Here is a 72,089-nt window from a genome sequence, read left to right on the forward strand (position 1 = left end):
TTCTTTTAATTTAATTTCATCTCTTCACATATCCACCTAAAAAAATAGAAATGTTAATTGAAAATAATGACATTTTAATACCAAAAAATATAAAAATATATATATATAATAAACAGTTTAAAAAAAATAATGTCTATTTAACTATTCGCGTTGCACGAGACTTATTAAAAAAAATCTCACAAGAATATATAAAAAGAATTACAAAAATTAAGAATTTTTATCTATATTATCAGTCGAATTGCTAACGTCACGTGATCCCATTTTAAATATTTTAAAATACCAAAAAAATTAAAAATAATTTTTCATAATTAAAAGAATTAAGTCAATAAAAATATAAAAAAATAAATAAAGTTAAGTCGGTAATAAAATATAAACAAAAGCTTTCAGAATTAAAAATTAACTCAAACCAAACCAACTAAAGTTAATAATAAAAGATATACGATTTTATGGGAGTGACATTACTTGAATTTATACCGCCATCACTAATACACGTTTATATGTATATCATAATCTTAAATCATTATCTTTCTTTTTGTATAGCATGATAGCAATTTTTATAAATACCTATTAAAAACGTGTACACCGACTCCATTAGTAAATGTGCTTCTTTTTGTTGAGATATAGGTTTTCTTAGGATATTAATCATACGATAAGAAAATAAAAAGTAAAAGAAGTTTTATGTATAAGTTAGATTAATTTGTAAAATAACTCATTTATTCTTTTAAAAAGACTGATTTTAAATTATACATATATAGGATTATTTTATTTTATAGGAAAACTTATTTCATTTTTTATTTTCCTTTTTACATGGACAAATTTATCCTACTGAAATATTAATTTTATTGCATTTATACAGTAAATTCAAAATAGAAACAAGAAAACTAAAAAGACCCGAGTACATTAAAGAATGTTATGTTAAAAATATCTAATAAATAAATCACTCCATCATTATGAACAAGATTATAAAGAATGTCACGTAAATAGAGAATATAAAATAATGAGGGAATTAAAATAAGAAATGGAAAAGAAAAGAAAATAATTGAGTTCCCCATGAACAAAACATGAGTTAAACTTAGCCATGTGTATTTATTTCCATCGTATTTATTAAAAAATCATATATTGTTGTTATTGTTATTAGATCTTGATGTGAAATGTGAGTTTTGTCGTATCAATTGGTCGCAATCCTCTTTATCTGCTGTATAAATAAAAGATTCGAGTTAACTGAATTTTTCTCCTTATATATATGGCTGATGTTGTTGCTCCGAACAGTTGGTGCGTGTGGCTAATATGAAAAGTAGTGGATTTTATCTTCAGCTCTCTCTTTTTTTATTCAAAGGAAATTATAAGCACTTTTGAATATTAAATATAGATATTTCGAAAATTCAAATCTTACCAAAATTCTCTTACTCCTAACGCTTTGTTAATTGTAGTGGTGTTGTTTGGTACGAATGTCTGTACAAATTGCGAAACAAGAAGCAATGTAAACTTCTGCATTTTTCAAATAACTCTTAACTCAAAAAAAATGTATTTCTACGACTTTAATCTTATCTCTTATAAGTACAAAATTAACTATTAATATTTATTATTCTCATTCTTACGTTAGAAAAAGTACACTTAATATAATCATAGATTTTATGTATTATTTATCCATTTTTTAAGAGTAATATTCCACATTAAATTATGTGAGAGAGTAAGTATGAGAATCAAAAGAAGGAAATCATAGTATAATTTTTCTTTTTTTAATAAACAAATACATTTAAGTGACACTAAAGGTAACAAATTAAATATAGAAATATAATCAAAGATGATGCATAAAAAATCACAAGAGAAGCTTGTAATAATTTTCATCATACAGAACTAACGTTAGAGTTAGTGTTATTACATGAAAATTTTATTCATGATAAAAGTATATCACCCTTATATTTATTATGAAAAAAAAAATCATAATTTTCTTTACAAAAATCATTCCATACTTTAACTCTATACATAAAAAAAAAAACAGAAAAATTTCTCAACATATTAAATATCTTACTATTAATCAATCCTCTCACATTTTAAAACTCTAACTTTTAAAAACTTTTACTTTTTAAAGATTTAATATTAACTTTATTGACCGATAAAATTTTATTATAGTTTGAACAACTCTTCAATGTTAAAATTTTCTCTTTCATCCCACGTATTATTCAACAAAATTTGTAACTTTCTGTAAAACTCAATAAAGAACAATCAATACAAATAATCTATTGCTATGAAAATTTTCTTAGTTTTAGTGGAGATCACTTCACATCATCCAAATATTTACTTCTCAAATTTGAAAACCAAGTGCAATGACAAAAAGAAAATAGTATTCATTTATTATGGCATACATATCATTAATTTGGCAAGAATAAGCCAAAAAAACTGTTAGAAATAAAATCAATTAACCCAATCATAAACATAGTGGTATACAAGAATATCAAAAAAAATTTGTACCCGCGAATATTCGTGAATAAAACCCGCAACGGGTAGAAAATGGATATTAAAAATGGATACCCGCTACCTGTTGGTACGAGTATTTTTTATATTCGTGGGGACGGATATTTTTAATACTCGTATGTTAACAGGACGGGTACGGGTATCATAGTATCTGTACTTGTGAATAACCGTACCCGCTAAACTTACCCTCCTTGACATTCTTCTCTCTCCTTTCTTTGAAATTGGACATATACATCAAACCTTATATAGACAATGACATTTATGGTATGCTTGTTGTCAAATGATGAAATCAAAATAAGAATATTTGGCACGTGACAATTGAGATTTATTATTTGTTTATTTTGTTTATTTTTCAGGAATCAATCGGAGAAAGTGAGTTTGTTGATCAAAACACTAATTAAAGAATTTTTATTGTTTTGAACGTCATTTTATATTTACTTTTACAATTATTTAGACTTGTATCAACTTGAGATTATTTGAACTTTATTTAAAATTTATGACAATAATGTATTTTATTTTATTTTATTTGAATTTATGATTAAATATTTGTTTTTTAAATAATTTTGCAAATATTCGTGGATATCTTCGGATATAAAAAAAATAGGCGGGTACCCGTATAACGGATACCTGACGAATATGGGTACGGGTACGGGACAAATATTTATCGAGCAGGTATGGTACAAGGGAGTTATTACCCGTACCCTACCCGCCCAGTTGACATCCCTAGTGGTATATATGGTATATAGTGGAATCCACAATTCCATTTAATATCCAAGTGATCGATTGTATTAGTGATGCAGCAAGTAAGAATAATCTTATGTTGTGACGGAACAGTATTATTGAGATGGTTTTAGATTTGTGGAAATGGCCACGTTCGACATGTTTTAGCATAACGACATTGATACATATGCTTGTCGAAACCATTTTTCAAAGAAGTAGATAACCCTTTAAATTACCTAACGTAAAGGGTTAGAATAAGTGGGTTTTCTTTAGGTGGACCAAAAGGACAATTATTTTCTGGAATTTGAACTTGGTAGAAAAAAGTAGCACCACCTAACCCACTAACCAATAATGACCACATCATTAACATTCAACACCAACGTTTTTCCACGTCCCACTGTCGAGATCGTTCTATCGTCGGTGAAAAAATTATTATCCAATGCATGAGTTGTCGTTGTTTTACATTTACGATCCCATTAGTTTTGGCATATTCCATCTTTCTCATATATATTTATTATCAACTAAAGCATACGTGCTAGCTAGCTGTTTCATATATAGTGCCTCCATTTAGTTATGAAAGCTTCAAGAATTTATTCCATATTGCATTTGGCCACCATGGAAATGGTATCGAGGATAAAGGAGATTAAGGTAATTTTCTAAAATATAATTATACATATAGGTTGGCATCATAACAACATAAAGACTTTAACATATAGCATGTCAAGTTTGGAAAACTGATGTACTACATATGTTTAGTTACATTTCCATCATTTTGGATTAAGTTGTACTAGACCTACATATATACAGGCTTGGACGACGTCATATCAGCTAAACCGACTTCTTAATGGCTAGATCATTAATAGTAAAAGGTAATTAATTAAAGGTAAATATCTTAAATATAATTAGCAGAGTACTCAAATATTTATTAAGGGAATTAATCACATTGACCATCTAAGTGAGGGTCATATAATCATAATATAAATAGGAGAGTAAACGAGGTAAATTAATTACGTTCATACTATAACATTTATTGTCATCTAAAGCACTTGGCTCCTCCTTTTTGAATTGTTATGTTTGTAAGTACGATCGACTAAATTTCATTTCTAAATGTATAGTCTTCTTATTAATGATTGAAAAGTGATTGTTTATTTAATCCAGGAAAATGGGTCGTTTTGCACAAGTCAAATTGCCTTAAAAAATAAGTTAGTATGGACAAAAAGTTATATCTTCCCAATTGAAAACCAAGTAATGAGACGTCTAAAGTTAAGAATCGTGTTCATATATTGGTACATGTCAAAGTGAGCCAATCCGGCTCACACGGGTTGGCTCACCACGAGCCGGGTTGAAAATGAGTGAATCCAACCCAGCTCACTTTATGGTAAGCCAGAAGTTTTGTAACTCGGCTCAACCCACCACGGGTTGATGGGTTAAGTGGGTTGGCTCATCAACCCACCTAAAAAAATTATTTATTTATTTATTTTTTAGTATTCAAATATTTATATAATTTTTGAAGTAACCCATGAGATGACAATCATATTAAAATCAAGAACCAATGTTTTAATCATGTTCACCACCAATATATGAATAATTATTTGCAAGAGAGTATCCATATAGTATAAGAAAGCATGACTAATATTACAAATTTTTTGTCATGCTATTCAACAAAATATAAATAAAAAAACTATACATTTTTTTCATGCAAATTTAGAAAAAATTGTTTATAAGACGGTTACTTGAGTAATTTACTATAAAGATTATAGTTAAAGATTAAAGTATCAACATATATAACTTGACAATCAAATTAATTAAACATTCAAACTATTCAAATATAATTAAGCAACATTCTAGTATTTAAAAATATGAAATTGTGAACAAATATAATAGGAGTAGTAAATAATTATTAAAAGAATTAAAAAAATTGTAAAAAAATTGTTGGTGGGTTAAGTGGGCCAACCCACCTTCAATCCGGTTCGAACCCGTTTAACTCGTGGGTTAAGTGAGCCGGGTTGAGTTCAACCCACTTTTAAAAAAGTTGAATTTTTCTCAACCCAACCCGGCTCGAACCTCACAGATTGAAACCATTTTGACATCTTTGGTATGCTCTTATTGAAGGCTCATGATTTATGCAAAGAACCTTATTTTTAATCTTGTTCTAAAAATCTTATTCTACAATAGGGTATCAAATCTTCAAAAAGAAATCATCATAACGTATAAGAATTTTATGGTACTTTTCATGATCTCTTATTTTTAGGAAATAAATACATAATGTTGCTTCCTCTAAGGAAAAATAAAGAATTTCATTATTTGTTGGTCTTTATTTAATTTTTTTTTTTTGTAGTGGCATAAAGAGTGTTTGTTCTCCCAAATATATATATATATATATATATATATATATATATATATATATATATATATATATATATATATATATATATATATATATATATATATATATATATATATATATTAAAAATTTGACATATTTTATATATTTAGTATCCTGAAATTTTTTTATATATTTATACAAAAAAGTTTAACATTCTTAAAATATTTATTAAAGATGCTTCTTATATGTAGGGATGGCAACGGGGCGGGACGGGTACGGGTATCATGATCCCATCCCCATTCCATAATAAAAATTCATCCCCATCCACATCCCCAAACTCAACGGGTATACAACTTTTGACTCATCCCCATCCCCACCGGGTAACGGGTATTTTCTTATACCCATACCCATACCCATTTTTTTATTGTTCCATATATCAATTAAATATTTTTTATAAAAAAAATTTAAAAATCACACCAACGGAATCATGATACTATCAAAATATTCAATATTAAAATAACATACTCTTTTTGATTTTCATGATGTCAAATATTAAGAAAAATATTATCATAGTATAAATCTCAAATTAAAGTATCAAATAACAACTAAATAAAATTCAAATAATTATATAAAAGCTAAAAAATTACACATTACTAAAATTTTATAATAACCAAAATATTTATTAATTTTACAAATGATCAGTGGTTTCATTTGCATTCGATCCACCTACATATAGAAAAAAAATGAAAAATTAGATATGATATAATAATTGAAATTGAAAATTTTAATTACTAGAATATAATGTACCTTCTTCATCATATTTATTTTCACTCATGAGAACATCTTTTCCTTTTAATTTTTTAACACCTACAAACACCAAATGTAGAATATTAGATGAGAATTCACAAAAAATACTAACAAAAAATATTAATAAATTTGAGTAACTTACCTAGATGGTTTGAGTTCCATATCCAACTTCTTGTACACATCAAAGCCTCTATAGTATTATCATGAAACAAAAAATAAATAATAAATAAAATTATCATAAAGGAGTAAAGATAATTAAATGTGTGACCCAAATTTGAGAATATCCATTTGAACATAACATAACGGAAAAAAAAATGTATAATTAAGATTATGATAAAAGGAAAAGTACCTTGAAGATCTGCTTAAACCTTAAAGAACAAGCCAAACAATTAAAAGAGAGTAAAAAAGTGTATAACCAAAGTAACAAAAAGAAGAGCTACAAAATAAGAGTCAAACATTTTCATGAAAATAAATAAATAAATAAAGATAATCAAATGTGTAACCTAAAAATTATTTCATAGAATGAAATTGAGGAACACCTATTTGAACATAACCATGTACAGAGAGTAAAAATTATGTAATAAGAAGAAGAAAAATTACCTTCAAAATTAAATCTTGAAAAACAAACTAGACAATTGAGAGAGTAAACAAAGTGTATAACAAAAAGCAAAGAGAATGAGAAATATGTTATATATATATATATATATATATATATATATATATATATATATATATATATATATATATATATATTATATTATATTATATTATATTATATATTATATTACTATGTATATATATATTATATGTGTGGATATCTTATGTTTATATATATATAATTATTTATATATATTATATTATATTATATATTATATTATTATTACTATGTATATATATTATATGTGTGGATATCTTATGTTTATATATATATATATATATATATATATATATATATATATATATATATATATATTTATAGATATATATTTATTTTAAGTATATATTATATTATATTATATAATAATATAAATATAATAATATATATTATATTATTATGTATATATATTATATGTATATGCGTAGATATTTTATGTTTTTATATATATATATATATATATATATATATATATATATATATATATATTTCTTTTAAATTTTTATAAATTTGTAATGTTATAAATTTGTTTATAAAAGATCTCACTAGTTAAATGATTAATTTGTTTTATACGTATATATTATATATATTATATTATATTATTATGTATATATATTATATGTATATTATATTATATTATATTATATTATATTATATTATATTACATGTATATGTGTAAATATATATATATATATATATAAGTATATTTTATTTATATGTATATATACTATATTATATTATATTATATTATATTATATTATATTATATTTTATGTGTAAATATATTATTTATTTATATATATTTTTTAGATTATTTAATAAATTATAAATAGTTTAATAATTTAAGCGGGGACGGGTATTTGGATGGGTATATATATATTCCCATCCCCAGTTGAAAATTTCGGGTATTACCCATACCCATACCCATACCCAGTCAAAGCGGGGATTCCCCGTTAAAACGGGGACGGGTTCGGGTGATACCCACGGGCACGGGTTTATTTGCCATCTCTACTTATATGAATGATATATGTTTTTTTTTTTTAAATCTAGAGATGGCTTGTCTAAAATTAAAACAATGAGAAAATAAAAATGGCAAGAATTCTATAAGAAGAAACATCATCAATTTTATTTTTCTATTGAGAATTAAAAAATATTTATAAGAGAAAATAAACATCTTTTTGAGGAACATTGTATTATGATAAGAATGAAAAACTGCCAAAATTTGAAAGTAATGAAGTTTAATTGATTTTCAAGATGAAGGATGGACTTTTTAACAGTGAATTTGACTTAAAGATCATTGAAAGACAATCAATAAAAAAGCCACATCATGAATAAAACAATTGAAAAAGTGAGATAAGAACAAAGTATTGGACAAGTTTCAAAAGATCTAAGAATTTAGACACAACTTTTATACAATGTAGATCGTAACTATTCAAGTAAAATAGACATCAAACATGTCATTTATCTACTATGATTAGTAATTGTCGACAAGAACCTATTAAAAACAAGCATTTAGAGTTATATTCGGTGTCAAAAACATATTACACAAAGTATTCTAAACTTTTGCAACCAATATGTTGTGTCTCAAAAAAAAAAAAAGGTTTAAATATGTTTTTTGTCCCTCAAGTGAATTTTGGAATTAGTCCATCTTCGAAATTTTATACAAATTTAGTATTTCATCTTTAGAAATGTGTGAATTTAGTCCTTCTTATCAAATTTTGTTAAGTTTATTTGACATTTTAAACGTATTTTATGATAATATTTGAGTTAACATTGAAGCGAAAATGTGTCAAATGGTGTAAACAATTCAAATACTATCATGAAATACGCGCTTGAAATGTCAAATAAAATTAACAAAATTTGGTTAAAATAACTAAATTCACGCATTTTTAAAGATGAATGACTAAATTGGTTAAAAATTTTGAAGAGAGGATAATTTCAAATTTCACTGTAACTTGATGGACAAAAAACATATTTACAAAAAAAAATAGTCAATGTGTATATTATCATGAATCTCTTTTTCACTCATCTTATTTACCTTTTATTTTCATTTTCCAATCTTTTAAACTCACTTATTTTTTAACACACGTTAGTACATTTTGTCATCTACTTTTCTACAATTTATATTTATGAAATGTCTTCAAATATACTTGTAACATTACTTTAAATCACATGCATGATTTATTATTATTGTTGTTCAATTAAGCCATTTTAATTTCTTTTATCACTTTATTTAATTACTCTATTTTTTTAATTTATTGTTTCATTAAATTCCAAAGCTTTTAACGTAAAAATAAATAAAAGGGGTTAAATTTTATTTATATATATTTACAAAAAAAGACAATTTTGTATAATTGTAAATATAAGATTGAATTTTTATAAGAGTTAATTATGTTTTAGTTCTTTAACTTTTAGTGAAAATTGTAATTAGTCTCTTTTCAAAATTTTGGACCAATTTAATCCCTATCTTTAAAAATGTGTGGATTAGTCTTTTAAATCAAATTTGTTACGTTTCAATATATTAACATTAAAGCGAAAATGTGTCAAATGTGTCAAACAGTTTAAAGAACTTAAATGTTATCATTAACCGCGTTTGAAACATCAAGTAAATTTAACCGAACTTGGTTAAAAGAACTAATTTCACGTATTTGTAGAATTAGAAGATTAAAATTAGTCAAAGTTTCAAAGAATAACTATTTTCAATTTTCACTAAAAGTTAAGGGAAAAAACATAATTAACAATTTTTATAATAATGATTAAACATTGATTTTGATTATATTTCTCATAATTTATGACAACTTAAACAAATTATTATTTAACTTAAAAAACGTATTATCATATTAGTTTTAGATTGAGATATTTAAATTATATTTTCACAACATACATTTATGAACTAACTTCTCATAAAAGTCATTGAAAAACTAATATATAGGATCGACAACACAAATTGACTTTTCGTGATTTAATTTATCCTGTATTTGACTAAATATAAGTTGGATAAGCTTGCATAATACTTATGGGTTAATAAGCCTAACTTTCCTTACATAATTGTGGATTTACGAGTTCAAAGGACTCCCTTATAAATTTAAAAAAAAAATAGAAAGTCTTTTATAACTTTTTCAATCTCAAATTTGAGTATATTATTGAAACGAGATTTTACTCAAAGTATACCAATTACAAAAAGAAAAACCTTAAAAACTAATAAATTACTATTTATTACAAGTAAATAAGGAAATGTCCTATGAAAAAAAAAATATATATTAAAATGAAATGAAATATTGTAAATATTTTATTTTGATTAAATAATGAATGTCATATTCAACCCACAATAAATACTACTCCACAATAAAAGATTAAAAAAATATTAATGCAAATTATGGGACAAGACGCATCAACTCACATTTTGTCCCGTAGAAACTGTAAATTATGCGGAACAAGTTTATGTACACTTATAAACTTAAATATTCACATCCACTTCCACTATTTTAATATTAAAATGCAAGTTGACAGACTCCATTGTTATCAACTAATTTACCTCAAGTATGCCATGTGAAACCAACTAGCACAAGAAGAATGTTAACATAATTATATCAAATATTAATAGAAAAGATTTAGCGATGTAAAAAGCTTTTTGTATTTTACATGATTGAAATAAAACTTTATGACTATCATATAATCAACCCATCCTCAAACATAGGTATCATAGCATACACAATTTCCTATCTGATCAAACTTTTTTAGTTGAAAATAATAAGAGGAACAATTATTCTATATATTTAGATATCGAAAAGAAAATTTTAGAAATTAACAATAATCATTCTTTTATAAGTGAACAATATTTTTTTCTTCTATTTATCTTAATACTGTTATTAAGAATGATTACAATCATTCCATGTATGATATTTCTTTTAGTTGAAACAATTATATTAATAATTGTATTGTTTGTTACTGCTTATTCTCCAATTTTCACTTTTAATGTTACCTTGCACCCATTGAGTTAAAATATTTTTATAGAATCAAGTTTATGAAGGAGATTAAATTTGTAGCAACGTTCTCAAATTGAAACTAGGAATCATACTATGCTTATGGACTATATATTGATATTTTTTTTCTTGAACATAAATTGAGATAAAAACAAGTTAATGCTTTGATTTTGTGATGAATTTCTTAAATTCATGGTCATAAAAAACAAAAATGCGATAAAAATAAGATCACATGGGATTAACGTTCTTTAGTTTCGACCAAATATTTAGCTAGCCACGCTGTAATTTCGTTATCATAATTAAATGAGGGGTGACGAAGAATTATTTATAGGCTTGAGGTTGGAGCCCATACTTAAGGGCCTTTGATTAACCCAATTATAAAAGAAAGCGTGGCAAATAGCTTGGTTTTTGTTGTTATCACATAATACGCCAAGGTAGCAAAAGGTATTTCTTCCTGGACTTTCACAATTTCAATACGTATTCCTATAATTTTATGTATTTCAGAATATATAATTTAAAATGTAATTTTTTGTATTTTTTTATTATGTATTTGAAAATATAAAATAAAAAAAAATTGAATTATACAATTTTTTTTCTAATAATATGTGCCTGGCCTGATCAAGTGCTAAATTGGGCCATCCAAATCTCCTAATTTTTTATTTAAGCTTACTGCACCCCTATATAATTACTAACTGCATCTTCATAATTATAGGAAAAAGACTTAAACACCTTTTTGGAAATCATTGCTTTCACCACCACCATCGTCACCCTGCTGATGCAAAGAAAGAAGAATAGAGTGAAATCATATATGAATATTCTGAAACAAATTTCATATATGAATATTCTGAAAAATTCAACCCCGAAAACATTTTGAATTCCATAAATTTCTTTTTAAAAATATCATTTCAAATCAAAACACATTTAATATGTTTCTGAAATCATATTCAGAAATTTTCGTTTTAGAAATATTGTTTAGTAAATTCCAAAAAAACTTGTTCGGGAAAGCTTTCGAAACATTGTTATCCGAAAGTCACTTTTCCAGATAATAAAATGGTCATTTCAAAAGTTTGTGGGTCTGCAAAGAAATTGAGGGGTGTAGGAAGTAAAAACCATATTTTTATCGTAGGTATCATATCAGTAAACTACTTTCTAATCATTGTTGGACTACCTCACACGCAGCAATGTTCATAAAATTGTACCATAAACTGGTGATAATTTATGATTTGATGTTTAACTGTAATTAAATTAATTATGTTTCACTGTAAACAGTTGATATTTAAATATTAATTCATACGAATTTGTTAAATAGAAAATGACGATGTAGTTTATCAATTGATAGTACAAAGTTATTTTATATTATCCTCTAATAAACAGTTAATGTATATGGTAGTAAATAATCCCACTCTTATAATAATGGTATTTAAAAATGTAATATACTTAAAAAGAATTTATAGATTAATATTCACGCTGAAAAAACTCAAGTTAAAGTACCTGACGTCGTCTTGTTAACCAAGAAGCTCCACATATATATTTTTTTGGGTTAAATGTATTTTTGGTCCAAACTTTCAGTAAAAATTGTAATTAGTTTCTCTCAGAAATCTTGACTCAATTTAGTTCTCCAACTCTACAAAAGTTTGGAGTTTATTTGACATTTCAAACATGTTTCAAGACAGTTTCTTAAATAATATTGAAGCGAAAATGTGTCAAGCGGGGTAAACAAATCAAATGCTCTCATGAAACGTGTTTAAAACGTCAAATAAATTTAAGAAAATTTGGTCAAAAGGACTCAATCCAAAATATTTTTAAAGTTGGAAGACTAAATTATGTTAGTCAAAGTTTCGAAGAGAAACTAATTTTAATTTTTACATAAAGTTAAGGGACCAAAAACATATTTAACCCTTTTTTCATTCTTCCTATTGAACTGGAAGCAATATTTTATCTTCTACTATCGGCTAAAAAAATTAAATCTTCAAATAAATATTTAAATTTATTTTAATAGATTTTAAATATTATTCATTTGATTACAATAAGACCCAATTTATGTCACATGGATCAAGTTAAGTTCATATAACTTTAATTGGAAAGTCGAATCAAAATCAACACAAAGACATGTTAAATTAAATAGATAAAAGTCAAAATTAGGTTAAGTTAGACTTAGATTAGACTCCTCAAAGTATATTTATGTTACATTGTGCTAGTTTAAAAGTTAGTCTCTAATTTAAATGTAGAGACTAATTAAAATTAATAATAATAAGTAGTTAAAATTTGATAGTTAATATTAAAATTAATTTAAATTTAAATTTATAAATTTATTATAATTTTTTATTTATAATAGAAATTATTTTAAATATTAATAATTTTTAGTTATAATAATTTAGTTATAATAATTATTAATTATTTTAGTTTTTAAGATTTGTAACATTCTCTGTTAGTGTAAGAAAACTAGTAATATATGTATGAAATTTATGATATAAAGCGAAGTATATATATATATATATATATATATATATATATATATATATATATATATATATATATATATATATATATATATATATTCCTTAAAATCTCTCATATGTAGAATATTCAAATCGAAAATATATAACCACACATTTCAATATTCATAATTTCCACATCACCTTCACAATAGAATTCAAAACATGTAAACAAAATACAATCACGTAAAATTGCCAGAACTCACACATATAAATTTTAATTTTACTGACTTTCTAATACTAAATGTAATTTTTCTTAATTAACTATCATCAAAGTATTATCTGTAAAATTTTGCTTCTCTGTATAAATAATCATATTTACAGTATCTAAATAAATTTGGTTATGATAATAAGTGTTAGTATTCAATTAAAATATATGGTAAAGAAAACTTTTGAATAGGCATGCTTTACTATATAATGAATTATGTTAGTGTAAAATTTGTATCACTTTTATTAATATTCGTTCATTTATAATATTATTTGTGTTATAAATTTTAAGTTAAACATAGAGAACTTGTTGGTCCAAAGAGAATGACGCTAAAAATATTTATCCTTTTTTCCTGTTGTTAATATTTATATTTTGTTTAAAGATATAATAGTTATATATGCTAGAAACATAATTATAAATGTACTATAACTCAAAAGGTTATTACTATTTTATAAGGTTTATATTTTGATATGAGTTAGTTACTTGTGATAGAGAGATAACAGATCTAACTGAACAGTAACAGAAGAAGAGATCTGATGTTTTTACAAAGTCCCTCTATCCTTTTTTTTTTAATTCTGGTGTATCCAAGCTCAACATGCATAATATTCATGTTCACCTGGAGGGAGGGTGATAGAGAGATAACATATCTCTTCTTCTGTTACTGTTCAGTTAGGTCTGTTACCTTTTTCTGTTTTTCCATTCTCCTTGTATATATACATTGTACCTTCCACTGCTGCAATACACTCTGTATTCTTCTCTATTCAATAATAATGAGAAGCTTTCTCTTGAGCATTATTACAAACACTGTCAACTTGTGTGTACAATAATTATTTTTCAAATTAATTTATAAATTATCCACGGAATACTTAATATGTAAATTTATACAGTTGATCATATATTGTTGTCATGTCATATTTTATGTTCATGTCATGAATAAATTACTTTGAATTATTAAAAAAAATTGTGAAGTTTTAAAGTTTAAGTAGACTATGAAATTTTGGGAAAATAAATAAAAACCAAGACATATAAAAAAAATTGTTAATTAGATTATCATGGAGTAGAGACATGAATTTAAATGAAGAAGTGAAAAGAATATTGAGATACCATAAGCTCTTTTAGTCAAAAGTAAAAAATCGATTTTTGTCTATCATAATTTTTGTGTATACATGATGTCTCCTCAAATTATTGATGATAGTTAATAGACTTACCTTGCTAATAAAGTCAAGGTGAATAATTGACAATTATATTTCAGAGACTTTGATAAAGCAAATAGTCTTTGTAATGAAATAAAAAATCGAAAATTTAAGTCAAAATATTGATAAAATATCAATGAAAAAGATATGTATACTTGAAATATATTTAATTTTTTTTTATTCATGATTGTCTTCAAAGTTTTAAATAAGACAACTCTATATGTTTATGTTATGCAATAACAATAAATAGAAGTTAAGTTCAATATTTTCTAAAATTAAACTTTATCTTTTTCCTCACAAATAGTTAATTACACAGTAATTATTTCTGGACTAAAAGCAAAAGAAAAAGGAAAGCATCATTTTGGTTTTATTTACTTTTTTTTTTATTTAGATGCCAACCAATGTCATTCTCTTAAAAATTGGTTTTAATTGATGCAATGAATTTAAATTCATGCTTAAGCGAAAATATTATAAATTATAAATATCAAAACAATTTCACAAAGTATATATAGTTCATTTAGGTATAATTTAAATTTAAATTTTCTTTTTTTCATTAAGAAAATTTTTAAAATATAGCAATTAAAGTCATTTATTTTAATGTACTGAAATAGAATATTTAATAGTATGTAAAATTATTAATCGCTACTTTATTTAAATTTAAATATTTCATTTTGTTTTATTAAAAGAATATATATAAAAAACTTAAATATATTTTTATAATAAAAATATTATCACAAAATAAAATATTTATATTAAATTTTAATTATAAATTTATTTCATAAACATTCTTTTTTTAAATCCCGTGAAAATTGAAGGATTAAAACACTAGTTTATAGATAAAGAAGGATTTGTATTTAGTTAAAAATTGAATGTATCTAACAAATATTTTATCTTCTTAACTAGTTTATGGCCTAGCTATATGGAGGTAAATGTTCTTCCACATGCAAATTTTGACTTTGTAAGTCACAAACCCATTGGTGCTTTCTCATGGGACGGAGTACCCTAATACTTTTTCTTACACGTCTTGTATGGTCATATTTGCATATAAAAAACAAAGGGATGTAACATAAAACTTCACATGCCTAAAATAACAGAACGCTATTTTTGTGTCTCTTGTGTCCGTTTTAACTTTCTTTTATAGCTCATACTATTCCTTTCTTGTTTTCTTTTCATTTAATCTCTTTTTTTTATTGTCATTTTCTTTACAATTTATTTTGTGTTTTTCAGTATAAACAAAATAAATCCAACTCAAGTCTTTTCCTTTTTCATGTATTTTCTGCATTTCTCTATTTCTTTTTTCTATTTGGTAGGAAAAGAAAGTAAAAAAAAAAAAAATGAGAAAGTAGGGGTTTTGGGTGGAACGGGAAAGAGTGTAGGAAATGTGCTGACGAGGTATAATGCAGAATGGATGGGACAATGTTGATGAAGGAACATGATGAAGATAATTTCTAAATATAGTATTTTTTATGATGGAATAATGTTGATTGTTTATTGTTTATTGTTTTCGTGTTTAGGAAGCATTTTTCCTATATATAAGAGACATGATTGTTAAGTCTCAAAAAATTCTTAAACATTTTTCAAAATATTTGATAAGCATACTGATCAAGGGTCATGTAACATAATATATTATTATTACTTAAATAATTAATTACTTTTAGTATTAATAGTTATCTTGTGTTTAATATTATTTTTTTATGTATTTAAATATTTGATTATGACATTAAATTTTTTCACTTTTTAAAAAATTTGCATGAAAATCTTTCTTGAATCAACTTATAAAAAGAGTTTGGGATTAACAATTTCATTTCCTTTGAAATTGTTGAGCCACATCCAAATTTCTACAAAATTTTTAACCTAGATAGTTGATGAGAACAAAAGAGTTCAACGTGACGTTATAATAAAAAGCATCATATCATTTGTCATCACAATAGATGAGTTTAATCTTGGACTTAAAAAATGTCAAGTTTGAATTGAACTTGCTTTGACAATGATGTTTCAATATGTTGATCAAGAAGATGTATAGTGTTTTATTTTTTATTGCATGTGTTTGTGAATTTTTTCATATAAGATATTCAAAAGGTTTTTTAATTCAGCATACAACCTATATTATGTTCTTTATCTTGTTGTTTAATAATCTTTAATTAATCTTGATTCCCAAATGAATTCTAATAATTAGTTTTTCAATTTGAAACATCTTTTAAAAAACTTAAAGAAAAGGTAAACAAACTTTTTTCAAAATGTTTTTAAAAGCAATTTACTCCCATCTTGACTTAGCTAAGCCACACATTTTCTTCTAACAATTACCTTCAAGTTAGTTTTTGAAAGATATCCAAACAAAAGATCCTAAATTTTTCTGAATAGCTTCGCAAAACTAAACTTTTTCGAAAGGTGCATGTTGCTATAAATATGGCTCATTTTCTCTACGGTGAAAACTATCTTTTTTGTTGGAAAGTAATATTTTGTGAATTTGTTGATAGAGGTATTTGAGATGTTATATATTATGAATGAAACTTTTGTTCCTATGCATGAGGTTAACAATATGTAGGAATAAAAAAATTACTTCTTTGGCAACTAATGAAGCAAGAAAAACATAATATGATGTTAAGACAAGAAACATCATAACCTTTTCTCTCACTTTGGACGTGTGATAAAAGATTTGCATATGCAAAAATGCAAAACAAAAAAAATGTGGCATAGTCAAGAGAGCTAGATGCAAATTCAGATAATGAAAATATGGGTTTGTTGGTCAAAGAGTTTCCAAAGTTCTTGAAGAACAAAAATAAAAACTAGCAGCATAACATAAATAAAGAAAAATTTAACAACCCTTTAGTATCATGTGTTATGAATGGGGTAAGCCTAAAATATATAAAACTTTAATGTCCAATTATTAGAGACTAACCCTGTTGATAGGAAAAATAAAATTAAGAATAAATCATACATTGCTCAACAAGACAATGCATCTTCTTCAACAAGTTCATCCAACGATAATGGAAAAGAAACAAACCTTTGTTTGGTTGCTGATCAAAATTCAAAGACTAGAAATGTAAGTGGCTCAAATTTTTCTAAACATGTAAATAATGTTCAACTTCTTGATGGATTTAGTGAAATGCATGAGAAAGCAAAGAGGCTCCCATTTTTAAACAATATAATGAAAGGAAAAATAGATTGTTGGAAAATAGGGTTAAACAATTAGAAGAGGAAAATGCAAATCTAGAAAAAAATTTAGAAATATTGGAAATGATTTATGATTCATCTTGTGATTGTGAGGCTCATTTGAAAGATAAGTTTTCTCAATGTGAATGATGTAAATAATTAGAAGGAAAAGTAAAGTTTCTTAAATGTGAAATTATAAGATTAACAATTCAAAAATATAATCTAAAAACCATCGTAAATTCTAAATTCTCAACAGACTTGAATGATAAAACTAGTCTTGTATTTGTCCTAACCAGAAAAAACAAAACTTGTTAAAAATGCTAGAAAACCATCGTACACATATCATGTTATCTTCTTATGTGGTATGAAAAAGGGAGACAAAATAAATAATTTTAATTGGGCTAGTTGGATTAGGCTGGCCCATTGTTTTGAATAATGGATTTATCTCTAATAACTATATTTTATATAATCAACTTTATTATTCTTAATTATTATTATTATTATTTTGTTGGTTTATTTCATAGTTTGGGGACATCTTAATTTATCGAATTCAGTTGAGTCCTCATGTCCTGAGTTACATGAATGCAGTCATGTGAATTTTAAAGTATTTGAAATTCACTCCAGGAAAGATAATTCTATTAAAAAAAAAAAAGATTATGAAAGCATAAATGCATACACTTATGCAAATTTGGACCGGATCAATAGATGATAGACGATCAACTTTAGGATGCTTCACCTTTATATGTGATAATTTTGTTACATGAAAAAATAAGAAACAAAATGTTGTTGCTCACTCAAGTGTAGAAGCTTAATTTAAAGGTATGACATAGCTCTTTGTGAAGCATTATGGCTAAAGAATATTTTGCAAGATTTGGGATATCCATTTAGACAAACAATTTGATTGTATTGTGACAACAAAGCTGTTTGTGATAGTGCCTATAATTCTGTTCAGCATGATTGTACAAAATATGTGTTTAGGTAGACAAATTTTTCATTAGAAAAAAGCTGGACGAGGACATTTTACAATTTTCTAAAATTTGATCAGAGGATAAATTAACTTATATCCTCGCTAAACATGTCTCAAGTCCAGTATTTTTTACATTTTTAATCAAGTTAGAAATGTGTGACATTTATGCGCCGATCTAAGGAGGAGAGTTAAATTGTTGTTAATTGATTGTCAATCATATAAATTATTTTTTTATATTTAGGATTCTGTAAATTAGTTGTAGGCAAGTCACTAGATTAATGAGTAATGTAAGTTAAGGAGTAAAAATCCTTATATATTGATGGTATGTTTTTGTTCTACTATATGAAAAAATAAGGAAATTTTCCAAAATCCTACAACTATGGCTCTATATATTATTGTTTTGCAATATTACTGTGCCTCTAGTACCGTTTTGCAATATTCCCTCCACATTCTCCTGAGAGGTCTTGGCCCATCAAGATAGTTTGTCTTCTCTTGTAGTTTGATTTCTCCAAAATCTGCATAATACACTTCGACGTTAACATTAATTCCTTAATTATAGATCATAAATATTATTCAATGCTCCCTCTTATAACACTCTTTTATTTATAATGTTTTTTTGGAATTTTCCTATGAATGGATCAGCTGGATTGATCTCTCATCTAGGGATGACACAAATATCCGTGTATGCGTATATCCGCGGCGGATAGTTACTATCCGCGAGTATTTATTATCTGCGGACAACGGGTAGCGGGTATTTTAATATCCGTTTATAAACGGGTCGGGTACGGGTATCATACTATCCGTACCCGCAGGTACACGTTACTCGCAAAAAATTAAAATTAAAATTTAATTTATATTTAATTAAGTTCAATTTAATTAAAATTAAAATTAATAGTATATTTTATTATGTCAAATTTAATTATAATTAGAATTTAATTTAATTTATATTTTATTTTTATAATTTTATATTAGAAAATTTATAAAATATATATTTTTTAAAATATTTATGGGTATCGGGTATCTACGGGTACCCGCGGATTTTAAAAATATTCGCAGGTATTTTTTAAGCGGATACCTGGCAAGTAAACTGACGGGTAGCGAACGGATTTATTTTTTGCGGATCGGGTTGTGGGTAGGCACTATCTCTGCCCAACCTGTTGCCATCTCTACTCTCACCCATTGTTTTTCAATAATTAATCTATTTTTAAATAATTATATTTTATACTATCATTTTTATTATCCTTAATTATTATCGTATTGCTTAACTGAGATATCCTAAACTTCATATAACAGGAATATCTTGGTCTACCGAATATAGTGATAGACTTTTTCTCTTCCTTTTTATCGGGGATTTTGTTTTTAAAATAACTTGTATTAGAAATAAATTTCTCATGATTTTTACTCTTTCAAATACGAAATTCATTTATAAGTTTATCTTTAAATATCAAGTACGGTGTAGTTTAAAGAAATAAATTTAATGTATTTTAAAAATCTTATTCTTGAAAAGATAGTAATTAAAAGTGTATAACAATGTTCACTAAATATCAAAGTAGTATGTGTTTCAAATTTCTATCTTTTGTGTGTTCTATATACAAATATTTTGTAAGGAAATATATAAAACTTAAAAGTATTACATACATATACAAAAATATTATATATTAGGGGTATAAGATATTATTTTTATTAGATGTGATAAAATGTTGGAGTAATATACATTGATAAATGACGTAATACAGTTGATAAAGAAATTGACAGTAGATAGTAAAAATCTAACTTTAGAGAAACATCTCAATCCAACGTCATGAGAAGAGTTTTAGAGTTGTAAAGTGTTGTAGTGTTGATGACAGTCTTAACGGGACCTTGTATAAACTGTAAATAAATAAAAATAAATTTTTGATATAAATATGCTTTAAGAAATATCAATAATAAAATAATATCTAATTGTAAGAATCAAATTAATTTATTTTTAAAATATAAAAAAAGAATTATAAAAATGTGAGCAGAGAGTGTCTTAACCTGATCACATGCTCTCACTCTTACACTTATTTTGCTTTTCAAGCAACCTTAGATCAAATATTCTAAACCTTGGAAAGCTTATCACTCGGACAGTGGAGCCCCTCATCAATATCTGCATATGGAGCTATTCTTCTTCCTTTTCATTGCCCTTCTCTTCACTCTCTATCTCTATTTTGTTACAGAAAAACCCCGCAAAACCAACCACAAAGGCTTCAAAAACTACCCTCTCATCGGAACCTTACCGGAATTCCTCAAAAACCGCCATCGCTTCCTCGAATGGAGCACCCAAGTCCTTTGCGACTGCCCCACCAACACCGCCGTCTTTTCCCGCCCCTACAGTTTCCACGGCGTCATAACGGCCAACCCCGACAACGTGGAACACATGCTCAAAACCCGATTCCAGAACTACCCGAAGGGCGACCGCTTCATCCACCACCTCCAAGACTTCCTCGGCAACGGAATCTTTAACTCCGACAGCGAACTCTGGAAGGTGCAGAGAAAAATCGCAAGCCACGAGTTTAGCACCAAATCACTCCGTAACTTCATTGTCAACTCCGTCACCACGGAACTCCAAACCAGGCTTCTTCCAATTCTCTCCCTAGCCTCCCAGACAAACAGGGTCCTCGATTTGCAGGACCTCTTCGAGCGCTTCGCCTTCGACAACGTCTGCAAGCTAGCTTTCAATGTCGACCCCGCCTGTCTCGGCGGCGACGGCACCGCCGGTGCCGAGTTCATGAGCGCGTTCGAGGAGGCCGCCGTGTTGAGTTCAGGGAGATTCATGAGCGCGTTACCCTTCATGTGGAAAATAAAAAAGCTGTTGAACATGGGAACAGAACGGAGACTGAGAGAATCAATCACCACAGTCCACATGTTTGCTGACTCTATCATACGGTCCCGATTGGAGTCCAGGGAGCCCAGCGGCGACGACGAGGATTTGCTTTCGCGTTTCATCAGAACAAATAAGAGCTCGCCGGAGTTTCTCCGCGACGTTGTGATAAGTTTCATTCTGGCAGGGCGTGACACGACGTCGTCCGCGCTCACCTGGTTCTTCTGGATTCTCTCTTCCAGACCTCACGTGCGGAGAAAAATCCGCGAGGAAATCGCAAGGGTTCGGTCCGCCACGCGTGGCGTTGGCGCGTTCGGGTACGAGGAGCTTCGGGAAATGCATTACCTGCATGCGGCGCTTACGGAGACGATGAGGTTGTACCCGCCGGTGCCTGTGGACTCGAAGAAGTGTCTGGACGACGACGTTTTACCGGATGGAACGAGGATTGGGAAGGGTTGGTTCATATCGTATCACACGTACGCCATGGGGAGGATGGAGAGCGTGTGGGGAAAAGACTGTACCCAATACAATCCTGAAAGGTGGTTGGAGAATGGCGTGTACCGAACAGAGAGTCCGTTTCGTTTTCCAGTGTTTCACGCGGGTCCACGGATGTGTCTGGGGAAAGAAATGGCTTATATTCAGATGAAGTCCATTGCAGCCTCCATGATCGAGAGCTTTGAGATTGAGGCAGCGGATAAGGACACGTGTCCACAGCATGTGCTTTCTTTGACGCTGAGGATCAAAGGAGGCTTGGCGGTGAGGGTAAGGACAAGGGATACACAACCAAGTCTCCACAGTAACACTGGGTTCTAGGTCACACCTTGCACTTTCTCCTATTTCCGAATTAACAAAAATTCCAATATAATGTCTTTATTTTCGATGAAGTTTCTAAGAGGTCATGAAATATATAAATAATATATATGATTTAGGGGTTTTTTCCTCTGTCAGATATCTATAACAGAGATAAATATAAATCTTGTTACAAAACTATTTTCAGAAAATATTATTCTGTTTCTTGTTTAATTTTGTATTTGTTAGAGGAAGAGCATCGTCAACGAAGAAAAAGACGAAAGATCGTAGACAAACAAATAGCAAAACACAAAAGAAAAAATAAAAGAGGTAACAGGCAATGAGAAGCCAAGAGAGAAGATAAAAATGTTATTTAAGTAAAGTTATTTTAAAGACAAAAACAAAAAACAAAAAACAGGTATATATATGCAATATTTTACTCACTTTTTCTTTTGGTTTTTTATTAGTAGTCTTATATTTAATATGTATTAGGTAAGTTTTTAAAATCCTATTTATTAAAGGGGTTAAAAATATTAACCATAGGCTTTTGTCACTCTAAGATCTCTTCTGCTCTCTCTCTTTTCAGTTTAACGTCAATTGAAACTTCTCTATTCTAGAATCGTGATATCGAAACTTTTCTATTTCGTTTTCTTTCTGTCCATTCGTATTTCTACTGTGTTCTGTTAAAAAAATAACTTCTATGTTCACGGCGAAAAATTAACATAGGTATAAAACTAATTAGAGAGATATATTCATAATTTCTTACCAGTCCTAATGATTAATGATAAGAATCAAGCAAATAATAACTTGCACACATAATCTTGTATGATTATATTATAATTGAGCTTTACTAAAACTTAACATGTTAATGAACTCAATCCTAAGAGTTCGTTTAAGGTTATCTATTACTATAAAAATATAAGGGTTAAATATTTTTTGTCCTTTTAACTCTCAATAAAAATTGAAATTGATATCTCTTCGAATTTTTGAACCAATTTAGTCTTTCATATATAGAAATGTGTTAATTTAATCATTTTAACCAAATTTTGTTAAGTATATTTAGTATTTTAAATGTGTTTATTAGCTAAGATTGAAGAGGAGGTGTGTCAAAGAGTGTAAACAACCCATATAATATCTTGACATACGTTTGAAACATCAAATAAATCTAACAAAACTTGGTTAAAATGATTAAATTCACTTATTTATAACGTTGAAGGACTAAATTGAGTTTGAAAATTGACTAATCTCAATTTTCACTAAAGGTTAAGAAAAAAACATATTTAACTCAAAATATAAAATCATTTAAATTACATTCTTATCGTCTCTATTTTTAATAATTAAAATCCTTAAAAAAATATACGTTCAAATAATAAGAAAGTTCTTGTTTTTGCCGCACTGATTCCGATATGTTACCGAGAATAATACAGCAAGAGTTACTCCAGAAAAAAGTATCTGCCCTTTCCCTTCCTCCGTCTTTCCTTATACTGCCCTGCCCTTGTGTACCAAAAAATGCGCCCACTATCCGAGTTGGTTCCGCGTCGTGGGGGATCTCCTGACGTGGTGGTACCCTCCCGAGATTTTCAGGGTCGAGCTGTAATGGTTTGACTACTAAAACGTGCAGGAAATGGGTCGTCTTTATTTGGGCCGATTCACATAGGCCCATTGGTCGGGTAGGACTCGGGCGCGCCTGGCCATTACACTAACCCTTCGAGCTTTCAGACAATTCATTGGGCGAGAAGGTCGTAACACTCTCCCAGCGCGCGTGGGTCCCTGTCCTGTCCGTTTATTTACCCAGAGCTAATAAATGAATGCCACGTGGTCCATGTTCTAGAAGCTTTAAACTGCAAAAACTCAAGTTTTTCCCTCTCAAACGACGACATTTTATGACCGCGTCCCTTCATTTTCTCTTCCCCTTTTCTTACGCTCTTCCTCTTCCACTTCTTCTACCACCGCTTCTTCCACTGCCGTTTCTTCTGCCGCCGCTCCCTTCTTTATCAATGTAGTGCTTGCTCAGTTTTCTTCCAGGTATTCTATTTTCGTCTTTATCTCCTTCGACTTTCTGCATTTCCATTTATACTGGACTATCTGATTTTGCCCAAAGACTGATCTTTCGAAGCTTTAGTGTGATAACCCCTGATCGAGGTTTTGGATGCGTAATGTAGGGTAGCTTAAAAATGCTTACTTTAACTACCACGCCGTTTAGCTTTAAGCCGTATTTTGCTAGTTTTCGGAGGTTATTTGCCCTAGTGGGTGGTTTTCCGGTTTTGCCTTCCTGAGCGGTTTTTCTGAGTAGTTTTCCGGTTGTTTCTGGTTGTGCGAGGAGATCCTTAGGTTGGAGTGCTTGATTAGAGTTTGGGTGAGCCGATGACGACTTATGACGAGTTATATCCTTGGGCGTCTTTAGAACTTCGCCGAGAGATGTCGGGCTTTAACTCCGATCAAGTGATAGATCGGTTCCGCCAAAGGCAGAGGTTATGTCAAAGTAATGAGGCAGATGTTATCGTGGTTCGCTGTGGTTTAGATGAGCCCGTATGTGCTGATATCGAGGCCGACTTGGCTTTGGGACACTTCTGTTTTTTCTACTCTACCTTATTCTCTAAAGTTGGCCTAAGGTTACCCTTGAGTTCTTTTGAGAAGAACTTGCTAACTGAGTTGAACGTGGCTCCTGCACAACTCCATCCTAATAGTTGGGCTTTCATCCGAGCCTTCCATATCCTTTGTACACATTTTGGGGTGGTTCCGAGCGCAAATGTATTCCTTTACTTCTTTGAGATGAAGAAGTCAACAAAAAAGGTGTGGTCGTGGGGGGTAGAGGTCTCCTAACTCTGTTCCAATCATCCTATAAAAATTTTAAAGGCTCCTTTCTGAAAATTCAAGCATCACCCCAAAAACCCGACTTGCTTGAAGGTTTTCCACTATACTGGACTCAGAATCCGAACCTTGTCGGGGCGAGGCAACTCGGAGATCTCGAATCGCAAGAACGGGAGCATTGCTTGTTGTTGGAGCAATTGAAAACCATCTTTGAAACAAAACAAGTACTGAGCTATGAATACCAGCCAGCTAACCTCAAGCTTTACATCGGTTTGTATTCGGATAATTGGTTTTTTTGTTTGTTTGTCATTGTACTTCCTAATTCTTGTTATATCCCTGTAGAGTCGAGAATGGGCATGTCCAAGCAGGATCTGGCAAGGCGCCTGAAAAGCATCCGTGCACCCCTTCTTCCCCGACCAGCTGTTGGGGAGGTTTTGACTCGAGCGACCGAAACTCTACAAATTTCCTCAGACGATAAGGAGACTGTATCTGAATCGGGATTAAAACGTCGCAGGAGAGGATTGGTAACCCGAGTTCCTGCCGAAGCGATAACGACGTTGTCCCAATCCCGACCTGAGCAGGCGACATCTTCTATTGGATCGCTACATCTCGAAGGATCCAGTAGTGGTGGCCAAAGTTTTTGGGACTCATCCTATCAACACGTGTCGCATTCTTTAGCGCATAACGTATTTGAAGGCGACCTACAGTGCCTACTGAATCAAGATCTCTCCTCGGTTCAGGAAGACATTTGTGCCTTTCTTCATAAGGCTGAGGTGTCCACTATCGCTTTGTGCAAGAAGCTGAACCAGATGAACTTGATCGAGGAGAAGAAAAACAAAGAGATTTCTGCTGCGAAAGTGGAGATAGCTAGGTTGAATGTCGAGCTTGTCGAGTATGAGAATTTGAAGAGAAAACTGAAAGAGGAAGAAACGAGGTCTGCGGAGCTTGGAATTGCGCTGAAGGAGGCTATGAGGAAATCTGATGAGATTGAAGTTCATTTTCGCCGACTGGAAATGGACGCTGAAGAGAAGGAGAAATCCTGGTGTGAACAAGAGGAGAAGATGGCGAATGAGGCTGCTACCACGTATGGGGTAGGGTTTGAGGCTGCTTTGGAGCAGGTTCGACTTTTGTGCCCTACCGCCGACCTCTCTGGCGTGGATGCAGAGAAGGTCGTGATTGATGGAAATTTTGTGGATGGCTGAAGGACTTTGACCTATATTTAATTGAGAAACAATGATGAACTTTTTTTTTTATGTATTGACACTTTACCGGTTTTGATGAACATCCTTTGCTTTGCTATTTGCTGAAATTCATTTGCTTGTTGTGTTTGAGTTTTGTTCCTGATTTTCGAGTATGTTCTGATAGCGTAACCCTCAAGCCGAGAAAGGTTTTGTTCTTCCTAAAGCCGATCTTAGGTAGTCGTTATCTGAGCAGTTTTTTATCGGCCCTAAGCTGAGCTTAGGTAGTTGCTTTAAGCGGCTCTTAACCGCCCCTAAGCCGAGCTTAGGTTGTCGCTTTAAGCGGCTCTTCACCGCCCCTAAGCCGAGCTTAGGTAGTCGCTTGAAGCGGCTCTTCACCGCCCCTAAGCCGAGCTTAGGTAGTCGCTTTAAACGGCTCTTCACCGCCCCTAAGCCGAGCTTAGGTGTTTTAACGAATATAAATAAACCAATAGTTAGGAACAAAAGATAATTTTTATTTAAGGGATATCTTGATCTCGTTAAAAAACCCCCTCATTCCGGAAGAGGGAAAAAGAGTGTTAGGAGGACATGAATAACTAGCTAAAGAAAAAACGGAGATTCACAGCATTCCATGTTCGGGGGATTTCTAGTCCATCCAATGTTTCCAGTGTGTAAGCGCCATTCGCGAGCACCTGCTTAATGCGGAAAGGTCCCGTCCACTTTGGGGAAAGTTTATCTTCGATTTGCAGGGGATGTGCTCTTCTCAGGACTAGGTCGGATTTAACAAAAGAGCGAGGGACTACCTTGGTTTTGAATTTGGACTCTACTCGCCTCTTCATCACCTCACTGGTGACCTTTGCTGCCTCTCTGACCTCATCTATCATATCCAGGTTTGCTCTCGTGCCTTCCTCGGTCAGGGCGATGGAGAAAGTCCTAACCCAGAAGGAGGGTTGTTCGATCTCTAAGGGAAGAACTGTGTCCGTGCCATAAACCAAGCTGAAGGGAGTCTCGCGCGTTGTAGATTGTGGGGTGGTATGATAGGCTAGCATGATCCCGGGTAGTTCTTCTGGCCAGTCGGACTTTACTGTTGTTATACGGCGACGCCGTGCCCTCAAAATCACCCGATTCGCTGCTTCGGCCTGACCGTTAGTTTGTGGATGTTCCACCGAGGTAAATACCTAACGCACTCCCCAACTTTCGCAGGCAGCTCGAACAATTGATGCGGTGAACTGTGTTCCATTATCCGAGATTAGTCGGTGGGTGACCCCAAATCGGCAGATAATTCTTTTCCATAAAAAGGTTTTTATCGTATTTGCTGAGATGGATGCCACTAACTCGACCTCGATCCACTTTAATAAGTATTCGATAGCTACTACCAAGAACTTTCGCTGTCTGGTAGCCACTGGGAATGGGCCTAAGATGTCGATGCCCCAAGTGTGAAAAGGCCATGGAGCACTTATAGAGTGTAGTTCTTCTGGTGGGGCGCGATGGACATCGACGTGTAACTGGCACTGGGAACATTTTCTAACCTGCTCTTGACAATCTCGTTTAAGAGTTGACCAGTAATAGCCTGCGCGCAAGACTCTGAGGGACAATGCCCTGCCGCCTACATGGCTTCCACATATACCTTCATGAAGTTCAGACATCAACCGCCTACCGACCTCGGGCGTTACGCAGATGAGCAATGGTCGGTTGAACCCTCTTCGGAAGAGCTTTTCGTTTATTAAGGTGTATCTAGCGGCGTTCCTTCTTATTGTCTGAGCCTTCGCCTGATCATCGGGAAGATGCCCATCTGCTAAATATGTGATATAAGGGATCAACCATGAGCTTGATTGTTCTTATTCTATAGTCATGACGCCGAGTGTGCAGACTTGCACATCGAATCCTACATCCGATACTCTGGGGGTCACCAATGTCTCGCTATCACCGACCTTTGTCTTCCCGGGCGTGAACAACTTGCTAACTTAGATAGCAGGTCCGCGCGCGAATTCTGCTCTCGTGGCACATGCATTAATTTGAAAGAGTGGAAGTGATCGGCCAATGTTCGGACAAAATCTAGATACCGAGCTAGCAAAGGGTCCTTTGCCTAGTATTCTCCTGACACTTGTCCTGTGACCAACAAGGAGTCACTTTTGGCCAAAAGGTTCCTTAGCGAGCAGCATTCCAGCTATAAGGGTCTCGTATTCTACCTGATTGTTGCTGGCTCGAAAGGCGAAATGAAGTGACTGCTCGATTAAGGCTCTCTGCGGATCTTCCAAGATAATTCCTGCTCCGCTTCCTTTCGAGTTCGTCGCTCTGTCGACCGATAATATCCACCCTGCAGTCACTTCCTCTTCCTTCGTCGGTGATGGCGTCAGCTCCGCCAAAAAATCCGATAAGACCTGGGCCTTGATTGGGCCGCGAGACTCAAAAGAAATGTCATACTTGGAGAGCTCAATTGCCCATTTCGCGAGTCGACCGGAGACTTTGGGCTTCTGAAGGATCTGTTTTATGGGCTGATAAGTCATTATCGAGACCGAATGTGCCTGAAAATAGTGGCGCTGCGTGTTGAAAAGATCACAGCAAGCGCAACCTTTTCAATCTTCTGATATCTGACCTCGGCTCCTCGGAGTGTTTTGCTGACGAAATAAATCGGTTTCTGGTCCTCCCCCTGATCCTGCATTAGAGCGGCGCTTATGGCTCGGTCAGTAACAGTTACATATAATTTTAATGGCTTCCCATGGATAGGCTGACACAAAATTGATGGACAGCTCAGATGCTCTTTGAGTTGTTGGAACGCCGCCTCACACTCATCAGGATTCTGCCTTACGTCAAAAAGGTCAGCCATTTTAGGTAACTTGCTTCTGTTGGTTGCGAATCTTTCTATAAATTTCCGGGGAACATAGCGAAGGATGAAATTGAGGAACGAGGCAGGCTACCAAACCACTTCAAAGTCGTGCCCGCCAACGTTCCTACAAACACTTTACATCGCACCGCGTCACTTCCTCCTGAGACCAACATCTATGCATTGAACGCCTTAAGGTGCGCTTCAGGGTCCGAGTTTCCTGTGAAAGGGGGAATCTTTGGGATGATGAAGTTTTGAACGACAATCTCTGCCATGATGGCGGCGGAGAGTGGGTAGCCTTCTTCCGGCATAACGAGCTCAGTCCGCCTGCCTCTTTCCTGCTCATCCCTTGTCTGCATGCGCCTCAGAAGGTCGCCATTCGCACGCTAAAAAGCGTCATGTCCTCGGATCGTCTCATCCATTTGCCTTCTGGTTTCGGCTGCCTCCTGGCGTGCTGCTAGATTGTCAGCGGTAGCCTCTTCCGCGCGTCGATGGGCCTCCTCGGCTCTTTGTCGGATGAGTTCGTTTTCTCGTCTCAACTCTATTATTTGCTGCAAGAGCTCCCTGGTGGTTGGCTCCGGAGGAGCATCTTGTGCATGATTTGCCTGATGATCTGATCCTTGCCCCGGACTCTGGACCATCGTAACTTAGATCGTTTTTGGGGTCGGGGAATCTCTTTTACCTGGACCCCACGGTGGGCGCCAAATGTTCTTGCCGCACTGATTTCGATGTTACCGAGAATAATACAACAAGAGTCACTCCAGAAAAAAGTATTTGCCATTTCCCTTCCTCCGTCTTTCCTTATACTGCCCTGCCCTTGTGTACCAAAAAATGAACCCACTATCCGAGTTGGTTCCGCGTCGTGGGGGATCTCCTAACGTGGTGGTACCCTTCCGAGATTTCTGGGGTCGAGCTGTAATGGTTTGACTACTAAAACGTGCAGGAAATGGGTCGTCTTTATTTGGGCCGATTCACATAGGTCCATTGGTCGGATAGGACTCGGGCGCGTCTGGCCATTACAGTTCTCAAGATATTTTTTTTAATTATTATAGAAATATTAAGATATTTAAAATATTTTTATCTTAATAATATGCTATTTATTACATTTTCTTTCAAGTTGTTAATTGAAGATCAACCATTCTCAACTTGTCGAGAATATCATGCAACTTGCTTTGAGTAAGTTATCTCAGTATAATTGCATAGGGATGTCGACCTTAATTTTAAGGTCATTACTTATGATCTTTATCCAAAGTCCTTCACACACTATTAAGCAACCTCTATTCCAAAAAAATATTTAAATTTTACCAAGTCTTTCATTTCAAATTGGGTTGTCAATTATTTCTTTAAAACCAATTTCTTTGTTTCATCATCTCTTACAACAATTATGTCATCCATATTGACCAATAATAATGTAAGTATACTCGTAACAGAGTGTTTTATGAATAAAGTATGATCTCCTTGTTTTCGTTTATCTCCTATAAAGATAAATGTTCTTAAAGAAATTCTTTTAAGATAATTTTTCTATTTTTTGTTTTAGTTTTCTAAATAATTTAAGACATTTTGAGTGTATTTAAGTTTTTTTACCATAGATATTTAATTACAATTTTTAATTCTTTTAATAAAAATAATTAAAAATGAAAAATAAAAATAAAATCTTAAAAACAAAAGTTGGCTTCAGTTGAGGTACAATTAATTTAAAACTTGTATCTGATTAATTTGTGATTTGAGTTCGACATTTTCTCCATAATATCAGAGTCATTTCAAGGATATTAATTCCTCCAACTTACACCAGTATTCTAAGAAAAAAAATTACTACAATTAGAGGACAAATGTTTATTTGAACACATTTTCATCACATTTCTGCTTATAAGGGACCCATCTCCCCCTCCTTTCTTTCACTTCAAACACTCCAAATATATAGTTCCAAACGTCATCGTTTCAAGCTCTCATCTCCTCACAAACAGTAGATATTAATGTGGTACTCTTTTTTTTGTTATTTTCAAGGTATTTTACAATTTTTTAACACATTTACATAGTGAAACATGAAAAATTTATCAAGATTTAATGAAAAATGTATGATATTTTTTGCCTTACGAATTATGTCCAATCAACCTAAGTTTATCAATAAAAATATTTTGGGCTTTGGAATATATGATAATATCCCAAATGTTTCAAAACATTTCATCATAATTTTTGAAAACTATAATTAACCTAGTTAAATATAGGTGATACATTAATAGAAGCATCTTTGGTAAAAGATAATCTGTCTTTAACCATTTTTTTCGAAAAACTAATTAAGAAATTTGAATATCATTCACCAATGAGCACACCTAGTTGATCACGTAAGGTTTTGAAACTTGTTGTGACATTATTGCCAAGCAACTCTAAATCTTTAATGGTTTGCACTTGAATTCAGTGATTTACTGAGTCTGTTCCTATTGCATATTGGTGAATTTTATTTTTAATATTTCTTGGAAAAGATTTTCCATGTGTGCTTTTATAGAATATTGACTATTGAAGGATCCATTTCAATGTTTCAAAAAATTAGTCGTTTAGCTTTTAGTAAACACCCTAAACTAAGTCATTTGAGATCAAATTTCACCTCGAAATAGAGTTGTTTGGATGACATGTGGAAATAATAGATTCTCCTTTTTTTTCAAGTCAGAGAACTTCATGAAGATGAGTTCTAATGAACTATCAAATTCGAAACTTAATAAGAACTTAAAGTGATAATAACAGTAAGTGAATAAATGAAATTTGAGTGTATTTGTGAACTTTTGAGCTTTCAATAATAAAAATTAGATAAAAAAATTATTTAATTTATTAAATAATACTCCCTTTCATCCTTAGTACAAGATAATTCTAAAAACTAGTATATGATCTTTTATACAAGTACTTTATATTTCCAATGAAACATTTATTTATTTATTTTTAACTTATTGACCCTTCCCAAATATTTTTGGTATTTGAAGAGATATAGGCTCAAATATAATTTCAGGTATTTCAATGAAATGTTATCACACTATTGTGTCACATTTTCTCATTAAATATAGGGTTGGTCGTTTAAGCTTCACATATTTTGAACGTCGCACAATGAAAACTAATGTTTTTAATTCATACATAAAAATTAAATGCTTATTATTGTTATAGTAAAAAGGGTTTATAGTCCAATCACCTAAAGTATTCTACCTTTTCCCTAAGTCTCATAATCTCTTTATTCTCATCTTAGTTTTTATTGTACAAAAACTCCTCATTAATTCCGACCTTCTAAATTCCCCTCAGTTTTCATTGTCCAAAATATTCTCCATTAACTCTATCATGTCGTAAATGTAATTATGCGACTCTTCTCCTTCTCTTAAAAGTATATTAAATTAATCAACGTTAAACTCTTATTAATTAGATCGCTATTCAACCTAATAACCCCATGGAATATTAGCTTAACTAACTTCTTTTTATTACATAATTCAATGAAGGCTTCAAGATGTTTTTAATCTCTTACTTATTGATAAAATTGAAATTAGTTACACTTCAAAATTTAGTCTAATTTAATTCTTAAACTTGAAAGATGCGTAACATTTATTTAATATTTCAAACATTTATCTTAACTAATATTAAAATGAAAATATATGGATAAATGTAAGTAAAAAAAAAAAACTCAATAGAAAACTCAAATCATTCTAATTCCAAACAACACAATCATAAACATAAAAAAAATATCATACTGTATAATATGGAAAAAAGTTGTAATATGAAATAAAGGAGGAATATACCAACTCATATTCCAAGCATTAATAGAAAATAAATTTGGCTAAAAGTCAAGTTAATATTATGTTGTCTTGAATCGTATATGAAACCAATCCTTAAACCCTGCTCAAACAGAAAAGATTTGTATATAGTAAGTTTTTGAAAATTTGTATTAAGAAATTAAGCTCTCATAAGATGTGAGCAATTCATGAAACCATGTGTAAAATCACAAGCAAACCTAATCATGTAAATAGAGTTTTCTTCTTGAATATTAACCAAGCAAAGCCTCGCTTTAGACTTAGGACGACACACAGAGTTCCACTTTAAAAACAAGTTGTTATTTTGTAATATCACCAAACTAAATATATTTACGAATGTATCTTTCAAGATAAAAGGATCATCAATAAATTTGAAAGTTACAAGCAATACTACCTATAGTCACATAATTGACCGATTGTACTCTATACCCACATCTTACTTTGTCAGGAAATATTTAATTTTGTGATTTAAGAAACTTATTTAAGAATAGGAACACCAAAATACTTTCCATCAACATATTAAAGGAATTAAAAGAAAACTAAGTGAAATTCATTTTTATCAACACTAAGTCATATATGTTAAACCGAAACATACTCATGAAAGAAATGCACAAACAGAAATCAAAACTTGTGTTGAGCATTGCAAAATATGAAATTATTGTCTAACTTGATAAGGGAATGCAAATATCTTTAAGACCAGCCATATGAAAGTATATTTTTCGAACCAGATGTTAAATACCTTTACTAAGAACTTCCTTTGTAAAATAAAACAAAAAAGGAGAAAGGGTGGATCACCGTGCCTTACCCCTCTTTGACAATAATGTGAAAATAGGTCAAATATACAAGAAATGAGAATTGAATTGTGTATTAAAATTTTTCAAAAAAATTTACAAGTTTTGTCTAATTAACTCAAACAGATAAATCTTATACTTGACAAATGCATTGTCAAATAGCTTTCTTAAGGGACTGAGTTTGATGAAGAATATCAGACACAACATTAAGTTTGTCATATGTGTTATTATAAATGTTTTTGCAAACTTGCTTTTCACAAATCTCCCTTGTTAGATAAATTATAGTTAAATAACATGTAATGTCAAAAGATTAGTGAGAGAAAATATTTAATCTTATTGTTTCTATATTGATTCATCTATAAACTTCATACTACATCTAGAACTCAATCAACTTGATTGAGTTTCACTAAACAAATTGATGCTATAAAGGTATAATGGAGTTTTTTTTTTAACCTTCACCTCTCTTGACTAATACAGCCTAAGTATTGTTTGATCACACAATCAATCCTAGCTAAAATTCCAACTTCTCCTGGCTAAAAACTTTGGATGTTACTTGGAACGCAATTACTATTGGCTAAACCACCAAGTATTACTAAGAAGGCAATCACTCCTAACTAAAAAACAAAGGTTTTCTGAAAAATCACCATGTTTCTCATTAGAAAGAAAGGAGACATCATACAATAGATAGAAAGGATTATGCATTCTTTTATGTAACTAAGAAACACAAACAATGTTCTTCTTAAAGCTTTAGGACACAAAAAGATTTTTTTCTTAAAGCTTTGAAGTCGTGCATCATTTTCTAACCCTTCTTCATCATGAATTCTTCTATTTATAGAAACTTGAAGAAAACAATTGTTGTAAATTCTTTATGCAGATTAAGATGCTTCAAAGAAGGTTTTCTTCCTAAGTTGTGTTTGTATAGGCACAAACATAAAAATACATTAAATGCTCTACATACAATATGAAATACATATATATCTTCTTCAAGAAACATTCCAAAATCTAAGCTATCAAGCCAAAATTAGAGTTTTTTTTATCTAAACTGAAGTAAAGCAAGGGATTGTACAAGGCAGATAACCTTTCCAAAGTTGACATAAAGAGTGTGAAGATGATTATTGGTGCAAAACAACTTTAATGTGTCTTTTAAGAAACTGTTGGTGTAGACATGAGATTTACAAAATCTCTGTGGTAGATAGGAGATGAAGGCATTCTTTGCATAAGATAAAATAAGCTTAGGAATGTTTTAAATTGTATAACATTAGTTTATAAATGTGAACTTATTATTTGACGAAGACTTTGTTTATTAGACAACAAAGATTACAATATGTTACTTATCAATCAAATGAAGTACTTATGTCTTATACATGCATTTAGAAGACTTGGTCTTAAAGATGAAGAATATTCCAAATTACATTTTATTATCGAATAACACCTAATCAAAATTTTATTGTACTTTATTCTATATATATATATATATATATATATATATATATATATATATATATATAATCATCCCACCATTAATCTAAATACAAAGAAAAGTAGAGTAAGGATAGTATTAGTCAAATTGATCAAATACCTTGATAAAAAAAATCCAAATTTATAGTATTAAAAGTTTTTAGTATGAATTTTGACCAGCAATTATCAGTTAGTTTAAATGAAAAGTGTGTTAATGACTTTAAAAGCAAATAATGTAAATACAATCTCTAATGTATTTAACTTCACAAAAATCTCATGTTGAATACTAACAATTCTACTAGCGATAGAACATAATATACACTATAAAAGAAACTCATATTTTCTGTTAATTTTGTTTTAAAATTTTTTCGTAGGAAATACTAATAAATTTTGTTATAAAAAAATTTTGCAGAAAATTGCTGCCAATTTTTTTGCAAAATATTTTGTATAAAACCTTTTTAACAATAAATTTTGTAGGAAATACTTATAAATTTTATAATTTTGTAGAAAATAATTACCCATAAAAGAATTACCTACCAATTAAGATTCTTAGAAAAAATAATAGAAAAAAAATTTTGCATTTTTTTTTTAAATTTACAAAAGAAAATCATATGTAATATAAGAATTTTTAGTAGTATTATCGATCAAGATTTTAATAAATAGTTTTACAATGAAAGTTGACAACTGCATACATCTTTTAATACTATTGATATTAGGCCTTTTAAGAATAGGAGAAGAAATGACATTGAGATACTATTGATATAGTCTTCATTTTTTTTTCACGGGGTGAAATGTAATATAGCATTAAGCATTAACACATGTTTTACCTATTTTTATTGTGTTTGACTTGCCAAAGCTAATTTTTTTTATTTCAAGTAGCAAGTTCATCCAAAAAAGTTTGGAATATTTTTCTATCATAAAAACATGTTCCAAACAAATTATTTGTATTGTTAAATCATGTGCATGTCATGCTATTGATACTGAAGTTTGATCATTGGGAGAGTTGTGATAGAGAAGAATATAAGATTGGAGCTCGATGTGTGTGCATGACAGTGGAACAGATGATGATAGCGAAAGTGATGCTAATGACAACAGAAAGAGATGAAAAAAAATACATTTTGAAATTGTGATTTTGGTTTCTTGTTATGATTAGAGCCACCTAAGTTTTTGGCATATTCAGATTTGTTTTGGATTCGAGTAATTATTATTATTATTCTTATTATTATTATTATTATTATTATTATTATTATTATAATAATAAAAGATTGTTGTGGCAGTTTTTCTCAGTAAGGGACCAAATGATAAATCTTTAACTAGTTATTAGCTTTGTATCCGGATAACTGTTTAATGAACAAAAATAAAATAAATCAAAACTTTTAAGAAATATAAATCAACTTTGTACTGCTGCGAAATTTATAACACTGTTTTCAAGAGTTTCTCCATTACCAGTTACTGAAAAAAGAGAAAATATTAATTTAAAATTTTCCATAGACAAATTAATTCATACATAAATCAATCTCTTAAACTTTTCTATATAATTTCTTTAAATTTTATTTTTAATTTGTGCATATAAATAACACAATTTTATTCTTTTTCTTTTTTGAAAGTTGTTTAGAAGAAGTCCATGTAAACGTACTACAACTTATATACCAAGATTTGTACTTGTGAAAAGAAAGACTATTACGTAAATCCAACACCTTCTCTTTATGCTTTTGCATTGAAATGGAAAAAACTTGCGTTCAATGCCACAATCAATCACCTCATTGTTTATATTTATGGTACCACTAACTAACAGTTACAAGTGTTTTAAAAGTGAACAACTTAAACACTTGTTTCTCAAACCAAAGGGTGTTCAAAATTCAACTTCCACTTTCCTTCCCCAAAAGGAACACAAAAATATAAGATAATTTGACACTCAAAAAGGTTTTTACTCCCATTTGATGCTACTCTTTCACTTTTGTTAGAACTATTTTTCCCCAATAATGGATTATCAAATAGTAGTTATTGGTGTGAAAGAATCTTTTTCCAACCCAAACATACAGGCAAATAAATGAAGCAAAAGTACATCAATCATTATTTCATTGATTACATACACTCTTGTATCAACAGGTTGATGCCTTTCATACAGTAAATTAAAATCCCTAATTTAAGCCATACATTGGAAATTGTTCACCTACCTTTTCCCAGAATTTTTCTGAAATTACAAAAGCATGACATCTACTTCATATTATACATAAAACTTCCAACATGAAGGACTAAGCTCCATTGCTAATGGCTGCTTCCTCGGTCTTCACCCTCCGGTAAAATAGAACATAGGCAGCAGCAGTGTTAACCTCATCCTCACTTATCAGTGTTATGTGGCTGTCATCAAAATTGTACCACCTGTTCTCATCTAAAAGCTGCACATTTGAAAACTATGAATCAGGAATAGCATTATATGTGCTGAACCATGGACTAAAATGAAAACAACTTCAATGGATTGAAATTTCAGAGTTTACCTTGATATGTGCAGTGTAATGCCCGCTACCCATGCTACCATAATGATTAGTAAGGGCATAGAGTTCGTACAGTTGGCGGCGAGAGTTGTTTTTGTTGGCTATGTAATTAGTTAAATCAAAATCATGAATGGGAAAGTTGACAAAAGTCTCCAGTTTATGCTTCATTGACCTGCTGTATGAAAACCTCTTCAAATGAATGACCAAAACCTCTGGGAGCCTCCACAAATCAAGCTTCTTACTAGCTTGTCGTCTCTCTTTGCATTTGGGACAGTACCTATATCAGATTTATATAAACATAACATTAATTTTATATATGTAAATAGAGAAATGTTTTAAGGAAGAGCTATTTCTGCAGTAGGAAGTAACAAATTTTTGCTTGACGTCAGATTTTTGTTGCAATACAACATCAAGCACGTAAACCATGTCAACGATTGAAATACAAAGGGACTAGTATGAATATTTCTTTATTATAAGGTTGAAATTACCATGAAGACATAGCTTGAATGAAATAACACAAAGAATACAAATAAAGACTGCACACATACAGCTAAAAACAGAGTCTCAATTGAGTGTTCCAATGATTTCATGATTAGAGTCTCGTGCAGATTTTCTTTAGTAGTATTTTTTTGGGTCAAAGAGAGACAGATTATAAAGGTAGAGTTATAGCTCATATTAAGGAGGAGCTCGCTAAGCAAAAATGCTGTTGTTACTAAGATAATCTACGTTAACTGCTGGCCGGGGTGACCAAATAAAAGATAGTGGCACCTCATGCAACAAAAGTGAATGTTGTTGATCAATATTTGCATTTACTCTTAATACAATACAAATAACCCTTTAATTAAGAAGAACGTTAGTGGTCAAATCCGATTGTTTCTAAAGTGGATTATAAGTGTAAAACAATCTCACAAAACCAACAGACCACTTATATATTATAATTTGATCATATCTCTAGAAGATGTGGAATCTCCAATACACTCACTTATGTGAAGGAGTGAGCATCTAAAGCGTGAGAATAGAGAAGACTTGACAGTGGGTGACACAAGGCCCAACAAACCTCACTTAGAATAGACTTTGATAAGCTCTAATATCATTTTAGAAAATGAATTTTGTGCAAAACTCAACTATACAAAATTGGTTTGTAAGCTTTGCACGCACTTATATATTATGATTTGGTCATATTTCTAGTCATATGAGATCTTTAACAGTTTTATTAACTTCAGTTAGATTCTTTTGTTGTGCAAGTCAACTTTTTAGGAAATATGTAATTAAAAAAGGTTATTTACAGATCTAGCACACAACTATTAATACATATTCCATTTCAATACTTGTTAAATAAGATGAAGAAAGATATGAAGAACAAAATGAGCTGGGTGTGAACTAACCACATATCTTCAGGCACCAGAGGTTCTTCCCGCAGAAAAGCTTCCAAGCAGGTGTACAAGGAGAGAGGTTCAGTACGAGCTTTCTTGGTTACAGGCCCATATTTTAAAACTTCAGGCAAACTCTCAATTGGATGAGTATCATACTTCTCCAGAAGCTTCTGAGACCAATCAATATACACTAAAACTTTTGGAGATGATTGAGGCAGTTTAACCACTTTCTCCTCGCCCATTGAAAGATCAATGCAAGCATTGTTATCACCAACCAAGAGAAGAGGTAACGTTGGCATTGAAGGTGCCTTTGAATTGGTAAAATCCTTATTTGATGAATTTGACACCGTGTTGCCAGCACATGCAGCATCATGAGTATTACTACATTCATCAGGTTCTGCTTTTGGGATGCTTGCTTCAGAATTAGTAGCTTGTTCTACATTACCACCTCTCCTTAGCAGAGGGGAAAGAATACGATTAACCATTACTTGTATATCACCTCTTGTGACTGTATCATCACATGAAATCAATGAAACAATAGGTGTTCCATACGGTTTCCATCCAGATATGACGTGTGAGTCACTGCTCCTAAGAAAATTAGAAACAATATATCAGAAAGCAGAGTAACAAACAACATACAAAATTATGCAAAATTAGGTGTTTTAAGGCCCACATGACATGATATCATGGCCAAGCGACTGCTACTTAAATATTAAAGGATCCACACCAAATAGACAAGATATGATCCAATCAGCACAACGTAATAGTCAAAATACCTCATTGTGGTTATTAAACATGACACTGTTTTACCAAATCTCAGAACTAGTAAAGTAAGCATCATTAAAGGCACTAATATGACAAAGCAAATTCAATTATTTGGCAAATATAACAACTGTAAGCATATCATGTAAAATTAGAAATCACATACTGCTCTCTTCGGCGATGTATCAACTGGAGATACTTTGTGTTCTTGTCTGTCTTTGGAATCTTATAAGCAGCAAGACGCTCATCATCTTTAATAGTAGACAAATGAACAGGATCTTCCAAATATCTATGGATCAAATGGTTTCGTACCTGTTAATAGCACATCAATATCAGACACTCAATTAGAATAAAATATATGCAATAATTCCAACAAATATATTTAAGTTATATTCTAGATGGTGAGTACCTCCACAAGCAATAGCCTCTCATTGTGCTTCAATGAGCAGGCATTGCTAAGTGCCTGGACGAGATCCTTGATTCGTCCCTGCTTAGGGACAGTTACTGTACAAGGAGATGGAAGGGCAGCCCCATCACAAGCAAAGACTGTCACTGTCATGGTTCTAGTGGCAGTGGAGGATTGGAGTGGCAGGGAAAGGTACATGAAAGGATCAAATGTGACAGACACTTTATTGCAAACTGGACAAACCAAAGTTGACTTGTATTGTCCCTGTGAAATGAAGAATTATCAGAAACATATCCAAGTTAGTGAACTTGATCAGGACTGATATAAAATGTAAATGTATACCATGCATAAACAATTATTAATGGAGGATAATCAGGAAAGCAAAGTTGATATTATGGACCAAAATTAGCATAATTGAAAATTGATGTCTATAAGAGTACTACATAAATCAGATATGTAGAGTATAATTTACACTACTAGAAAACACCATGTTATCTCTTAATCATATAATTACCCCTCCCTCTGGATGAGCTAGTCTTTTTTGTGAAGTTCAGAATGCTCAAAAGAAGAAGAATTATCATTGTCATGATAATCCTGTAAACCTTTATTTGTATATTGTTTTTGGTGGCACAAACCTTTATTTTTATGCCCAACATAATCATCACAACCCCATGCCTTCTTCCCTGTAAATTTCCCCTCCTAAATTCATTTTGATCATTTCAAACAAGTTGTTAGATGCAACGGATTTAAGTCCATCTCTTTGTATTTGTTTATTTATAAATACCTAACTCTGTGTGCTCAATACACATTAGGGGTTCGACCTATGTCGTTTTCTCTTTTATTTTAACATGTATCTAACTCTAGGTTTACTCCTTACCTCCCTAGTGAACAGTCTTTTCATCAATGCTAAATTTTTCCCAAAAATTGTTCCTTTTAATTTCCGGCTTTGCTCTTACATTAGCTCCGGTCGCCGCCTCCCCGCTGCTGCCTCAACCTTTGTTTTTTCCAGTCAGTTTACTGCTAACACAATATTTTCCACAGTGGCGTCACCATCATTTTATTTGGCAACACCACGGTTGTAATCATCCACGCCAAGCAACCACCACGCTGCCAAAATTGCAACTATCCCGCGCCTGCACATGCCTCCTTATCTCTTGTCACTGCCGTGCGTGGTGGCAGATCTGGCCCACCCTTCGACAGTGACCACCACTCCTGTATGGTGTTTCTGCTTATGACACATGTTCAGAAGTTTGGGAATAAACCAAACTGTTATACACCAATGATACTCGATGTCTTTATGGTGTTTGTCAAAATATCTTAAATATTGTTGCTCCCAGACGTCTTAATGGTACAATGGCTGAATATTTGGGTAAAGTTCATGTTCTTCTCCATGACTTCAAAGAGTTATTGTCTCCTGCCTCCACTCCATCTCAAGAACTAGAGCAACAATCAAAGTTATTCATGTTATTGGCCTTACATGAGCTTCTCGATGATTATTCACATGTCCATTTAGATTTTGGGCTCCCTAGTTGGGCCTACCTTTACTTCCACTTATTCCACCCTACTGCATGTGCCAAGTCAACCATTAAAATAAATTCTTTATTCAGTTCTGATGACTTTTCTGTTTTGGTATCTTAGCATGATGATCACAATCGCCCTCGCAGGCCAGAAAAAGGCGTCACAAGTATCAACATTGTCGTGAGGTAGGTCAAAAAATTGACCGATGTTATGCTTTACACAGTCGTCCTTTTCAATATGGTGTAGTTGCCCAAGCTACTGCATTGGAACCATCTAATTAGGGACTCACTTTATTGGATAGTTCAGGACAACCTATTATCTTCACCAAATTTCTTAAAATTATGAGGATTGTTAGAACTTTCGTTTTTGTTGCACACACAAGTACATCACACAAGTACATCCTTTGCTTACCTCACATTATTAGTAATAAATCTTTTTTCTCTTCTTTGTCTACTTCTGGTTATTTACCTTATGTTACCATGGCCAATGGCTCTACAACCAGCTCACATGGTATTAGTACTATAAATCGTCTTCCTTTTCTATATATTGATAATGTTCTTTATATCTTTGGGTCTCCATTTAACGGATTATGCCTTGGTCATCTCACCCATTGCCTTGATTGTATTATCACATCTGCCAAAAATTGTTTCTGTACAAGATTGGAGTTCAGGATGGATGATTAGTATCGAATGTTAGTCTCATGGTTTTTATCATCTACAGATATCTGAACATGTTGGTTTGTGATGGATTCTCCCTGCCATTAATGCTCAACTTGGTCATCCTAACCTTGCCAAGATGCAACAACTTGTTATACGTTTGTGTAAGTTATCAAGTATGTCTTGTGTGTCGTGTCAATTTAGAAAACACGGTCATAGTACATTCCTCAAAAGTATCTCACGTGTTTTGTCTCCTTTTGCCTGAGTCCACTATGACATTTGGTAACCAAATCATGTTTAGTTACAATTAGGAATTTAGCATTGTCACTTTTACTGATAATTATTCAAGATGTACTTTGTTATTTTTAATGACAATTGGATGTTGATGGGCCTCAACATTTAAAGTTGGGCCTAATGACGAAATTGATTGCCTTAAAGCTACACTCAAATAAGTGATCAAGATTATTGTGATACATTTTCACGCAAAATCACAAATGTTCGTCCTTTCCTTGCTATGGTTGTCACTCACCACTAGCCTCTCCACTAATTCGATATTAAAAATGTTTTTTTTCATGAAAAATTATAGGAGTGACTTACAAGGAATAACCTCCTAGATTTGTTGCTCAAGGGAAGTGTGGCTTAGTATATAACTTGTGTCGATCTTTTGTATGGGTTAAAAAAATTTCTAAGAGCTTGGTTTGGAAAATTTAGTCACATTGTACAAGGGTTGAAACAAAGTAAACCAAATCATTCAGTTCTCTTTTGTCATATTTCTCCTGGGAAGTGTTTACCAAATTGCCTATTTGAACAGCATAATTATTACTAGAAATGGCATCATTAAAATTTCCCCAGAAAAGTCACTTTTAGAAGACCAAAGAACTGAGCAGCTTAAAGTACTTTGTATTAAGAAAACTCAATCGTAAGAAGGCATTGTTATCTCAGAGAAAATGTCTTCGAAATTTTGGACGAAACAAAGCATGACTGAATGTCAGCCTGTTGATAACCCTATGGGTCCAAATAAAATATGAATGACAAGGCAAGTTGAACCTTTCTAAATCCAGAAAAATATACAAGATAGTCAAGAAACTCATTCATCTCACGAATTACTAATCCCAACCTCTCTTTTGCAATTGGAATTATTAGTCAATTTATGTAGGCTCCTCACATTGATAGTTGGATGTTGAATGCATTTTTAGATACAAAGAAAAAGCACATGGACAAGGATTATCTTATGAAGAAAAGGAAAGTACCCAAGTTTTGGATATTTTGATGTTGATTGAGCAAGAAGTCCAATGGACAAACACTACTATAGGATATTTTGTATACAGAGGAGGAAATATTATCTCCAGGGAAAGTTTGAAACAAAATGTTGTTGCCTGATTTAGTGCAAAAGTTGAATATAGCTATGGCCTCTGCTACATGTTAACTTAAGTGAATCTAACAATTCCAAGAACTGTAGTTTTGTGAAGTTCAGCAGATGAAGTTGTATTGTGATGATCAAGGAACACTTCATGTTGTCTCTAATACAATGTTCCACAAAAGAACCAAAGATATAAAGATTGATTCTCATTTGGTTCAGGAAAAATTACTGGCCAAGGAAATCAGGATATCAATTATTGAATCCTGCATTTCTAACCAGTTTTATCACTGCTTACCAAGACAAAGCTAAAAAATCTTTCAGGATAAAAATAGTATATAATAGTCCCCAAAGATCCTAATTATGCCTACTTAAGGATCAAGGCAGTTTATTACTTCTTGAAGAGATTTCAGATAAATGAAACAGTGAAAAAACTTATCACTGTTACTGTTTTACTACTGTTTATATAAGAAGATAGTAAGCAGAATACAAAGAGTCAAGACCCAGTCCTAACCCTAACCCTAAAGAAAGGATCCCATACATGATAAATAAAATATTACATCTCAACACTCCCCCTCAAGCTGGAGCATATAGATCATATGCTCCAAGCTTGGAACATATAAATTGAATTCTAGGCCCTCTTAAAGATTTAGTCAGAATGTCTGCAAGTTGTTCATTAGAGCTGACAAACTCTGTAACAAGATCCTTGGATAGTAATTTCTCTCTAACAAAATGACAATCAATTTCTATATGCTTTGTTCTCTCATGAAACACCGGATTGGAGGCAATGTGAAGGGCTGCTTGGTTGTCACAATATAACTTCATCTGCTCATTTTCACAAAATTTCAACTCTTGAAGGAGTTGTTTAATCCATACTAGTTCACATGTAGCTAGAGCCATAGATCGATATTCCGCCTCTGCACTAGATCGAGCAACAACACTTTGTTTCTTACTTTTCCAAGATACAAGGTTCCCTCCAAGGAATACACAATATCCTGTGGTAGATCTTCTATCAATTGGACAACCAGCCCAATCTGCATCACAATACGCTTCAACTTGAGTACTTCCCTTGTTCTCATACAACAATCCTTGTCCTGGGTTCCCTTTTACATATCTGAGAATGCGAATCACAGCATTCCAATGATCAATGTGGGGATTTTGCATAAATTGACTAACAACTCCCACTGGATAAGAAAGATCAGGTCTTGTTATAGTAAGGTAGATGAGTTTTCCAACCAACCTTCTATATCTCTCTGGATCTGAGAAAAGTTCACCTTGATCTCTTGTTAATTTTTGATTTGAGTCCATAGGGCTATGAATGGGCTTGCAATTTGTCAGACCTGTTTCTTCCAAAATATCAAGAGCATATTTTCTCTGTGCAATGATGACACCTTCTTTTGATTGCGCCACTTCAATACCAAGAAAATATTTAAGACGACCCAAATCTTTGGTCTGAAAGTGGCTAAACAAATGGTTCTTCAATTGAGCAATTCTAGTGATATCATTTCCTGTGATAACAATATCATCAACATAAACCATAAGATAAACACATTTGTCAAGAGAAGTATGACCATAAAATACTGAATGATCCGCTTCACAACGTTTCAATCCAAAATTCTGCACAACACGACTAAATTTACCAAACCAAGCTCGAGGAGATTGCTTCAAGCCATAGAGAGAACGATGCAACTTACAAACTAATCCAGACTCCCCCTGAGCAACAAACCCAGGAGGTTGCTCCATGTATATCTCCTCTTCCAGATCACCATGAAGAAAGGCATTTTTAATGTCCAACTGATACAGAGGCCATTGGTGAATGGCAGCCATAGCAAGGAAAAGACGAACAGAACTTATTTTAGCCACAGGAGAAAAAGTATCACAATAGTCAAGACCGTAAACCTGAGTATACCCCTTAGCGACGAGACGGGCTTTGAGTCAGTCTACAGCGCCAGTCGGACCAACTTTAATAGCATAGACCCATCTACAGCCCACAGACTTCTTACCAGGAGGAAGAGAGACAAGTTCCCAAGTCCCACTGTGTTCAAGTGCCTGCATTTCATCAATCATGGCTTGTCTCCATCCAGGATGACCAAGTGCCTCATCAACATTCTTAGGAACCTTAATGGTAGACAAGGAGGAAACAAAGGAGAAATATGGAGGAGACAAACGATGATAACTCAAAAAGTTATAAATAGGATGTGGATTACGAGTAGAGCGAGTACCTTTCCGAAGGGCAATAGGCCAAGTGTGATCGGAGTCAAGAGAAGATGAAGAGGATGAAGGATCCATGATTCGAGAATCTGGTGGAGAAGGATTTGAGTCACAGGGGTCTTCAGGCAAGGAAGGAGTCACTGGAGTGCGACGCTGATATGTGAGAAGAGGTGGTTGAACAATGTCATTGGCATTTTGAGGTTGAGTTTCAGGAAGAACCAAGGGATCACAGGATGGTAAAGGAAGGACTTGTTGAATAGATGAACTCTCCTCCATGGAGGACAAGAAAAAAGGTGTGTCCTCAAAGAATGTAACATCAGCAGACATATAATACCTTTTGGTTGAGGGAGAATAACATTTATACCCTTTCTAAAGGCGAGAATATCCCAAAAAAACACACTTAATAGCCTTTGCAGAAAGTTTATCAAGACCTGGAGAGACATTATGAACAAAACAAGTACATCCAAACACACGTGGAGAAACACGATACAAAGGATCATTTGGAAAAATTATCGAGTGAGGAATTTTATTTTCAATAGAAGAAGAAGGCATCCTATTGATTAGAAAACAAGCAGTGAGGACTGCATCTCCCCAATGATGAATAGGAACATTGGTATTCAACATGAGAGAGCGTGCAGTTTCGATAAGGTGTCTATTCTTTCTTTTGGCTATGCCATTTTGTTGTGGAGTATGAGGACATGTTGACTGATGTAAAATTCCTTGGGAAGATAAAAATGAGGAAAACGTAGCAGAAAAATATTCCTTAGCATTATCACTTCTGAGAGTTTTAATTGTCTTCCCAAATTGGTTCTTAATTTCATTAAAGAAGGACACAAATATGGATAAAAGTTCCGATCTTTCTTTCATTAGATAAACCCAAGTACATCGAGAGAATTCATCAATGAACGTTACAAAATAGTTAAAACCAAAAGAAGTGACACGACTTGGTCCCCAAACATCAGAATGAACAGTAGAAAAAGCAAAATTACATCGTGTCTCAAACTTTTTAGGGAAGGAAGATCTAACATGCTTTCCTAACTGACACGATTCACAATCTAAGGCTTGAATGTGTTTGAGACTCGGAACCATCATCTTCAACTTAGACAAATTTGGGTGACCTAAACGATCATGCAAAAGTTTTGGGGATGAAGTTGCAAAACAAGATACTGAGGAGCTTGGTTTTAGGAAATAAAGTCCCCGTGACTCATGTCCTTCTCCAATCAGACGACCCGTACCATGTTCCTGTATAGCAAAGGAATTAGCAGTAAAGGTTACAGAACAATTTAAGGAACGAGTCAATTGACTCAAAGAGATTAAATTGTAAGGACAATGAGGAATGTACAAAACAGAGTTTAAATTTAGTGAAGGTGATAAAGAAACTTTGCCAATTCCTTGAGATGCCACTTTGGATCCACTTGCAACAGTAATAAAATGAGGACTTTTGGGAGAGGAAATGGAGGAAAATGAGGAAATGTTACCAGAGACATGATCTGAGGCACCTGAGTCAAGAATCCATGGACTAAGACCTTCCACAGATTGAGAGATGCATGCAGTTGACATTGAAGAGGATGGGCCAGGATTGTTGGATTTCTCAGATTTGTACCTCAAGAATTCTTGGTACTCTTCATCAGAAATTCTAGATTCTGAATGATCAGACTTGGACACATGAGCAGCTTTATCGGGAAAACCATGTAAGGAATAACACTTGTCTTGGGTATGGCCCATTCTATTACAATATGAGCATTGAGGACGCCCACTTCGACCACCACGTCCTCCACGGTTGCTCCGACCTCCTCCTCTTCCTCGTGGTGCTACCATTGCTGATGTTTCAAAAACATCAGTTGAACTTTCATCTTTGACCAATGTAGGTACACGAAGAAGTCTAGTAACTAAGTTGTCCATCGAAGGGATTTGATCACCGGCTAAAACTTGATCACGCACATGATCAAAAGTCGAGTGTAGGCTCCTCAGAATTAAGACCATGTAAAACTTATCAAGTTTTTTGTTGATATCTTCTAATGAATTAGCCACAAAAAAACTCTTCAATTCTTCTACTGCAGCCCTAGCCTTTCCTATATGAGAAACCATATCATGATTGATTTGTTTGAGTGAGGCTACTCTTTGAGTTGCATCAAAGAGGCGTTGAATGTCGTTAGCAAAAATATCTTGTGCCCTTTTCCAAAAAGAGAAGCATGTCTTGTAAGGTCTCAAAATGTCTAAGACCCCTTGCTCAACTGATTGCCATAAAACAGCACACAACTGAAAATCCAATTTCTGCCACTTAGGTTTCTCTTCCTCGGAAATATTAGAGACCTCTTTTTCAAGATGATCATGATAACCTTGACCAAGAAACCACAACTCCACCGAAGCTGACCAAGAGGAGTAATTTTTCCAGTTCAGTTTCGCAGAGGTAATAATAGGAGTAGCTGATAGAGAGGGAGACATTCCACCCGTAGAAGCCATTAAAAAAAAAAACTTAACTTTTGAGAAGAAACCCTAGGTTCAAGATATGGTCACCGAAACAGAGAACCAAGAGCAGATATAAGACCAGGAGGCTCCGACGAGACGAACGACGGTGGCGCGGCGCGATTCCGGCGCCGGGAAGGCGGCGCGTGGTGTACACACGCTTGAAGGCCGCCGGAGAGAAGCGGAGCGTGGCAGCGCGTGCGGAGGTTTCCGGGGACGTGACTTGCGGGGATGGGTTGCGCTCCTCGAGGCGCACCTAACCCTGACTTCGCCGGAGTATACACGCCGGCGGCGACGGCGGACGGCGCGGCGGACGGCGGCGGACAGTTGCGGAAGACGGCGGACGATGACAGTCACTGTGACAAACAGTGAAGATGAACCAGACTCATGTTCTGGCTCTTGATACCATCTTGAAGAGATTTCAGATAAATGAAACAGTGAAAAAACTTATCACTGTTACTGTTTTACTACTGTTTATATAAGAAGATAGTAAGCAGAATACAAAGAGTCAAGGCCCGGTCCTAACCCTAGCCCTAAAGAAAGGATCCCATACATGATAAATAAAATATTACATCTCAACATTACTCATTGTAGCAACTAATAAATATTAGAAGCTGAATGAATCAGAGATAAGAAAAGGTGAAATGCAAAGGAAAATATTGAGTTTGTGAGGGTATGATTGTATTTAATTTAAAAAGCTAGTTGACAGAATCCTGAAAATTTTCTAAAATGTTGATATGTCAACACCTACATCAAATTTTCAGAATGCTAAGAAAGATTATTTGAATGGATAGAATGAGACCTGAAATTATATCTAGAAGTAACAAAGATACAGTTACAAAAAGGGTTGATATATGATTGAGTGGCATGAGAAGATCCATATGCAGGATTCAGATTAGCTGTAAGCAAATATTCAAGCAGCCAACAATCAGTCTCAGGATACAAGATATTTACCAATTGAATGAAAATCTAACTTAGCAACATGGCGATTGTAACACTATTTGCATGTGCAGGCACACACGCATGTTGAATTTCAGTTAAAAGTCATATTTAGACAAACTGAATGATTTATAGTAATATTTTATGCAGCATTTCCAGTTAACCATGCAAGTTAAAGCTGTTTCTGACAAGCTGATATTAAGCCATTAACTGTGACACAGTAAAAAAATCTACTAATTACTCATTTGACTTACCTGGCATACATCAACAATTATGGAATCATTACGAGAAATATGATTTGCCCAATATTCATCAGCCACTTCTTCATCAGGTCTGCCATCAGCATCTCGAGACTTTATATATGGTTTGTGTTTTACTCTATTCAAGTCTTCATGAAGACCATCAAGAAGAAAAGCCAAAAGCTCCTGAAAAAAATAATAAAATAAATATTACCGCAGACTACATCATAGAAATTGGAGGGTGAAATTTCAGTTATCGAGCAAACCTGAGAGTCATGTTGATTGTGCCCACTGAACTGAGGTGCAAAGCGAACAAGCTTTGTTTTAAAGGGCCGAGGAGCAATTGGGGTTCGTCCAGGTGCCCATAGCTTTCGAAGCAACTCACCAAATGCTAGGGCTAGTTCCCCCTTCATGGTGAAAACTTTCATTTAGAACAATACTTCATAATTATAACACATCAGTTATCATAAGGTAGACAAAATCATTTCCTAAACAAACCAAGTTATTGAAGGATGGCACAGTCATGCACAAAAAGTTCAATCCTAATGTAGGCATTCAAGGAATATGAAGACAACCCAAGATTACTCTCGTCCAAATGGTATCAACAAAGACCATTCTTTTCATATATGTTTCCATAGACATCAAGTCAAATATTCTTCATTTCAAAATAACATGAAATACAACTCAAAATAATACCTCAATGAATAACAGAACAATAGAATAAAAAAAGCATTTTCCTTTCCCTTATACTAGTCAAATAGGTGTCTTGTCACATATACAACACAAGATAATAACTCTCTTCCAAATGGTATCAATGAAGACCAATATTTTCATATATGTTACCGTAGACTAGGAGTCAAATATGCTTCATTTCAAAACATTAAATATGACCAAAAATAATAGCCTCCATGAAAAACAGAATAATAGAATAAAAAAGGCATTTCTTTGTCAGTTAAACAACAGAAATGAGATATTTAAAAAGGAACACTCTTTCCCCGAGGTTAAGACTTAGACTTAGGCTAGGCTTATATGCATTAATGGACCTCCTAGTTTTAGGAGGGGAGGGAATACATTCTTCCCTCTAGAATTCAATAGATAAAACCCAAGCTCAAGAGAAATCAAAACTATATTATTGATAGAAAAATATTAAAAATATTACTGAGGGGGGCTTATATTCGTAGAGCAATGCAATTCAAATATGACAAACTCTCTCTACCCAACCCTTACAATGTATTGGAATAGGGAATTTCACTATTCCAAGGAAATTAAAATACAATTTCAATTCAAATTGTTTCATTTTTCGATTGTTTTGTATAGAAAGAGCAATTCAAATTTATTGAACTTTAATTTTATTGTTTATATAGATTATTTCAATTACCACCAAATACAATATTTAATAATTCATAAATATCAATTGGCAATATTTATCAATCAATTTGGACTAGGTTTATTTTGGGCAAAGCTTCTTGAAAAATTTTGAACTAAAGTTTTTCTTAGTTGTCATTGGTCGAGGTTATTTATTATTGAAATCAACCACAATTATTTTGGATGATATACGGGACCAGGTTATTTTTTTGAACATCATTGATAGAGTTTATTTTGTGGTCAGCTTTTTGAATAATATCTATTGAAAAACTCCCTCACTAACATTGGTCGAAAGCTTCCTCAGTCATCATTAGAAAAATAACAATTGACTTTGGCTTGAAAGATAACCTAGACAATGTCGGCCAAAAAATAACCACAATTGACTTTGGCTTCAAAGAAACCCTCATCAACATCATTTTGAAAAAACAATGTTGAGTTGATGATGAGGTGACCTCGGCCGAGCTAACAACATCCACATTGAGAGTGACTGATGACATCCCTATCGAGGCTGCAATTAAGGAACCTTTCCCATATATACATATATATGGTTCTGACACAAGTCCACAAATATAGTATTGTTAAGATTCAATCACTACATTTGAAGTACTATTCGTCGGAATTTAATGCCTCGATCACAATTTGTTCCTTAAAAATCTCCTTAGTGAGGAAAGTGTATATGAGTTACCATTGATCTCAACTATTAAATAATGTGAGATTTATGAGAGTATCAGAACAAGCCACCAATGGTGGTTTAAGAACAAGAGTAGCCTAGAACCCTCTATTTTGTTGCCCACAAACACTATCAACGTCCCAACCTTGAGTCCGCTAATAGAGCAAGGTGTACATAAGTTACCTTTGACCTCAATTCTTAAGCAATGTAGAACTTATGGGTGTATCAAAACAAGCACACACACAACAAATTCTGTAAATAACCTTTTACCTCTAAACCAAATCCTTGTTCTTAGAGTATTCCTAATAAAAGTACATAAAGAAGAGGAAACAAGTTCATGCTTACAGCTTTTTAGATGATACTTACAACCATGCCCAATGGATTTTGCCAATTAATCTCTCGATGATAGTCTTCCCTGAAGTATCTGGCAAATTCTGGTGTATGAACAAGGCATTGTATTGCGCTATTCATGTAACAGGTATTGCCAAGATTCAGCAACCCAGTTAGACCACCAAATGAACCTCTTGTGGTGACACCACTGGTTCCATAAGGGTTTTCGATGTCTCTGAGAGGAGAATTTATGTTTAGAGATGAAGAAAGGTCTGTGTTGTAGCCTCTAGATGCACCTTTGCTAGCAGATAAGCCACCGGCAATTGATAAGCTCGACTTTGGAGGTTCCACAAGAGCAAAGTTCGCCTCCCTCAATGCAGAACCGTTTTCTTGAGCAAAACTTGTGTTGTTTGAATTGTTGATGACCTCAACAAGAATCTGCATGAATGTTGTCAATAGTCAAAAGAAAAACAGGAGTGATAAATTGAAGTGTTTAAGCATGAACAAGAGAACACTCCAATATAAAAATTAGTGAAGACTCACATCTTGGTCCATTTGTAAATTAGCATCATCGAGAGTTTTGTCCATGTCATTCATCAAAGCATGCTTCCGACGGGAATAGTAATCCCATATACACACCTACAGTAGAGGTAGCTCTCACTACTTGCTAAATATAAAAGAAAAAAAAGAGAAGCTTTCAAACAAATTAGAATATCAAGAAGGAAATATGAAGTCTTTACTTGGTCTGGTGGAAGATCAAATATTTCACAAGCTTTTCTGTGAAGCTGTCCAATGGTTTCCTGCTCAAAATATCTCAACTCTAAGGTAGATATAGCATGTAACCTGAATTTTTACTAGCAAAGGAATGACAAGGATGCTAAAGATATATTTATCAAATATCATGACTAATACTTTATCACATCATACCTTCTTGCTTATTCTTATAGCAAAACGATCATTTTTTGGCAACATAAGTAATTGAAGCCGCAAAGGATACACCTCCACCGCCAATTCAGTCTGGGAAAAACCTGAACTAATAACTTTCCTTGCCAATGTAGGTCCACCACCATACCTAGTCAAGAAGGGGGCGAAATGTCAGGCACCTCATTAAAGCACAGTTAAGGGATTAGTCATCTTTGAGTTTATGTCAATTTATAGATTCTTCAAAAACCATGAAAATCAAGAAATTAAAAAAGAGAATCATAACTACCGTATGGTGCTTATCACATTTTAGAAGAACCATATATGACCTACGTGACAGGTAGACAATCTCACCATCTAAATAATTGATCCCAAACTTCTTGGGGAAGTAATACATAGTCACGGCCTTCTAGAAGAGTGTCATGAATCTCTATACCCATACCAGAGTCTTCTGACACAGTATCATCAATCAAATCAGAATTATCAATACCAGCTGGCCTCTTTAAAGCACTTGAGTTGGCCAAATCATGTTCAGATAAGGAAGATCCATCATATGAAGTGTTTGACTGGTCTTGGTTCACATATTCAATCCAATATTGCCACCATCTGCATAAAAACTATCAGAAACAACATCCTTCTAATTTTGTATAATTACATGTGTGTGGAGGTATTCATTCAAACTAAGCTAGTCGGTCTTTAGCCACAAATGAAGATTAAAGTACAAACTACAAAGCATTTCCGCTTCAAGGTTATTGTCACTAATTAAAAGAAAAAAAAAAGTCTCTTTGGGTTTCCACCAACAGACATGAACAAAGGAACTAATTTTTTTTTTCTTTTCACGCACAGCTTTTTGTCCCGACATATTTGTTACATGCAAATCAACTTTGGAACGGCAGCTCAACTTTAATTGCTTTTAAATAGTCAAGTAGCTCCTTTCCTTGGGAGCAAATTGCTTCCAGTTCTAGGGAAACATCTGTATGAAAGGCACTAAGTGAAGCAATTTCTTATTGTTTGGAGTATAGGTACTAAGTGCAACACCTATATTTTGCAGAGGGGTGCAATATTTATCATTTCTGTAGTATGCCGTACTCATACACACAAACAACAGAACACCCCCGTCTCAGGTTTAACAAAACTTACTGAACTGAATAAAAGCCTAGTCCTTGAAGTTTATATTACAACGATAAAATGCAAGTCCAAGCAAAAATGCAACCAAGGGATTCTAATAAGTCTTCGTTGCACAATCAGCAGCAAACAACTGCTTGACCCAATACCTCCTAAGTTCACAAGGGTAACATTGAAGCAGCTCAATAACCCTGCCCCAAGCAAACTGATTTACAGTACATATTTATCGGATATTAAATTGTCATGGAAAATGGTTCATACAACCCAGTCAGAGTATTATCATTTTCCCATAATTCAAAATGCAACTTTCTAACAAATAATTGAACAGGAAGCTAGTTCTTTGTTAGAGAATTGTTACAATTACTATCACAGAAAAATTACTCCCCCCACCCCTCTTATTGGACAGGGGTGTTGAGGGTTACGGGTAGTTATAATCAAGGAATCATCATTGTAACAGATTAAACCAGTATAAGATTATTGCAATATTCACTTAAAATCCATCCCGCAACTCCCAAAAATTCCACTCCAATGACTATGTAGAGCGAAATCAGGTCAGAAAACCGAGGGCAAAGAAAGAGGAAGATCTAGAAAATTGGGGGCAATCCCATTTTGCCAAGAGAAGGAAACGTTGGCATAACTTAAGAAAAAACAGAAAAGGTGTGAACTTTGGGTGTGATTTAGGGTACCCAGTTGCAAAAGTGAGGGAAAGAAGAAGGAAAAACCTCTGAGTGATTAAGAAGAAGGTGTCTCCTTCTTTGCTGTTAGCCTGGGCAGCGAGAGCAATGTCTTTGATCATGATCCTCTCCTCGTCCGGACTCAGCTCAGAGACGCTGCTGCCACCCACCGACACCTCCATCATCTTCTTCTCTCAACTCAACCCAATTTCCTCTTTCTCTTCTCTTTCTGTCTGCTGTCTTAGACAAGCCAGTTTCAGAGGAAAACGACAAAAACAACAAACAACGGCTGGTCTCTCGCTTATATCAGCGTCTAACACCGGTTAGCCGTGGCAGGCCGACCTCGGTCCTATGAAGTTTTACACAATCGCAACTTTGCTTCCGTTAAAATTGTGGAGATTTTACCTAGGTTACACAATCGCACCCATTTTTCACTTGTCTCAAAAAAAAAAAAAACTTTCGTCGAGATTGAAAATTTTGTGTCTTAAATTTAGATACATTTTAACTTTTAAAATTTTTAAAATAAATAAATTTAGGTTTTTTTTTTAATTTAACGTGTTTTGTGATTATGATTTTATTAATATTCCACAGAATATAGATTTTTTTATGGTTTAATTTTTTTGGAAGATTATTGTTCTGGTCTTGATCTTAAAGATCCAGATAAAAACAAAATTTTAAGATTCAGATTAGAACAATTTCCATTTTCATTTGGTCCTCATATGTAGTTCCAATTGAGTTATATTTTTAAAAATTTATTTCAATTTTATCAATTTTATCATCTACTTTAAAACTAAGAAAACAAACTACTAGGGATATTACCCTAAAACCCCTATCTGATTAGTTGACACGTGTCCGATAAATAGGTTTTTTCGTCATTTTGGTGTCTTTTAGGAAAGGTTGAAGCAGCTGAAGACGTAATGACTTTTTTGTCCCTGTTTTCTGTTCCGTAGTATTTGTGATTGGGTATTTCGTAATTTTGCAAAGTTTGTTTCTTTTAATGGTTTTTCTGCCTTTTTTCAGCCCATGAACTCAGTTCCAATTTTACCCCATACTCCTGAAGTTTTTCATTCTAATTGATGGGTTTATTGTAAAATTTCGTTTCCCGCTCTTCTTTGCTACTCAATTCTCTTCTGTGATTGATTGATTGATTGACGTATATTTACTTTTTTTCAAAATGGAAGATTTTGGATTTATATGATGTGTTTCTCCATTTCAAATTGTCATTGTGGTTTTCATTTCCGGTGCTCTCCATATGTTAAGAATATTTTGCTTTATTTCAGGTAAATTTTCTCTTCATTGTGTTTTCCGAACATGAAATTTGATTGTCTTTTTCTTACTTTTTTTCTTTAAAAGTTTTGAATCGGTTTGTTTGTATTGTTCGTTCTTTTGCTTTTGTGTTATTGTTTCCTGTAATCCTTTTGTTTACTTAATTTTTCTTTATTTCAGTTTCATTTTTTCTTATCTTTTGTATGTTCTTTATAAAGTTTATTGTTTGGTTGTCAATTTATTTTGTTATATTTTGTCTTAGGTTTATTTGAAGTAAAATTTTTCATTTTTCTTTTCTTCGTTCAATGAAAGTACATACTTTTTGGTTTATTTGTTTGTTACTTTTTGTAAAATACAAGAATAATGTGTTTGTTGTTTATTAGATACCGAATCAAGGAAGAAGAAGTGAGATCGAAGAAAAAGTGTCTTCAATGAAAATAAAAGGTAACATTTTAACGTTTAGATTTTGTTTGGGTTTTGTAAAGAGTTGAATTGTTTTGTTTTTTTATGAAGAAAGTTGTTTTAAATTGATCATTTCATTCTGATATCTTTATATATGCAATATATGCAACAACAATGCTGAAGGGTTTGCTCAACAAGCTCAACTCTCGCTCCCTCCCCGTTGTTGGAAAATGGCAGCACCACTAACTTTGTCGCCTCAACATCCACGAGGACAAGGTCAGTCTCTCTTTTCCTTCCTCACCATTATCGATATTATTACAATTTACAAATCAATTTGGAGCTTCACCTGTTCCCAAATATGGCAGTCACAAAATCTGTTCTTAAGAAATGATTCCTTATAATTTTACCAGGTTTATTGATCTTACAATCAACGTTGACACCCAAAAAAAGAGAATTTATGTTTTCCATGTTAAATTTTTATATTATCTTCTTCTTGCTAAGCTGATGTACATTTTTTTTATCTTTGTTGCAAGTTAATGTGTATGTTTCCAGATTATTTGTGCAATTTTTTCTTTCTATAGTGGACATTATTTCTACTATTGAGTTTGACAAGTATGGTGGTCGAGTAGTTCTCTTTGAGAGAACAGATAAAAAAAATGAAAGCTTGATTTTTGCTTTAGTAATTTTTTTCATAACTAAACTTAGTTTTGAAAGATTCAATCTCACATCCTTGATTTTGTAATATCTATGTATACTACTATATATAACGACATCGTGGATCAAGGAGGGATTTGAAAAGGATGGACTATTATGTTAGTAGACATCCTAAGTTCCTTTATAAAACAGAATTTCAGAGTCATGAGCTCGAGGTAATTTTTATTCATCAATTAATGCTCCCTAAAATATCCAAGGACAAGAATGATTAATATCTATGACATCTAATTGTTGTTTCTTGAGCATATATTCAAAATGAATTTGTTTTGTGATTGGATTTTCTCTGCCTTTTTTTTCTACGTAAGATTTCATGTGATTGATTTGGCTTATAGGCTGATTCGTATTTTTTCTTTATGAGAGAAAGTTATATAGGTTCAAGAAAAGAAGGTGAAGAAAATTTTTAAGATGAACGTTGATCCTAAAGCCATGCGAAATGGCTCTGTTGCGAGTTCAAGTAGCTCCAGTAGCTGTAGATCATTTCTTGCAAATGGAGTATCTCGAGATGGGCCATACAATTATTTAAACAATGATTTCTCATTTCCACCAGGAGACATAACTTCATTGGTAATTGTGTTCATCCTTTCCAATTTATTTATTTTTTACTAATATTTGTTTCTTGGGGATAAGAAATTATGGTATGGTCTTTTACGGTGAACAACCTATAAATTGATCAGTTAACATGAAAGAGGCTATAAGTTCAGCGGTCATTATGATTGATGAAGGATCTACCTGTTGTCTCAAGCTGATAGTGACAGTCATTTATTGTGGGAGAAGGGTTTCTCAAAATGGGATCTATAATCATTGTGTTCCAGAGCTTAGAAAAAAAAAAACAAGTTTTTGTCATTTTCATTTCCTTATTAACAATATTTGTGTCCCAATTTAGGTAGTAGATGAGTTTATGAAAAGACTAGAGGAAACAAAATGGTAAGTTTTGTAATCTGGATTATGGTATTTCTTGGTTAAATTTGGTGCAGATTTGTATTTTCTTTTGATCCCATTTATTTTTACTTATGGAGCTTTTAATTTTTCCATTTACTTGTACTTTTCCTTTTTTCATTGTTACTCGCGTGATTATTGAGATCTGGAGTTGCTTGTGTGGATTTTGTGGATCGTGGTGGCCAGTGCCTTGGTGATCATGGTGGCTTGCATGTAAGTTGCAATGGTGAGATCTAGCCGGACTACAAGGAAGACTCCTCATTTTCTCATTTATAATGGTACTATTTCCGTAACATATAACTTAGTATTTTGTTGTTTCAATCACTTATTTACTTATATTATAGCAATAATTTCACACTTAATATGTTGCAGGATTTGAGTTGTAACTGTTATTAGTTTTTAATGCAGGTGCATGGCCTCATAGTTGGTGCGTACATGATTTGTTATAATTAGTAGTTTTCTAATTACAGTGAAAATTTATATAAAGCACCACATCCATTGCATCTTCATTCATCATCCACCTTTTGTTTCATGAGTGCATAGCCTTCTCAAGTACCAAGAATTTTACTTTTAAGGATGTGGCTAAGCACAACTACAAAAAGGATTGTTGGATTATAATCAAAAGAAATGTTAGTTTTTTGTGATATGAATTCATATTATTTTATCATGTGATTGTAGATCTATTTTCCTTAGTCAATTTTACATCTTTATCTGGTATGAATATAATGTGTTACTAATCTATGGACGAATGTTGACGACTTTATCTTACTTTATTTGACAATTTTATTTTTTATTTGACTTTATCCTTAAATTTTAGAATTTTGAGTGTAATTGTTCCTTATACATCTCAATAATTTCCTTATCTAATTAATCGAGCAAATGATTCTAAGGTTGCTTCTTAATTATTTGTGAGCAGGAGGACGTGGGGTTCCCAGCACCGCCATTGGTGAGATTTCGCTCCTCAGAGATGCAACATAGGAACATTGTTAGCTATTCACCATTTCCTTGGCTCTTTTGTTCAAATGCAGTGTCTCTTTATTGATGCTCAAATTGGAGGAGGTGTAATTAGTGAAGGAGGTCTTTTTATGTTGTTTTTTGTAGGTGTATTGTTTAGGGTTTATTGCGGGAACAATTGATAACCTGTTTCTGATACTTTTGTTCCATTCGGTTGTTGTTTATGTTTAGTGAATAGTTTGTGGTGTTTAGTTTTTTTAGTCATGTCAGCAATTTTTTTTAACTCCTGCCTTTGGTCTATCTCAATTCCAACAATGTGTATACAAATTTGTGTGGCCCGGCAACTATAACAAACGTATATTTTAATGTTACTTTGATATGTGCTATTCTTAATCTAATTCTTCCTTTTAGTCAATTTGTTATTGAGTTGTGCTTTGTGGTTGTGTGGATGACATGTTGCAGGATGTAGAGCACAGTGAAAAACAGTTGTACCTGGTTTTTGAGTATCTATACTTGGATCTAAAGAAAGACATGGATTGATCTCAAGAGTTTGTGAAAGATTCACGGTAAGTAAAAGTGAGTGGAACATGTAGCACATATTGTCTTGTAGATTATCTTTCATTACTTGTGACGAGTGGAAGGGTTTTGCAGATTATCTTCCATTACTTTATTGATATTTTGTTCTTCAAAGTTTCTTATTTCAAAAAATTAATGATTTGTTGATTAAGATGGACAACGAGTATTCTAAGATCAGAACCTGTTGTCGTCATTTCCCCTTTGTGTTTGATGACCAGAAGGGTGCTGAGGTTCAGGGTTTTGTTTTGTGATCTGAGGTTGTTGTTTAGGAAGTTTGGTTTGGCTGGGTGTGTTGAAGAGAAGGGGAATGGTGTGGATGATTGGGTTAGGTTGTGTAGGAAGATAAGGTTGTTTTATGATTTGAATGCAGGGAAAAACACATGGGAGTTAATTAGAGGGAACAATAGTGTTGGTGTAGGTGTTGTTGTTAAGCATGGGGGAGAGGAGTTGATTCAAGAGTATTTTTGTAGGCTTGGTGCGAAGAAAGAGGATGTGGCACGATTGATTGTTAATCGACCGAAATTGTTGGATTTTGATTTGAAGATGGGGATGGTAAATGTGTTGAAGTTGTTGAAACACTTTGCTTCCTATATTTTGGTTTAGAGTTTAAGACAACAGACCATTCAATATTGTTGGAGAACTTGTGAAAGTGGTTTATTTGCTTTGCAATGATTATGACAAATTAAGAATGGTCTGCAAATTTTGTTATATGGTTTCTTCATTTCCAAAGACCTCTTCTAACTTTTGAGATTAATCATAAATATTATGAACAATTATTTATATTTCTTCTAGGGGATTATATTAGAGGTAGATTGATCATTTGTATTTATTTGTACTTTTTAGAATTACTTTATTAATTTGATATTTTGAATTGAATTCATTTTTCATCTTTTTCATTCTAAAATTTTATATATGATTAACTGTTCAGAAAGTATCAAGTGCAAGGTAAAAAACTAGAGTTTGAGTGCCATACTAGATAATTGAGAAGATGCACCAATATGCATGATAATACTTTATTACATTCTATATGGTAAAAAGAATGAGGTTTTGTTTTTTGTTCAAATTTTAGGAGGTATACAAATAAAAGTTGTGTCTCCCTTTTCGCTTTGACTTTATCGGGATAAGCCTTAAACTTAATACTATTTATTCCACATTTATAAACAATACTCATGTTTACAGCAGTTAATTAATAAGATTTTATTATTTATACTAATACTAAATTTAGTAATTAATTGTGCTCATATGTAAAACATAGATTGATTTATAAAATTAAATTGATTTATACAATCAATCATAATTATTTTTTAAATCTTTCCATTAACAGACTAATTAATTCTATTAATTGTTTTTAATTTTTAATTATGAGTGAATTTTTTTATTCCATACGTTTTGAAATCTTTTAAATTTATACATTTATAATTAATAATTGCATGATTAATTTCTAAAAATTAATTATCAATTAGTTTATTTTATTAATAATTTCAAATTTCTTTAATTGTGAATGAAGTTATAATCGGTAATTAATAATATTATTATAATTACTATTATCGGTAATCAATAATATTATTATAATTACTATTGCTTTTGTTATTATTATTTGAATCAATAAATATGTTTTATTTTAAATTATTTCTTTAATTATTACTCAAAAATCTTAATCAATATTTATTAAATATATTTATTACATTTCACTATTTTCATTTACAATGTTAGTTTTAATATTACTTTATTTTTATAAATACGGTATAGATAAACTATTTTAATCATAGTTATTAGTTGATTATGAAAAAAAAAATTGAGAATCAATCCACGTCGTCTTTCTTAATTTATAATCTATTTATTAATAATTATTATTCATTTTAATACTTTTTCTTGATTATTAATGTTACTTTTACTATTATTGTTTGTTATCATAAATATAATCAATTGTTATATTTAATTTTAGTTTATTTCTTTATTTATCAATTTATTAATGCTATAATTTTAACACTCAATGAAGATTGAATTTATATTTATTGAAAATTAATAAATTTATTACACTTTATTATTTTCATATTTAGAATGTTAGTAAAAAAAAAAAATCTTAAATTTGATTCAACAGGTGCTAAATAAATATCATTAAGTCTCTGTTTTATTTCTGTTGTAATTGTGTGACATTAAAACAGTAAAGCTTTATCTTTAAAATCTTTATAACAAATATTTATCCATTACATTTATTTAAAGAAATTAATATTCAAATAATATTATTATTTTCTAATTAATTTGTCACTAAATAATAAATACCCATAATTAATGTTTTAGGTTTTTTATAATCAAACTTTTTTTTAAAATATTATTTTATAACTATATATAATTATAAACTTAAATATAAATTAAAAACAAAAAACAAAAAAAAAAACATCGAACTCCCGCACATCTAACTTTTTATTTTATGTTATTTGACTAATTCTTTTTAATTATTATTATAAACTCAATTTAAATATGGTGTTGTATTTATTTTGTATCAAATCTGTAATGCACAGTACACTTACATTAATAATGATCATGAATATGTTTTTTATTTTAATATAATATATATAACATATATTTTATTTTAATATATTATCTATAATTCTAGACTATTCTATTATTATTATTATTTTAATTAATATTATTAATATTAATGAATATGTAATATTGTTATTTTTAATTATTATTATTTCTTATATTATTATTATTTTTACGGGATCCATAATACATTTTATATATATATATATATATATATATATATATATATATATATATATATATATATATATATTACTTTTGATTATAATATTTAGCTTCACAATTTTTATGATTGTATAAATTATTTATATATTTTATATTAATAATTACACAATTAATTTGTAAAGATTTTTTATCAATTAATTTATTTTATTAATTATTTTTAATTTGCCTATTTTATTAATTATAAAACTAATAAAACAAAATCATAACATACAATAACAGCAGTTAATGTAACAAGATTTTATTTTTTATACTAATAATACATTTATAATTAATTGTGCTCATATGTAAAACATAGGATTGATTTATACAATCAAATTGATTTATACAATCAATCATGATTATTTTTTAAATCTTTTCATTAGCCGATTAATTAATTCTATTAATTGTTTTTAAATTTTAATTATGAGTTAATTACTTTTATTCAATACGTTTTGAAATCTTTTAAATTTGTACATTTATAATTAATAATAGCATGATTAATTTCTAAAATATTTTATCAATTAGTTTATTTTATTAATAATTTTAAATTTCTTTAATTATGAACGAAGTTTTAATCGGTAATTAATAATACTATTATAATTACTATTGTTTTTTTTAATTATTTTAATCAATAAATATATTTTATTTTAAATTATTTCTTTAATTATTACTCAACAAATCTTAATCAATATTTATTAAATATATTTATTACATTTCACTATTTTCATTTACGATGTTAGTTTTAATATTACTTTATTTTTATAAATACCGTGTAGATGAACTATTTTAATCATAGTTATTAATTGATTATGGAAAAAAAAATTCAAGAATCGATTCACGACGTCTTTCTTAATTTATAATCTATTTATCAATAATTAATATTCATTTTAATACTTTTTCTCGATTTTAATGTTACTTTTACTATTACTGTTTGTTATTATAAATATAATCAATTGTTATATTTTATTTTAATTTATTTCTTTATTTATCAATTTATTAATGCTATAATTTTAACACTCAATGAAGATTGAATTTATATTTATTGAAAATTAGTAAATTCATTACACTTTATTATTTTCATATTTAGAATGTTAGTGGAAAAAAAAAAACTATTTTCAATGATTGGACTTGGTTGAGTGCACAATTACGTGATTAACCTTAAATTTGATTCAACAGGTGCTAAATAAATATACCATAAGTCCCTGTTTTATCTATGTTGTAATTGTGTGACATTAAACATAATAAAGCTTTATCTTTAAAATCTTTGTAATAAATATTTATCCATTACATTTATTTAAAGAAATTAATATTCAAATAATATTATTATTTTTTAATTAATTTGTCACTAAATAATAAATACCCATAATTAATGTTTTAGGTTTTTTATCATCAAACTCTCTTTTAAAATATTATTTTATAACTATATATAATTATAAACTTAAATATAAATTAAAAAGAAAAAACAAAAGAAACATCGACTCTCCATGTACATCTAACTTTTCTCTAAATTTCATTTGGCCAATTCTTTTTAATTAGTGTTATAAACTCAATTCAAATCTTTTGTTGTATTTATTTTGTATCCCTACATTTTATTTTAATAATGACCATAAATATGTATTTTATTTTAATATAATATATAATATATAATTACAATTTTTAATTATAAATTTTAATCATACAAAAATGTTATTTTACTATACATAATTAATAATATATTAATATTATTAGTGCTAAAGTGATTAGTATTTAATGAATATTTAACAATATTACTATTATTCTACTATTACTATTGTTATTATTATTATTTTGTACGAGATATATAATTCTAGACTATTCTATTATTATTATTATTATTTTAATTAATATTATTAGTATTAATGAATATTTAGTATTGTTATTTTGCATTATTATTATTGTTTTGGATCCATAATACATCATATATATATATATATATATATATATATATATATATATATATATATATATATATATATATATTATAATAATTTATATTTAGTTTCACATTTTTTATAATTTCATATCACCAATTCACTTTAAATATTATAACCAAAACCAAATATTGTTATTGTAAAACATACTATAACCCTAAACATTCTTTTGTAATACTAAGATATTAAATTTGTTTTTTTTCGAAATAATAAATTCACTTTTTATCCTTCATGATAAGTTATAAGATGGAAATGTGAATTCCATGGATATTAATGTCTAATTTCTCATAAATTATGAAATATAATACAATAACATTTTTTATAATTAAAAAAATACTTATAACAATAACAATATTATCAATAATATATATATATATATATATTAATATTTTTATGAAACTAGTTCCATCGTTTTTAAGTTTATGCATTATCCTTGATATATACTTTTTAGATCACTCATCATCTTTGATTTTTCAGACTAATATTCAAATTTCTAATTTATAAATAATAACAATCAACATATCATTAGTTAATTGACCAGAGAAATTTTTTTATGACCATTTGCACAGGATTTAAATATAAAGGAGTTAACTTTAATTTATCTAATCTAATCATAAAATATTATATAGTTATATAAAGTATACTTTTAAAAATAATTTCATAAGTTAAGACATATAACTAAATTACAAATTATATACATGTAAGTGTGCGCACAACTAACATTAATTATTTAATTATATATTAGTAAGAAAAAATATCATATTATTTATAATTATATTAACTTTCTTAATATAATTTAAAAAAATAATAATAACCCTAAACACATGAGTATGTTTCAATACCAACCACTACTTTTTATTATTAGTTTGTATTACATTAGTATTATTATTAACATTATTATTAAAAAAATTATTATTATTCTGAAATAAATATTATTTATTACTAAGAATACTTGTGATTAGTTATTTAATTATTTTTATACGGTTATTCTTTTTCACATAATCCATAATATTATTATTATTTAAATAATTTGAATTATTATTATTATTATCAATGTTAATATTAGTATTAATAAATATTCAGTATTATTATTACTTTTATTATTAATATTAATGTTATTAATAATATTACTATTATTTTGTATTAGTATTATAATAATTATCATTATCATTATTGTGATCGTTATTCTTCTCATTATCATATTGTTAAGAATTTTTAAAATATCTTATGTTTATATTTTATATTGAAAAGTGTAAACTCCACTTCAACTTTTTATATGGTTTAATTACCATCAATCAATTTTATAATTTAAAGCAAATAAATGTACATCTAAATATTATCAAATTATTTATTTGGATACTATATATAATTATACATCATTATAATATTTAAATATAACAATAATTAAATCAATATTGAATTAACGGCTTTCGATCCAATGCATTTTCATATTATATACAAACAAACTTATTTTTCCAGGATGAAAACAAGGTAACGAATTTTGTAATTATTTAGTGCACAATCTTTTTGATACAATCATGAAGTTGTCTTTTCCTTTCTCACCTAGGGTTAAACTTTTTCTTTGAATGCAAACAAATCCCCCAAACAGTTTTTTTTCCAATTAAAACATCATTTTCCATCTATCACTTTCAATGTTTGTAATTTTGTATTCCAATATATTAAAAAAAAACAATTCCTCACTTTTGCAACTATATTTAAACTTTTAATTATCATATCCCTCCAAAGATTATAATAACCAATAATCATGTGACATTTAATACATAAATATCACAATAATAATATTATTTGTAACCAATTTATTTATTAGTAAGCAATTAAAAAACATAATATTTTATTATTCCATCTAACAAAATATCTATTATTATTTGTAAGAAATTTTAGAGTAATTTATTAAAAAATATAATATATTTTTATTCCAAATAATTAACAAAATATCTAAAGTGATTTGTAATCAATTTTAAATTACTTTATTAAAAATTATAACGACAAATATTAAAGTAACATTTATCCATCATAATTCTAATAATATATAACTCTAATATTCATTATTATTATTATTCGTGTAAACAATAATATTGTATAATAATATATATAAAATAATTATTTACTTTGAATATAAATAATATTTTTTTATTTTACAAATATAAAATTAAAAGAAAAAGAAAAAAATACACCCCGTGTGTACGCCCGATTATAGCACTAGTTTTCATTAAAGCACATGTCCTAATGATAAATGTGTATGGTATGTATCGTGGTTTATTTAATTATATTCTTTTTTTTTATTTGTTTTTAATTTTTAATTTTTTATAAAATGTGTCAAATTAAAGTTTTGTCATCTGCGGTTTTTTTTATCTTTTTCAAATTTTTAAATTTTTAAATTTTTAATTTTTTTAATTTGAAAAAAAAATAAAATTGTCAAATTATGATAATGGCACGTGTCAATTATTTATGCAAAAAATCTTAATTTTGATTTATGTTATTCATATTAATTTTAGTTCTAATTTCCTTTTGCATCGTATTTCTTTTTAATTTGGTCACCTCGTGGTTTTCAATTTTAATTTTTAACTTTTTTTTCTTAAAAAATAACTTACATGTGTCAAATTAAGTTTGGTCAACTGTGAGTTTGTTGATCTTTTTTAAAAAAAATATTTTTTTTAATTTAAAAATAAATTGTCAAATGTTAAAATATGGTTACGTCACGGATAAATTGTTTATATGAAAAAATTTAATTTGATGTTTGTATTATATTTGTTATTTTGTCTCAATTTAGTCCTATTTTTTTTTAAACCGGAGTAATCTCACCATTCTAACTTGAGACAAAGTTTACTTTTATATAAATATTATAATGATATTTTTATTATAATTTTTTTTAACCAAATTAAGTTTATTTAAATTTAAATTTTGCATTGAACTTTATTTAAAATTTGTTTTAATAATTTCTAGACAACTTTATAAATTTAAATGTAAAATTTTTGAACAATTTTATAACAATTACAAACACTTAAATTTTACATGTGAAATTTGTAATTGTTTTAAAATTTTACATTTGAATTTATAAAGTTTTCTAAAAATTATTAAATCAATTTTAAATAAAGTTCAATGCAAAATTAAATTTAAATAAATTTAATTTGGTTAAAATTTAAAAATATCATTATAATATTTATATAAAAGTTAAATTTGGTCTTAATTTGGAAGGGATGAAATTACTCCGGTTTAAACAAAAAATTAAGACTAAATCAAGATATGTCGCAGTTTTTTTTTTTTAAAAAATAAATTAAAAAAATCAAAAATTAAAAAATTAAAAAAAGTATAAAAAAAACTACAAGTTGACATGTTGCAGAATTCTAATTTGACACGTGTCAATTATTTTTTTAAGAAAAAAAAGTAAAAAAATAAATAAATCACGTGTTAATACGTGATACACAGTTAACGTCGTTAGTGGTGCCCGAACAGAAATAACCAAATCAAAACAAATTTTAAAAAATAGGACTCAATTCTTAAAATTTGATGATCCAATTGAGATTTTTGAAAGAAAACGAAGACCTTCTGAGAGATTAAACTTTTTTATTTATAATTTGATTATATGATATGATTATTGTTGTCTACAAAGATGATAATATGTATTAAAGATAAAAAAAATTGTATTCAAATATCCATAAGTAAAATTTATAATGGATATCTTTATTTAATATGTACATGTAGCGGGTATTTAATTATTCTCTTGCTAATGAGATAAGTATGAATATCATTGTATCTAATTTGCGATTATTTGTGCCTTTAATAATTATTGATGAACTTGATTTAATTTTTTTTCTTTAATATACAATTTTATTTGAACTATACTTTAAAATTAATTTGTTGGAAACGGGTATTCTATGTCTGAATAAGTTGTTGTGAGGTTACATGATACTTTGGATGTTAAGTTGTTAGAGTTGGATAAAATTCATATAGATGACAAGAATGTTGATATGATGACTAAGGTACTACCAAGCATATTCACCGAGCCACCCGAGAAAAATTATGATTCTTGCTTCGTGTATCATTGGAGCAGGCTGAAACTTTAACATAAGGTTTGTAGCACATGATTCTCCATCTTGACACTTGGATTGTGAATTGAAGGTTTGTGATTAGAGAAATCAGTTTCGCACTATGACTCTATTTTCGATTTCTCTTTTTTGATTATTCATATTTGAGAGTATTATTGTTTTGATGTATTGGCTAATTATAGATAATTGTTTGTGCTTTTTTATTTAACTCTTTTATAACCATATTTGATCTTATAGAACTTGATTGACTCACTTGTGTTGTGTTTGTGGATTTTTACTTTTCATATTAAGAGGATTTTCACACATTAAAAGTATTAGTGTTCTATTGTTGTCATTTTTAATTATTATTGTTTTTTATAGATTCTTGTAAGTTTGAAAAAATTCTTTTCGTTGCATATTTTGATATTTTTGGTTGTTTTGTTTTGCTTCTCATCAATTTCATTGCATACCTTTCATCTTTTATTCTTCTTTGATGTGTTTTCCTTAAATAGTTCAACAATTATAATATTTACTAGTAGATTTTTTTAAATGGTCTATTCAAAATATGAAAATAAATATATTTCCATAATGGTTATTCAAGAATCATTTTAATAAAACATGGTGACAATTATGTAATTAAATTAAACTCTCTAATGATAATTGGCTAAGAATTATCGTTGAATGACCAAAATTGACATTTAAATGAAATAAATTCTCACTAAAAACTAAATCGTAAATTAATATATTAATACATTTTATATTATATTTTGGAGAAAATTAAACAAATAAAAAAAGAAAAAAGTTCAGAGTCGACATTACTTGAAAACCAAAACAAACGAATAAGTTCGGGGAACAACTCATCAGTGAAAAAGATCGCTTAAGTACCATTTTCACATAATTGATAATTGATGAATGTCACCACGAATGTTAGTTCAACACTCTTTGAACATACTTTTTATCCTCGTTTGAGTTCCATAGCAACACTCAAACGATGAACATAAAGGTTATTTTGAATTTATAGCAAAATACCTTCTCATTCAAACTCAACTAACAATCACACTTCATAGCTAAGCATCCAATATTCAAGCAGGGCCTTGGATTTTAACATTGAACAGAAATTGGCATGAAATTTTTTTTAAAACATGCAATTTTTCTTGCTTTAATTAATTTGCAAACGGTAATAAATAAATAAATAATAAGTAGAGGTGTAATAAAATTGTCAAGAATTTGGTAAAAAAAAATTGTTAAAAATATTGGTGATAATTTCTTGTAAATTATTATTCATAGGAAAAAATTTATAAGTATTTCTCAGAAAAAAAAATTCCAAAATAAATCTCCAAGTTTTTCTAATAGAGACCTTTGTGAATTAGGTTCATGCTTTTGCTTCCTGCACCTCCATGATACTACTTGCACCTCTACACAACGCGACTTGTTCTAGAAATCGCGTTTTGAAAAATATCTTATATGTTTCAAAAAAAAACTTGTTCTGAAAATTCAATTGTGAAAAGTATCTCATATTCTAAAAAACTTATTTGGAAAAACTTATTCTCAAAAGTATCTCATATATTTCGAAAAGTTTATTGTTTTGGAAACCTGATTTTGAAAATATTGTTTTGCAAAACTCTGGAATAGGTAATCCAATATATCATGAAGGGTAGAATCGTTATTTAAAACTCATGTAAGTGAAGGTAGTAATTATGGGGGTGGAGGAAGTAAAAGCCTTATGTTCAAGAGGTTGTTTATTGAGCCCTTAGTGAGCCATATGACACAGATTGTAATAAGATCATATTATGTTAACGTTTTTAAATAGAGTTTAAGAGACAAATATCTTTTACATTCATTTGATAGTAATAATACTCGCCATTTTTCGCTTTCTTTTCTCTTAGAAATATAAAAATTCACTTTTTTTATAACTATTTTACCATTATAACGTGTTATCAAATAAATGTAAAATGTGTTAAAGTATCATTAACAGTAGCTCAGTTAGATAAGTTGAACAAAACATAGAACACAAGACATGTTGCAGTCTACGCTTACATCATTTGATGAGGAAAAGAACATGGAGTTCTTCAACAACACTAAGAACTAATATCAACAAGCCTATCAATTCATTCATCTTTCGTAACTCCCCTCTTCTCTTCCTCCCCACCATCTTTCAAAATGTGCGATGATACATGTTCATTGGCTTCTTCCAAATCTTCTTCCTTGTTCCTTTCTGTAGTTTCTTCCACGGGCTTGTAAGTGTAAAACCTAGCACATATCAAATAATAAACAAGATTTACAACTTGAATCCCACTAACAAGAAAGTAATAGTAGTCCAATCCACCCCTGTTAAGGTTCCTATCCGGAAGCCAGTTCCTCTCATTGCCAGTATACTTATGCACCAATGAAACCAGCAATGTGCCTAAGTAGTTCCCAATGGCTGTGGTTATGCAGTACAGTGCTGTAGCACTGCTACGCATGCTTTCAGGTGACTGCTCAAACAGAAATTCTAAATGCCCCACAGACATGAAAATTTCAGCCACCCCATGAAGAAAATACTGAGGTACCAACCAGAACACACTTATAGGAATAATGGCTTTTGGATCATCCAAGAGGTTAAATTTAGCAGCAGCTGATTTCCTTTTCATTTCAATCAGAGCTGCAACCACAGTGGCTATGATGTTGATGACGAAGCCTATTCCCATTCTTTGTAGGCTAGTGATTCCAGAAGGATTCCCTGTGAACCTACGGGCAAAGGGGACAAAAACACGTTCGTATAAAACAACTCCCGACATCATGGTCAGCACACTGAAAATGGACATACTGGCCGGTGAGATTTCGAAAGAGGGAGAGAGGTGGCGGTCCATTGAACGAGCTTGTAGGATCACAAAGCTGTGAAGATGTGATGAAGAAGTTATCAGCAGAATTCCAGATGCCCATATTGGAAGCATTCTGATGATAGATTTTAGCTCCTCAACTCTGTGGACAGTGACCAACTTCCATAAGTCTGGTGTTGCAGATGAATCTCTGGCTTCTTCCTCTGTAACAATTGCAGCCTTGTCCAACCATCTGCAAATCCAAGAATAGCCAACACGACATCATTATTATTCATGTTTTTTTAAGGATTTGGTTTGAGTAAAGAATGGTAAGTATCTGACTCACTTATATTGATCAGAGTGTAGAAGCATGCCTTCCAGAGCAATAGGAGCATCGAGTTCCCAATTGTGGTACAAAAACTTGGGATCTTCTGGTAAAGTCTGGTTCCTTTTCTTTACAGCTGCTGCGATTACCTGGGCCAAACGAACCAAAGGGCTTCCTTCTGGTTTGACGGTCTTATAGAGTGGTGAACCCAACACAAAGGCAATGATGGAGATCATCATAGCAATGCTTGGAATTCCAAGGCCCCAACCCCATCCCATGTTGTCTTGAATGTAAACCACAATTGTCAAGGCACTTAGAGAAGCAAATCCCATGCTGAAAAAGTACCAGTTGAAGAGGTTCCATTTCCTTGATGCAACACCGGTTTTGGTCATGTCGAACTGGTCTGCTG

General features: G+C 30.9%; 4 protein-coding genes across 5 annotated transcripts in view; 1 reads left to right on the forward strand and 3 right to left on the reverse strand.

Moving 5' to 3' along the window:
- The first annotated feature begins 20,968 nt into the window (after positions 1-20,968).
- On the forward strand, positions 20,969-22,824 carry CYP94D2 (cytochrome P450, family 94, subfamily D, polypeptide 2). The gene has a single exon (XM_028048492.2). It carries the CDS (start codon positions 21,116-21,118, stop codon positions 22,634-22,636), a length of 1,521 nt encoding a protein of 506 aa, XP_027904293.1. The 5' UTR covers positions 20,969-21,115; the 3' UTR covers positions 22,637-22,824.
- A 14,683-nt stretch (positions 22,825-37,507) lies between these two features.
- UBP5 (ubiquitin-specific protease 5) lies at positions 37,508-55,380 on the reverse strand. Of its 2 annotated transcripts, none has more exons than XM_028086140.2 (13): positions 55,012-55,380; positions 53,519-53,770; positions 53,171-53,315; positions 52,984-53,043; positions 52,787-52,882; positions 52,280-52,681; positions 50,145-50,285; positions 49,894-50,064; positions 40,496-40,756; positions 40,253-40,398; positions 39,337-39,912; positions 37,955-38,228; positions 37,508-37,870 (listed from the first exon to the last, which is right to left on the reverse strand). In XM_028086140.2, exons 1-13 carry the CDS (start codon positions 55,146-55,148, stop codon positions 37,712-37,714), a joined length of 2,820 nt encoding a protein of 939 aa, XP_027941941.1. In that variant the 5' UTR covers positions 55,149-55,380; the 3' UTR covers positions 37,508-37,711. The 2 variants fall into 2 exon arrangements, with proteins under 2 accessions (XP_027941941.1, XP_027941949.1); XM_028086148.2 differs by having other exon boundaries at positions 37,508-37,855; positions 55,012-55,377.
- LOC146888866 (uncharacterized) lies at positions 45,959-46,561 on the reverse strand. Its single transcript, XM_085671414.1, has one exon. The coding sequence runs from the start codon at positions 46,559-46,561 to the stop codon at positions 45,959-45,961; it is 603 nt and encodes a 200-aa protein (XP_085527540.1).
- A 15,140-nt stretch (positions 55,381-70,520) lies between the features above and the next one.
- The window catches only part of LOC114194415 (protein NRT1/ PTR FAMILY 3.1-like), a 4,449-nt gene continuing 2,880 nt past the window's right edge, over positions 70,521-72,089 (reverse strand). Inside the window, exons 3-4 of the mRNA XM_028084610.2 lie at positions 71,702-72,089; positions 70,521-71,608 (exon numbers count right to left, since the gene is read on the reverse strand). The exon at positions 71,702-72,089 is cut by the window's right edge and continues 172 nt beyond it. Of these exons, the coding sequence (XP_027940411.1) occupies positions 70,666-71,608; positions 71,702-72,089 (1,331 nt within the window). The 3' untranslated portion in view covers positions 70,521-70,665. The remainder of the gene's footprint in view (positions 71,609-71,701) is intronic.

The sequence above is a fragment of the Vigna unguiculata genome, chromosome 1 (assembly GCF_037176805.1).
Source record: "Vigna unguiculata cultivar grain cowpea cultivar isolate G323 ecotype 2 chromosome 1, ASM3717680v1, whole genome shotgun sequence".
NCBI lineage: Eukaryota > Viridiplantae > Streptophyta > Magnoliopsida > Fabales > Fabaceae > Vigna > Vigna unguiculata.

Bases quoted from the DNA above. Each gene is read 5' to 3' on its own strand.
- CYP94D2 (XM_028048492.2), top strand. From the start codon at position 21,116: ATGGAGCTATTCTTCTTCCTTTTCATTGCCCTTCTCTTCACTCTCTAT.
- LOC146888866 (XM_085671414.1), bottom strand. From the start codon at position 46,561: ATGTCTGCTGATGTTACATTCTTTGAGGACACACCTTTTTTCTTGTCC.
- UBP5 (XM_028086140.2), bottom strand. From the start codon at position 55,148: ATGATGGAGGTGTCGGTGGGTGGCAGCAGCGTCTCTGAGCTGAGTCCG. The intron at 53,771-55,011 runs GTTTTTCCTTCT...GTTTTTATGCAG, and splicing joins TTCTTCTTAATCACTCAGAG to ATGGTGGCAATATTGGATTG. The intron at 40,757-49,893 runs GTAAGTCAAATG...TTCATTTCACAG, and splicing joins TAATTGTTGATGTATGCCAG to GGACAATACAAGTCAACTTT.